Source organism: Hibiscus syriacus, unplaced genomic scaffold (genome assembly GCF_006381635.1).
Source record: "Hibiscus syriacus cultivar Baekdansim isolate YM2019G1 unplaced genomic scaffold, ASM638163v2 tig00014682_pilon, whole genome shotgun sequence".
Classification (NCBI taxonomy): Eukaryota; Viridiplantae; Streptophyta; class Magnoliopsida; order Malvales; family Malvaceae; genus Hibiscus; species Hibiscus syriacus.
Genome location: NW_024062334.1, coordinates 9 through 72097, shown reverse-complemented (window position 1 = coordinate 72097; position 72089 = coordinate 9). Strand labels below are relative to the sequence as shown.

General features: G+C 34.2%; 4 protein-coding genes and 1 pseudogene across 4 annotated transcripts; all 5 read left to right on the top strand.

Annotated features, from left to right (window-relative positions):
- The first annotated feature begins 4618 nt into the window (after window positions 1–4618).
- LOC120207381 (plant intracellular Ras-group-related LRR protein 3-like) lies at window positions 4619–6299 on the top strand. Its single transcript, XM_039206848.1, has 4 exons — window positions 4619–5335; window positions 5672–5908; window positions 6002–6110; window positions 6244–6299. Exons 1-3 carry the CDS (start codon window positions 4763–4765, stop codon window positions 6023–6025), a joined length of 834 nt encoding a protein of 277 aa, XP_039062779.1. The 5' UTR covers window positions 4619–4762; the 3' UTR covers window positions 6026–6110; window positions 6244–6299.
- A 684-nt stretch (window positions 6300–6983) lies between these two features.
- Window positions 6984–8057, top strand: LOC120207384. Its single transcript, XM_039206850.1, has 2 exons — window positions 6984–7069; window positions 7709–8057. The coding sequence occupies exons 1-2, from the start codon at window positions 6984–6986 to the stop codon at window positions 8055–8057; spliced, it is 435 nt and encodes a 144-aa protein (XP_039062781.1).
- A 10663-nt stretch (window positions 8058–18720) lies between these two features.
- On the top strand, window positions 18721–21373 carry LOC120207380 (annotated as a pseudogene).
- Window positions 21374–49010: 27637 nt separating this feature from the next.
- Window positions 49011–50223, top strand: LOC120207379 (ethylene-responsive transcription factor ESR1-like). Its single transcript, XM_039206847.1, has one exon. It carries the CDS (start codon window positions 49033–49035, stop codon window positions 50221–50223), a length of 1191 nt encoding a protein of 396 aa, XP_039062778.1. The 5' UTR covers window positions 49011–49032.
- A 3026-nt stretch (window positions 50224–53249) lies between these two features.
- On the top strand, window positions 53250–53815 carry LOC120207378. Its single transcript, XM_039206846.1, has 2 exons — window positions 53250–53337; window positions 53426–53815. The coding sequence occupies exon 2, from the start codon at window positions 53440–53442 to the stop codon at window positions 53740–53742; it is 303 nt and encodes a 100-aa protein (XP_039062777.1). The 5' UTR covers window positions 53250–53337; window positions 53426–53439; the 3' UTR covers window positions 53743–53815.
- Window positions 53816–72089: the final 18274 nt, after the last annotated feature.

Here is a 72089-nt window from a genome sequence, read left to right as displayed (position 1 = left end):
ATGAGATGACGAAGCAAAGTATTTGCAGAACCAGATAAATATGGTCTCTGGGTGGGAATATCTATGAGATAACTCCTGATGAGTGGAGACCTTCAATCGATTATGAGCAGATTCGATCCAATTAGTTGCAAAAAGGCAAAAGCAGCAGCACCGAAGCAATGGTTGTTTCCAGTAGCAAACAACCCCAGTAGCAATTGGGACCATTGGAAGAATCAGATGACTCACCACTCTGATTTCTTAAACAATCGCCCTAAAAACCGTCTCATTTCGACAGCTGGTATTTATTTTTAACTAATAAAAAAGAAAAATATGAGGAAAATACGAATCCCAACTCGAATTACTTGGATATTATTTACGAGTGACTGTATTGATGAATCGAAGCCAAGGTCTCCACTCATTCAGCTGGGAATATACAAATATTGAAATTGGATTAAGAAAATCCAAATGGGTTAGATGTTTATGTGGGAATTGTTTAAATTAGTAAAATTATATTTTTGATTCTTAATATTTATACATTCAATCAATTTAAACTTAATTTTAGTTTAGTATCTGTTTGGTTGTAATTGATTTTCTGAAAATTTAATTCAGGAAAATGAATTACTGAAATTTAAATTCTGGAAATAAATTACAATTTTAGAAAACGTTTTCAGGAAAATATTTTTAGTAAAATGAAAAATATTTTTTTGAAAAATATCTGGAAAATGTTTTATGATGTTTGGAATATGTTGTTTAAACATTTTTTTCCACTAGTTAATAAGTTTTTTAAAAATTATTTATTATAAATATTAAATATAATAAATAATATTATTTATTATAAAACTTAATATTATTAATTTTAAAAAATTAAAATAATTTATTATTATTAAATATTATTTTTATAATTTTATTAATAAAAAAATATTAATATTGGTATATTTTACTGAAATAAAAATATTATAAATTATATTAATTATTTATTAAAGTAATATTGTTATATTATATTTTAAAATATTAATTAGTATATTTTAAATATCTTTATTAAAATATTATTAGATTATTATATTAATATAAATTTAATAATATTATTTCTATGAAATTAATAAATAATATAAATTTTATTAATAATTTATTTTATATTATTAAAATAAAAATATAATATCTTATATTATTATAATATTATTGATTATTTTATTATAATATTATATTATTAGAAATATTAGTAAATATATTTTAAATATTTTAATAATTAATATTTTGATTAAAATGATAATAAAATATTTTATTAATATTAAATTCATAAAATAAAATTATTTTGAGTATTTATTCTTTGAAGTGAAAAGTTCGGAAAATGATTTACGGAAAATTAGACCGTAAGTCATTTTTCAGAGAACACAAAGGAAATTATGTTGATCAGGAAAATATTTTATGTTGACCAACCAATTTTCCTCCAACTAAACACTAGAAAATATTTTTCGGAAAATGAATTACGTAAAACAAATACGGGAAAACATTTTCCGAAAAACGAATTACGTAAAACAAACACGAAATTTCGGGAAAAATTAATTTCGTAATTCATTTTACGACAAACAAATAGACCCTTAATTTAATAAATTAACCCTTAACAATTAAGAGATTATATTATTTTTGACATGTGTCACAGTTGACAATGTCATGATTGGATTTTTTTATAAATTTTTTATTTATATTTTATTCAATCAAACGATAACACGTGTTGTCTTCTGATTGAATAGACATTTGTAAAATAATTTAAATGAGGATTCAAACTTATTCTATTGTTAATGATAGACAAACAAAGAAATAAAATAATTTAAATGATGATTCAAACTTAGGTCAATTATAAAATATATGAGTATCGCATGAACCAATTTACCTCAATAGTTAAAAGAATCGTTGAAGTTCGTAGAAGTCATAGGTTCGAGCACTAACAGGGTGATTTAATGTTCATTGTCAAATTATTGAGAGTATTTAGAGAAATATTACTTTATAATCACCTTAACTTAATAAAATAAAAAAGTATCTAAACTAATTAAACAAGTATAATATTTTTATAATTAAATAAGATTTATATATCATAGTATTTAATACAAGATTTAATATTAAAAATATTTTTTTATTTTTAAACTAAATTTAAAAATTTTATACTTATTTTTAGAAATATAAATATGAAAAAAATACTGAATTTAATTTAGAAATGTAAAAACAATAAACTTAATATAAAAAATATTGAATTTAATTTAATACTATAAAAAATAATTTTAATTTTAATTTTAAATCTTGTATTAAATTTGATTTATAATATATAAAATCTATTTAATTATAAAAATCATATTTACTTAATTAGTTTAGGCGCTCTTATGTTTCACAATTGGTTTAGGTTCGAATTCTCATTTAAATTATTTTATTTATTTGTTTTTCTATCATTAACAATAATACACGATAAATAAAATTGATTGCAATGCTTAATCAAATGAAGCATTTGACCAAGTGGTTTTAGTATCCCTCCTCTATCCAAGTGTCTTAAATTCAAACTTCACAAATGCATATTTTATGTAAAGAACATGTCACATTTTTATTGAATAGAAAATAAATTTTAATAAAGTAAATTAAAATTAAGACTAAATTGATTGAATGTACAAATATAAAAGTTCAAATATGTAATTATATTAATTTTATTAATTACCACGTAATCACTTTTCAACGATATATTTTTATATTATTATTGATTAAATAATTAAATGATCATATTAATAAAATTTTAAAAGTAATTATCATATCGACATCAATCTTATAATTAGAAAATCATAAAGTAGTTTACCGTTTCATTTAAATAAGAGAAACGATGAGACAATGGTTGGGACTGAGAAATCAGGAACTGTATTGATGGAAGTAGCAAGAGATTGTTTGTGTGGGGCTACTGAAAGCATCGCACCTGACCCGTCCGTTTGCCATGGAGTAATGATGAAGCATGTGTGGCCTCTCTGTCTTCAACAAATTGAGACTCCCTAAACAAAACTTAATCAAAATAACCGCTTTATTTCAATAAGCAAAAGACCCAAACAGCTGGGGGAGTGTCGTCTGTGTTTTTTTCCTACGAGTCCTCGTAATTTGTTGAGGGTTATTGAATGCCTGCTGCCGTTGCACAAGTCTGAAGTGCTTGATGCTATTAGGTGTGTGTGCTCTAAAACATCACGTCCTAATTAATAAAAAAAGATAACTTGTTAATATATATAATTCGTCCTAAAAAATAATTTTAAATCCATCACCAAATCAAATATATTTTGAAGTACGAAAGTGAACTAGTTCTATTATCTAATTAGTTTACGGCATGAAACTCCATTAATATCATTATATTACTACAAATATAAAACGTACATATCTTTAATTGAAATTCATATAAAATGTGTTCGAACATTACAGAGTAATTAAATCTCGGTGTAATTTAGTTGAAAATGGTGTTTGAACATACATTCATTGCTTGATAGCAATAATGTGGTACGGTTGGGTGATCCAATTTCTATAAAAATTCCGACCGATGCCCTTGGCTAATTTGGTCCAATAGGCCATGTGGGTAAAAAAAATGTCCATTAAACCATCTCTAAAATTAAGTTGTGATCTACAATATTAGCTATAGTAATTCAGAACTCATTCGTTGATGTGATAATTTTGGATAAAAAATGTTATTCGGGCAAACTCGTTGTATGAGTGTGATGAGTTTTCTCTACACCGTAACATTTGTCCTAAATCCCAAAATAATTTTAGAGGTGACCTAATAAGCTAATTTTTTTACCCACCTGACCTATAGGATTTTTTTTTTGGATAAGTTTATTCATTACCCAAAGAAAGCAGTTTAACTGCTACAAATAACAGGCAACATTATCCCTGAAAAGACAACAAAACCAACCCAGACTACAAAATTCCCCAACTACTACAAAATTGGCATTTATCCTATCAGCTCCATTTATATTCTTGCTCCTTAACTGAGTCTGCACCATGAACTTGACAATCTGCAACAATTCACTCACTGTATTAGATCGAAACCTCCCCCTCAAAATCATGTGATTCCTTTCCTCCCACAACAAATAGACAGAAGCCCCACAAGCAATTTTAAGAATGACATTATGAAGAGACTTACCCTTAAGGAAACTCACTATCCAATCCAGCACACCATTCCACGGTTTAACAACCCACCCCTGAGCACACAATCGCAAAGTATCAACCCACAAGCAATTAGCAAATAAACAAGCAGCGAAAAGATGATCCCTGGTCTTCATAACATTATTGCACACGTTATCTATGGGGATATCCCATCGCAACAACCTATCTTTAGTAGGCAGTCTACTAAGAATGGCTATCCAATCCACAACACTATGCTTAGGAATATGACCAGAAAACCAAATCTACCAGTGCCAAGAAACCTTAAGTCTCTTTGGCCTGGTTTCCTCCCAAATCCTCTTAGTTCTGAGGCCACTGCCAAGACTACTGGGTCAATTTTACCCAAGCCCAAACTACCATATCCTGTTAATGAAAGAAGAAGACAAGCCCCAAATGAGAGAGAGAGAGGTCCATCAAACAACAGGGCAGGATGTGAACAAAGGAAACCGCTAAACCAGGTCAAGCAATACAGCACACGACGAGGTAAACAACATTTGGCATTCACCACCGCCAGACACGGTGCTCATCAGCAGTTAGTCGTCATCCTTACCTGTCGATGCTCCCCCAAATTCCGTTTTCTCCATCTCGTCTTTCTTGAAGACGGCTTTTGATGGATCCCACTCTTTCAAAGTTTCCGATTCTCTCTTACATCTGCTCCCAACAAGACCCCTACAATTACCCATCGCTCCCTCGCGACATCTCCATCGACTTATTCACCCGTTTCCCCCGTCTATACGACCCGGCAATCCTTTCTTCACTTTCCCAATCCATCCCTTCCACCGTCACCCAAACCCACTCCCTCCTACGCTCCCTTGGGCCCCGACCCGACCCATCTGCAGTCTCCGCTGCCCGTTCCAAGATTATCCAGATTCAAGAAACCCAATCTTCCTCACAGGAGGCCGAGATATTTAAGTCCGTGATCAGGTTGGAAGCGTTGCACGAGGATTACGAGAGACAGTTGACCGAGTTGGAGGAGAATTTGGGTCGTCTCTACCGTTCAGCTGTGGAACAAATGAGAGGTGAAATTGAAGTGAATGAGGAGGTCGTGAGGATTCTGGAAGAAGCTGAAACTGGGGTCGTTGAAAGAGTTGAGCTCTCTGGAAGGGGGCTGAGGCTTTTGCCTGAGGCCTTTGGTAAACTTCATGGATTGGTTCATCTCAATCTTTCCAGCAACCAGATAGAGGTATTACATGCTTCAATTCTTCTGTTTATCAAATTGATTTAAAATTGCTTTATTTCCTGTTGGAAATATATTTCGTTTTTCATGAATCATGACTCTCTTTTGCGCAATGCGCTGCTTCTTTATGTTAGATAAGGTCTTCACTAGTCACTACTTTATATATGTTATTGTTAATTGTAACTGTTCACAATATAGGTAGTTTTGCTTCATTCATTTTTTTTTGAAGTGATGATGATAAGGATTTGTTATTGTGTGTGTAACAATGATGAATCTTTGGTTTTGGGTCTGTAGAATTCATCTTTTTGGTAAGTGTTGTTTTGCTTGGTGTATGAGAACCAGGTCATTCCTGATTCAATAGGAGGTCTAAAGAAACTTGAGGAGCTTGATGCATCCTCCAACCAATTGCAATATCTGCCTGACTCCATTGGTTTGTTGCTTAATCTGAGGATCCTCAATGTCTCGGGAAACAAGCTAAATGCTCTCCCTGAAAGCATAGCTCGATGCAGGTATCACGGGTGTTTTTTCTTTTTCCACTCTTGTGCTGGTTTTGTTCTCCACTTATTGCTTTTGTGTGAAATAAACAAAGCGTCCTAGATAAAAGGTTCTACCTCGTTTGAGAACCCTAAAGTGCCTCCTTGACCGTTAAAAACTGTTTTCATTTTAAGCAAATTAAACCCGAAACCATTACGATGAAAAAGAACTGTAAATTCTATCTAAACATCTGTATTCCTACCACAGACAGATCTTATGTTTCTCTGTGATAGAAGTTCAGCCTTTCTCTTGACATCTGTATTTCTACAACAAACAGATCTTATGTTTCTCTGTGATAGAAGTTCAACCTTTCTCTTACTCTTGTTCTAGATTGAAGAACAAAGTTTCATAGTCAATAATATCATTTCTTTTGGTTTCTTATTGAAAGAATTTGGGTCCTGTTGCATCTACATAACAACAAGTTCATGGAAAATTTGGGCCCTCTATCCGTACACACAAATACAGTCATATACTAAGGAAGTACCTGGGGCCTTAGAGCCTACCCAAGGAATACCTTAGGTCCGTAAAGAATTACCAGTTTGTCAGAGCTGAACATTCATACTCCAAAATCCTACTCGGTTCATACAGTAATCAATAGATTCCATGATTCATAAATCAAGAATGATTATATTTCCAGTGAAAACATGTAACTAGAGAACACATATCAGGTCGTCATAGTTCATAAATAGTAATTCAATATATCAGTAAATCAAAATATCGAACAGCTAAAAGATTCAGTAAAATAATAACTTCAGTAAATCACATTTCAGGACATATAAAATAATCATATATTACATATGGAACACACTAGAATATCCAATTATTCTTCAGAGGTACTTGGTATTTATTAGGTAGGGACCCACGAAAATTTTGTAATTTTTTAAAATTTCATAAATGAGATCCCTATTAAAAAGGTTTGATAGCTAACGAATTAATCAGTCATTCATAAAGCGATACATCAGGATCATTTAGTGTTTAGATATATCTGAAGGGTATTTAAGAATTGTTGTATCAGAATTTACTTAAGATTCAAATATTCCAGGGGTGATTCCGTCAATCATATTTATAAGAGCATTATATTCATTTGATTCTTGAGAAATTTGATAAATCAGTTTAAAAAATGTATGAAGTGATTTATAGAATTTCAGATTTCAAACATCTTAACATGTTTCCAATTCCACTCGCATTGTACAAATCCCAACAAAGGCAATACTTATCAAGTATGTAGGTAAAGAAAACTTCACAAATGTTCATTTCTTAAAGCTGACTGCACTGTGGTATCGAATTGATCACATTCATAACCATTTTTGGACTAATCATGAGGATACAAATAGGTATTTAAGCGGTATTTAATTACTTTATAACAATATTAGGGATGATCGACCTACTTAGGTCGTACTCTATAAACCTCAAGTGCATTACCACATTTAAAGCTTCACCGATATCTTCAGAATTTATCTAAGACATTTGCTCAATCCAAGTCATGAGGGTATTTAGGTCATTTTGGTATTCAATGTTGATTTATTCATTTTGGAGCTTGAGGGTATTTAGTCATTCCAAGGCTTGGAGTTACTTTGGGTTAGTTGCACTTCAAGGGTATATTGGTCATTTCTTTCAGTCTAATCTTTCCATTTAATTTAATTTTTCGAATAATTCAAACTTAAATAGTACTTCCGATGTTTTAGCTTTTAGGTATTTGCTGATAAATCAACAATTCTAGGTTTTGTACCTTCTCGAATGTTAAGATCTTATTATTAGTTACTTTTCGAACATATTAGGAATTTAACAGGTGAATCAGTAGTTTATCGGATTAAATACGAATTCTCATGGTACTTTCACTATCAGGTGTATCACTTCCGATGAGGATATCGCGAATCTCGTCGAGGAATACGACCGTGTTGCATCGCCGCCGTCTTCTTTAAAGATCAGAGCCTTCCTTTCGCCGCTGAAACCGGCCAGAAAATCGATTTGTTCGCCGCCAAAGCCGCCCAGAAAATCGATTTCTTCGCCGCCTTCGTCATCGACTTCGTCTTCATCCAGTCCCAGATATTCCTGCATACGTCAGATCCCGAGGACTCCCGTAGCCTTCCCTCTTTGCTCTAATAAATCGGCGGGGAAGATGATTCCTTGCTACGGTTACCATGGCCAACCTAGTCACATTTACCTTGTTCACAGCGGGAATTACAGGCAATAGCAGAAGATGGAAGGATCATGTGATTTATTAGCCAGTTATGATCCTCAGCGAAGAACAATTAATGCTCAATACTACCCATAGAAGAAGCAAAATAACTTAAAACCATATATGATGTTTGTATCTGAAAATGCATATCCCTTAAGAAGAACTGGTTTTGATTAATGAGTAGCCATTAATGAATTCTCAGCTCCTATATTCGTTTTCCATCATCTCCCAAGTTTTTCTCCTCTGGGAATGTTTTTGTTTGTCGAGTTCCACTGAACTTCAATTTCTCTCAGCTTCCCACAATAACAATTCTACCCTTCTGCTCAATCTCCATTCGCGCTTAATCATCAAAGCAGGTTCCAGAATTCTCTTGCCATCTCCTTCTTCTTATCCTCGACATCGTTAAGTTCAACACGTGTGGTCCACGCGTGTAATATTTTCGCGGGCATTATCATCCTTTTCTTCATTTTTATTTCTTGTTCTGATCTTTTGCCTTTAATAGAATATTACGTTTGTGTGCTTTATCATAATGGTGTTTGATGGATTTTTTTATTCGATTTTCGCAGGTCAATGAATTAAGGACTTAAAACACCAAACAAGCTTCGAACGATTGGAGTTGTAGCATCAATGGGTAGGTTGCTTTTACTTTATAATGAAGTCCTACATTTATTAACCAAGAATCGATTCATAAAATTTAATTTAATTTAAATTAATTAAATAAATTTATGAATATTGTATCTATGAGATGACGAAGCAAAGTATTTGCAGAACCAGATAAATATGGTCTCTGGGTGGGAATATCTATGAGATAACTCCTGATGAGTGGAGACCTTCAATCGATTATGAGCAGATTCGATCCAATTAGTTGCAAAACGGCAAAAGCAGCAGCACCGAAGCAATGGTTGTTTCCAGTAGCAAACAACCCCAGTAGCAATTGGGACCATTGGAAGAATCAGATGACTCACCACTCTGATTTCTTAAACAATCGCCCTAAAAACCGTCTCATTTCGACAGCTGGTATTTATTTTTAACTAATAAAAAAGAAAAATATGAGGAAAATACGAATCCCAACTCGAATTACTTGGATATTATTTACGAGTGACTGTATTGATGAATCGAAGCCAAGGTCTCCACTCATTCAGCTGGGAATATACAAATATTGAAATTGGATTAAGAAAATCCAAATGGGTTAGATGTTTATGTGGGAATTGTTTAAATTAGTAAAATTATATTTTTGATTCTTAATATTTATACATTCAATCAATTTAGACTTAATTTTTTAATTTTAGTTTAGGTGGTTGTAATTGATTTTTTAGAAATTTAATTATGTAAAATGAATTACTGAAATTTGAATTCTGGAAATGAATTACATTTTTGGAAAATGTTTTCAGAAAAATATTTTTTGCAAATTGAAAAATATTTTTCTGAAAAACATCTGGAAAATTTTTTATGATGTTTGGAAGATGTTGTTTAAACATTTTTTTTCCACTAGTTAATAAATTTTTTAAAAATTATTTATTAAAAATATTAAATATAATAAATAATATTATTTATCATAAAACTTAATATTATTAATTTTAAAAAATTAAAATAATTTATTTATTATTAAATATTATTTTTATAATTTTATTAATAAAAATATTAATATTGGTATATTTTATTGAAATAAAAATATTATAAATTATATTAATTATTTATTAAAGTAATAGTGTTATATTATATTTTAAAATATTAATTAGTATATTTTAAATGTCTTTATTAAAATATTATTAGATTAATATTAAATATATAAATAAAATTAACAATGTTATTAAAACCGGACCGGACTGGCCGGTGCGACCGGTTGAATCGTGAACCGGTGGCCTGTCCGGTCTGGTTAATTCCCAAAACCTGATTAGCACAGAACCGGTAAAGAACCGGAAGAACCGGCTGAAAACCGGGAAAACCGGGGTGAACCGGCTGAAAACTGACAAAACCGATTTGAACCGCCGGTTCACTTTTTTTCTTTAAAAAAAATTAAACCAAACGACGTCGTTTATTCAACGAGCCGAGTCAAATTCGAGTATTGCTGAGCTAGACTCGAACTCGAAAACTTTAAAAGTAAGCTCAACTCGACTCAAAAACTCACGAGCTAAAAATTATCAACTCGAAATATAATGTTAAAACTTGAAATCGAAAAGGCTCGAACTCAAAAAAAATTTAGAAGTTCGATTGAAGCCTAAAATTTGAGCTTAATTGAAGCGAAAGAATAGTTCACTTTGTGCTCACCAAAAGGCTCCATGATTTTGAATGTCAAATTACCTCTATTATTTATAGAAGTAAGTTGAGATGCTCTTCTATGTTTCTTAGCCATGTGGGATTGTTTTGTTCTCATATTTTTACTCTTTAAATTTTTGGGATACTCTTCTATGTTTCTTAGCCATGTGGGATTGTTTTTTTTAAACAATTAAAACCAAATGACATCATTTGTTATGATTTTTTAAGCCTCAAATTTATTTTTTTGAATATAGTTATATAATTATATTTATTATTTAATATGTTTTACCTTAAATATTATGTTGTAGTTGATTTGAATTATTTTGTTTCATTTGATTTTATGGTTTTTCATTTATACATGTTATGACTTGTGATATTTTTATACCTTTTAATATTGTAAACTTAAAAAAAGTGTTACATATATATTAATATTTCTTTGAATATTATGTAAAATTAAAAATATATATTATTTTATATAAAATCCGGTTCAACCGCGGTTGAACCCGGTTGAACCAGTGAGCCAGTGAACCAGTACCTTCACCTGTTCAATGTCTGGTCCGGTTTTGAAAACATTGAAAATTATTCATTATTAATAATTTAATAATATTATTTCTATGAAATTAATAAATAATATAAATTTTATTAATAATTTATTATATATTATTAAAATAAAAATATAATATCTTATATTATTATAATATAATTGATTATTTTATTATAATATTATATTATTAGAAATATTAATAAATATATTTTAAATATTTTAATAATTAATATTTTGATTAAAATGATAATAAAATATTTTATTAATATTAAATTCATAAAATAAAATTATTTTGAGTATTTATTCTTTGAAGTTAAAAGTTTAGAAAATAACTTACGGAAAATCAGACCGTAAGTCATTTTCCGTAAAAACACAGGAAATTCTGTCGATCAGGAAAATGTTTTACGTTGACCAAACAATTTTCCTCCAACTAAACACTGGAAAATATTTTCCGGAAAACGAATTACGTGAAATAAACACGGGAAAATATTTTCCGAAAAACGAATTACGTAAAATAAACACGAGATTTCGGAGAAAATCAATTCCGTAATTTTTTTACGACAAACAAACATAACTTTAATTTAATAAATTAACCCTTCACAATTAAGAGATTTTATTATTTTTGACATGGGTCATAGTTGACACATGTCATGATTGGATTTTTTTATAAAATTTTTATTTATATTTTATTCAATCAAACGATAACACGTGTTGTTTTCTAAATGAATAGACATTTGTAAAATAATTTAAATGAGGATTCAAACTTATACTATTGTCAATGATGGACAAACAAAGAAATAAAATAATTTAAATGATGATTCAAACTTAGGTCAATTATAAAATATATGAGTATCGCATGAACCAATTTACCTCAAGTTAAAGGAATCGTTGAAGTTCGTAGAAGTCATAATTTCGAGCACTAGCGACACTAGCAGGGTGATTTAATATTCATTGTCAAAGTATTGACAGTATATAGAAGAAATATTACTTTGTAATCACCTTAACTTAATAAAATAAAAAAGTATCTAAACTAATTAAACAAGTATAATATTTTAAAATTAAATAAGATTTATATATCATAGTATTTAATACAAGATTTAATATAAAATTTTTTTTATTTTTAAACTAAATTTAAATTTTTATACTTATTTTTAGAAATATAAATATGAAAAAAATACTGAATTTAATTTAGAAATGTAAAAAAATAAACTTAATATAAAAAATATTGAATTTAATTTAATACTATAAAAAATAATTTTAATTTTAAATCTTGTATTAAATTTGATTTATAATATATAAAATCTATTTAATTATAAAAATCATATTTACTTAATTAGTTTAGGTGCTCTTATATTTCACAATTGGTTTAGGTTCGAATTATCATTTAAATTATTTTATTTGTTTGTTTTTCTATCATTAACAATAATACACGATAAATAAAATTTATTGCAATGCTTAATCAAATGAAGCATTTGACCAAGTGGTTTTAGTATCCCTCCTCTATCCAAGTGTCTTAAATTAAAACCTTCACAAATGCATATTTTATGTAAAGAACATGTCACATTTTGATTGAATAGAAAATAAATTTTATTAAAGTAAATTAAAATTAAGACTAAATTGATTGAATGTACAAATATAAAAGTTCAAATATGTAATTACATTAATTTTATTAATTATCACGTAATCACTTTTCAACGACATATTTTTATATTATTATTGATTAAATAATTAAATGATCATATTAATAAAATTTTAAAAGTAATTATCATATCGACATTAATCTTATAATCAGAAAATCATAAAGTAGTTTACCGTTTCATTTAAATAAGAGAAACTATGAGACAATGGTTGGGACTGAGAAATCAGGAACTGTATTGATGGAAGTAGCAAGAGATTGTGGGGGAAGTTCTGCTGTGCGGCGTCTAAAAAGGGGTTAAAAAACGGTGTGATCGGTTAAATAAGTGATCGGTTAAAATTTAGACCGGTTATATTATATCATTTAACCGGAAATATTATCAAGCACAATAACAAATTAGGTATCGCTTATATAATGTAATAGGTTGTGCTTATATAATAAAATATGCATTTAACCGGAAATATTATCAATTACAATAACAAATTAGGTAGTGCTTATATAATGTAATAGGTAGCACTTATATTGACATATTTTCTCATAAAATCGGTATATTTAAACTGGTTACATTATAAATTGACCTATTACATTATGTATATCGGTTTCGATGTTTTCAGGATCGATACAATTTTAAATGTATCGACACTTTATGCGTGCAACTCGTTTGTGCTTTATTTTGGAAAAAAGTATTGACACATATTTAAAGAGTGTCGATACATAATGTAGACATATTTGCTAATTAACCAGTATATTTTAACCGGTTACTTTGTAAATTTACCTATTACATAATAATTATCGATTTCGATGTTTCGAGGATTGATACTTTTTACAAATGTATCGACACTTTATGCGTACACCTCGTTTGCCATTCATTTTGGAAAAATGTATCAACACAAATTAAAAAAGTGTCGATACTTTATGTTGACCTATTCTCTCATGAACCCGGTATATTTCTATCGGTTACATTGGAAATTTACTTATTACATTATAATTATCGGTCTCTTTGATTTTGTGATCGATACTTGTTATAAATGTATCGACGCAAAATCTAATAGTGTCGATACTTTATGTTAACTTGTTTTATAATTAAACGATATATGTATACTGGTTACATTGTCAATTTACCTATTACATTATAATTATTTGCCATTAAAATAGTCTAATTTTACCACCTACATTGTAATTTTACCTATTACTTTAAAGTTATTGAATACTGTAGTTATTGTACATACCTGAATATGTCCTGCAAATTTAATGTTGTACCTACCCTTCAACTACCACCACTACTAATACCACATCCTATTGAAAGCATCACTAAAACATGTTGTTCAATGAACCTTTACTTACATACATCTCCATCAACTCCTGTTGGGACCACTGAAATTGCACAACAAAATTTTTGCCATGGATCATACTGATGCAGATAATGTTAAGTCAACCGAGGAATGCCATAAAGTACATAATGTTGATGAATATGACATATTGGTTGGTAAGCTCTTCTCTTCACGTGATCAAGCTTGGTACTTTTACAAGGAATTCGCACGAGAACGTGGGTTTAGTGCACGTCGGGGAACAGGATGCAAGGCTAGAATCGTAGTTACAGCAACAAATACAAACGATCAGTGGGTTATAAGTAAGTCTTATCATAAACATAATCATGCATTGTGCACACCTGCTATGACACCATTTATGCGTTCTAATAGAGCTGTAAGTAAGGTTGATATCGATTAGGCAACATCATTGAAAGAGGTCGGTGTTGGCACGTCACAAGTAATGAACTATTTAACGCAACAGGCAGGGGGCTATCATAATGTTGGATTTACACATAAAGACCTCTACAATGCACTTCAATGAGGCAAAACAAAGGAAATCATCGATTGGGATGCGAATACGCTTATTGCTTACTTTGATTATAAGAAACATGATGATCCCGGGTTTTTTGTGACATACTCGGTAGACGAATCAGGGGCGTTACGTAATCTTATTTGGTCAGATTCTACATCGAGATCAGATTACATATGCTTCGGTGATGTAATTGCATTCGACACAACGTACAAAGATAATTTGTATGGTCGACTAATTATGCCTATTATCGGTGTCAATCATCACCATAACACAATTGTGTTTGCTACTGCCATAATCGCTGACGAGACGTCCCAATCTTTCGCGTGGGTGCTACAGAATTTTTTAGAAGCCATGATGAACAAATCGCCTATTTCAGTTGTCACTGATGGGGATAGGGCAATGCAGAGGGCTATCAAATCTGTTATCCCTAATGCTAATCACAGATTATGTTCTTGGCATATTTCTCGCAATGCACAAGCTAACATTGGTGACCCAAAATTTACAGCAGCATTCTCAAAATGCATGGTTTCCTGGTAGACAACCGACGAATTTCCCTTCTCAATCACCCATGGATGCTTTTTGACGTTAAACTCTGAAATAACTGAACGCCATTGAATATCAAATTCGTCGGTTGTCCACCAGGAAACCATGCATTTTGAGAATGATGTTGTAAATTTTGGGTCACCAATGTTAGCTTGTGCATTGCGAGAAATATGCCAATAACATAATATGTGCTTAGCATTAGAGATAACAGATTTGATAGCCCTCTGCATTGCCCTATCCCCATCGGTGACAACTGAAATAGGCGATTTGTTCATCATGGCTTCTAAAAAATTCTGTAGCACTAAACCCATGTTCCCGTACGAATTCCTTGTAAAAGTACAAAGCTTGATCACGTGAAGAGAAGAGCTTACCAACCAATATGTCAGATTCATCAACATTATGTACTTTATGACATTCCTCGGTTGGCTTAACATTGTCTGCATCAGTATGATCCATGGCAAAAATTTTGTTGTACAATTTCAGTGGTCCCAACAGGAGTTGATGGAGATGTATGTAAGTAAATGTTCATTGACCAAAAGTGTCGACACTTTTATGTGAAATGTCGACACTTTCGATAGGATATTTACCTATTTCTTTTAAAGTGTCAATACTTTTTTACGCGTACTTATTAAAGTACCGACACTTTCAACATAACCGGTAGCGCTTTACTGGTTTTTTTCATTTCGATACCGGTTTTGTCATTTCGATACCGGTTTTGTCATATTTTTACCTATTATATTGTTATGGATCGATACATTTTCATAAAGTATCGACACTTTTTAGGCGCTATAATTTCTTCTCTTTTAAATTACGAAAGTATCGATACTTATATTAATTTATCGACACTTTCAATATATCCGGTAGTTTTTTACCGGTTTTATCATTTCGAGACCTGTTTTGTCATATTATTACCTGTTATATTGCTATGGATCGATACATTTGTATAAAATATCGACACTTTTTAGGCGCTATAACTTCTTCTCTTTTAAATATAAAAAATATCGATAATTATATTAATTTATCGACACTTTAATATATCCGCTAGCTTTTTACCGGTTTTATCATTTCGAGACCTGTTTTGTCATATTATTACATGTTATATTGCTATGGATCGATACATTTGTATAAAGTATCGACACTTTTTAGGCGCTATAACTTCTTCTCTTTTAAATTACAAAAGTGTTGATACTTATATTAATTTATCGACACTTTCAATATATCCGATATCTTTTTACCGGTTTTATCATTTCGAGATATGTTTTGTCATATTATTACCTGTTATATTGATATGGATCGATACACTTGTATAAAGTATTGACACTTTTTAAGCACTATAACTTCTTCTCTTTTAAATATCAAAAGTGTCGATATTTATATTAATTTATCGACACTTTCAATATATCCGGTAGCTTTTTATCGGTTTTATCATTTCGAGATCTGTTTTGTCATATTATTACTTGTTATATTGCTATGGATCGATACATTTGTATAAAGTATCGACACTTTTTAGGCGCTATAACTTCTCTTTTAAATTACAAAAGTGTCGATACTTATATTAATTTATCGACACTTTCAATATATCCGGTAGCGGTTTACCGGTTTTATCATAATGATATCAGTTTTGTCATATTATTACCTGTTATATTGCTATGAATCGATACATTTGTATAAAGTATCGACACTTTATAGGCGCTATAACTTCTTCTCTTTTAAATTACAAAAGTGTCGATACTTATATTAATTTATCGACACTTTCAATATATCTGGTAGCGGTTTACCGGTTTTATCATAATGACACCGGCTTTATCATATTTTTACCTGTTATATTGTTATGGATCGATACATTTTTCATTTGTATCGACACAAACCGACAAGCTAAGTTTGTCGGTTGTCAAATTTTTTAATATTTTCTTCATGATTTCCACCTACAACATTATTATTACTCGATATTTCAGGTAGCACTAAACCGAATTTGTTAAATATATTATAATATATCTGGTAACGTTATATATTAATCGTATATTAACCCGCCTTTCTTGAGATAATCCCGAGATTATGTGTGTGGGGCTACTGAAAGCATCGGAGTAATGATGAAGCATGTGTGGCCTCTCTGTCTTCAACAAATTGAGACTCCCTAAACAAAACTTAATCAAAATAACCGCTTTATTTCAATAAGCAAAAGACCCAAACAGCTGGGGAGTGTCGTCTGTGTTTTTTCCTACGAGTCCTCGTAATTTGTTGAGGGTTATTGAATGTCTGCTGCCGTTGCACAAGTCTGAAGTGCTTGAAGCTATTAGGTGTGTGTCCTCTAAAACATCAGGTCCTAATTAATAAAAAAAGTAACTTGTTGATATATATAATTCGTCCTAAAAAATAATTTTAAATCCATCACCAAATCAAATATATTTTGAAGTACGAAAGTGAACTAGTTCTATTATCTAATTAGTTTACGGCATGAAACTCCATTAATATCATTATATTACTACAAATATAAAACATGCATATCTTTAATTGAAATTCATATAAAATGTGTTCGAACATTACAGAGTAATTAAATCTCGGTGTAATTTAATTGAAAATGGTGTTTGAACATACATTCATTGCTTGATAGCAATAATGTGGTACGGTTGGGTGATCCAATTGCTATAAAAATTCCGACCCGATGCCCTTGGCTAATTTGGTCCAATAGGCCATGTGGGTAAAAAAATGTCCATTAAACTATCTCTAAAATTAATTTGTGATCTACAATATTAGCTATAGTAATTCAGAACTCATTCGTTGATGTGATAATTTTGGATAAAAAATGTTATTCGGGCAAACTCTTTGTATGAGTGTGATGAGTTTTCTCTACACCGTAACATTTGTCCTAAATCCCAAAATAATTTTAGAGGTGACCTAATAAGCTAATTTTTTTACCCACCTGACCTATAGGATTTTTTTTTTGGATAAGTTTATTCATTACCCAAAGAAAGTAGTTTAACTGCTACAAATAACAGGCAACATTATCCCTGAAAAAACAACAAAACCAACCCAGACTACAAAATGCCCCAACTACTACAAAATTGGCATTTATCCTATCAGCTCCATTTATATTCTTGCTCCTTAACTGAGTCTGCACCATGAACTTGACAATCTGCAACAATTCACTCACAGTATTAGATCGAAACCTCCCCCTCAAAATCATGTGATTCCTTTCCTCCCACAACAAATAGACAGAAGCCCCACAAGCAATTTTAAGAATGACATTATGAAGAGACTTACCCTTAAGGAAACTCACTATCCAATCCAGCACACCATTCCACGGTTTAACAACCCACCCCTGAGCACACAATCGCAAAGTATCAACCCACAAGCAATTAGCAAATAAACAAGCAGCGAAAAGATGATCCCTGGTCTTCATAACATTATTGCACACGTTATCTATGGGGATATCCCATCGCAACAACCTATCTTTAGTAGGCAGTCTACTAAGAATGGCTATCCAATCCACAACACTATGCTTAGGAATATGACCAGAAAACCAAATCTACCAGTGCCAAGAAACCTTAAGTCTCTTTGGCCTGGTTTCCTCCCAAATCCTCTTAGTTCTGAGGCCACTGCCAAGACTACTGGGTCAATTTTACCCAAGCCCAAACTACCATATCCTGTTAATGAAAGAAGAAGACAAGCCCCAAATGAGAGAGAGAGAGGTCCATCAAACAACAGTGCAGGATGTGAACAAAGGAAACCGCTAAACCAGGTCAGCAATACAGCACACGACGAGGTAAACAACATTTGGCATTCACCACCGCCAGACACGGTGCTCATCAGCAGTTAGTCGTCATCCTACCTGTCGATGCTCCCCCAAATTCCGTTTTCTCCATCTCGTCTTTCTTGAAGACGGCTTTTGATGGATCCCACTCTTTCAAAGTTTCCGATTCTCTCTTACATCTGCCAACAAGACCCCTACAATTACCCATCGCTCCCTCGCGACATCTCCATCGACTTATTCACCCGTTTCCCTCGTCTATCCGACCCGGCAATCCTTTCTTCACTTTCCCAATCCATCCCTTCCACCGTCACCCAAAGCCACTCCCTCCTACGCTCCCTTGGGCCCCGACCCGACCCATCTGCAGTCTCCGCTGCCCGTTCCAAGATATCCAGATTCAAGAAACCCAATCTTCCTCACAGGAGGCCGAGATATTTAAGTCCGTGATCAGGTTGGAAGCGTTGCACGAGGATTACGAGAGACAGTGACCGAGTTGGAGGAGAATTGGGTCGTCTCTACCGTTCAGCTGTGGAACAAATGAGAGGTGAAATTGAAGTGAATGAGGAGGTCGTGAGGATTCTGGAAGAAGCTGAAACTGGGGTCGTTGAAAGAGTTGAGCTTTCTGGAAGGGGGCTGAGGCTTTTGCCTGAGGCCTTTGGTAAACTTCATGGATTGGTTCATCTCAATCTTTCCAGCAACCAGATAGAGGTATTACATGCTTCAATTCTTCTGTTTATCAAATCGATTTAAAATTGCTTTATTTCCTGTTGGAAATATATTTCGTTTTTCATGAATCATGACTCTCTTTTGCGCAATGCGCTGCTTCTTTATGTTAGATAAGGTCTTCACTAGTCACTACTTTATATATGTTATTGTTAATTGTAACTGTTCACAATATAGGTAGTTTTGCTTCATTCATTTTTTTTGAAGTGATGATGATAAGGATTTGTTATTGTGTGTGTAACAATGATGAATCTTTGGTTTTGGGTATGTAGAATTCATCTTTTTGGTAAGTGTTGTTTTGCTTGGTGTATGAGAACCAGGTCATTCCTGATTCAATAGGAGGTCTAAAGAAACTTGAGGAGCTTGATGCATCCTCCAACCAATTGCAATATCTGCCTGACTCCATTGGTTTGTTGCTTAATCTGAGGATCCTTAATGTCTCGGGAAACAAGCTAAATGCTCTCCCTGAAAGCATAGCTCGATGCAGGTATCACGGATGTTTTTTCTTTTTCCACTCTTGTGCTGGTTTTGTTCTCCACTTATTGCTTTTGTGTGAAATAAACAAAGCGTCCTAGATAAAAGGTCTACCTCGTTTGAGAACCCTAAAGTGCCTCCTTGACCGTTAAAAACTGTTTTCATTTTAAGCAAATTAAACCCGAAACCATTACGATGAAAAAGAACTGTAAATTCTATCTAAACATCTGTATTCCTACCACAAACAGATCTTATGTTTCTCTGTGATAGAAGTTCAGCCTTTCTCTTGACATCTGTATTTCTACAACAAACAGATCTTATGTTTCTCTGTGATAGAAGTTCAACCTTTCTCTTACTCTTGTTCTAGATTGAAGAACAAAGTTTCATAGTCAATAATATCTTTTCTTTTGGTTTCTTATTGAAAGAATTTGGGTCCTGTTGCATCTACATAACAACAAGTTCATGGAAAATTTTGGTTATGCATTTAGCAAGGTAAGGTTAATGAAAATTTTCGAAATTTGGAATTTGATTTTGATTATAGATTCAAGTTTGAGTTTTTTGATCTTACATACAAGATCAAATCCAAATCTCAATGTTCAATTATAGTCAATTACAAAAGTTTCTGAACTCTCTGGAAATTAATTCGAAGTTTGTATTTCATGAGATTGAAAGATTGCCTTGGGCTTATGTTACTTCACTTCTTCATTTTTGCTGAAGTACATTTGTCCTCCAAATATTTGAATAAACTTGGGTAAAAATTGGGCATATTCGTGTCCTACAATCATCCCTGAAATTAAGTATCATAGGTCAAACGAGATGGGATCTATGACCTTTCCTATTTATATAGGGGGTGCCAGCTTTTTTTTCTTTCCTTGACTTCGTTCTTGGTCTTGTCTGAATTATAAATTCATATTTCCTTTGCAGCTCACTGCGTGAGTTGGATGCAAGCTTTAACAACTTGTCATTTCTTCAACTAACATTGGATATGGGCTCCTGAATCTTGAAAAGCTGTCAATCCATCTAAATAAGATCCGCTTCCTGCCATCATCAATCTGTGAAATGAGGTCCTTGAGGTATCTGGATGCTCATTTCAACGAGCTTCATGGCTTGCCGCAAGCAATCGGGAGACTGACGAAGCTTGAAGTCCTGAACCTGAGTAGTAACTTCAATGACTTTACAGAAGTTCCTGATACCATTACCGATCTGACAGATCTCCGGGAACTTGATCTTAGCAACAACCAAATCCGGTTCTACCTTACCATTCGCGGCCGCCTCGGAAATTAGTGAAGCTGAATTTGGACCAGAATCCTCTCATAGTGCCTCCAGCTGAGATGGCAAACAAGGGGCAGAAGCCGTGAAAGATTCATGTCGAAAAAGTGGATAGAAATAATCACAGAGGAGCAAAGGAGAATCAATCTTGAAGCTAGCAATCAGCAAGGTCAGACGGGATGGTTAACATGGGGAAGCTCATTGGTGAGCAACATTGCGTCTGGCGTAGGAGGATACCTAAGCGGGCCAAAGGCTCCAAGTGATCCATATCTGGATCAGCAACTGTGATCATTGCTGTTCCATAGCCTTATGTTTAGTTGTTTTGAGAGATCATGTCTCCAATAAAGAAGCTTTGAAACTACAAGATTTGTGTGTGTGTGGTGTATATATATATGCTGTAATAATGATGATACCCGGACACACGAGACACTAGATACATACATATGTGAGAGGTGAATGGACGCTATGTAATTTGTGTGTAATGGCGTCGAAACTGTCTTTGGGTTTGGTTCCTTCGAATTGAATGTTTTTATATTATCTTCGTTTTGATATTTTTTAAATTTTGTGAATATTGGTTAGAATAGTTCAATCGTAGGCGCTTTTAAACAGTGAAAATATTTTTTTGTCTAAACAATCATAAAGGAAAATTACGTTGTAAAATAATTTTTTTTGAAAACCATTAAATGTCCAACAAAAGTCAACTTAATTTCGCTATTATATAATAATTAATATATAAAAATAGATTGTTTTATTTTTTATTCTGGAAAAAAATGCAATTTTACATCCCACTGACTAATCTAACTTGAAGTTTCTATTGGCACTTCTTTGTGAAGTCGCGCCGCAAATTGATCGCTAGCCAGTGATACGTAAATACATATTATACGTATAATATTAAGCTATGTTAAATTTTTATGATTTTAATTTATCTAGTTAGAGTACTTGTAATAAAGTTAATAGTATTACTAACAGTAATTCCCTAATTTCGATTAAAGAAAATAAGTTATCCTAGTTTCTATTAATATATATTAGGGTAAGTCACTCATTTGGTCACACACCTATTATTTAGTTTTTTTTTATCATTTAACTATTATTTTTTAAAATCATATATAACATCATGTTTCTTCTGTTTTGGTCATTCGTTATTAAAAAAATAACTGTGACGTTGATGCGATATTTTTATTGTTTTTTTTAGTATCGATGTAGTATTATTTTATAGTGACACAATAGCATTATCGTTAACTTTTCAATGGATGATAACCAAACAAACAATTTATTTTTTAAAAAACTATAGTTGAAAGATTAAACAGAAACCAAGTAACAAGTGATTGACCAAGTAGATAATTTACCTATATTAAAGGTGGATGGGAAGTGAGACTGGGAATACTGGAGAGGTATATACCGTACTTTTTCATTTACAGCAGCAAAAGCCCTCGCATGATTTATCAGTTTAGTATATGTAGCTACCTACCTACCTCGCAATGCATCTCCTAATCGGGTAAATTAAAAGCATGTATGATTTTGCATCAAACAATTTGCATTGCCAAAGGTTTCTTCTTGTACGTACGCTTCTCTTTCTATTACTTCTCTATCTTATAAAACTGTCAATTATTGATTTTTTTTTTCATTTTTTTAAATTTTGACTAATTATATTTAAAATTTATAACTGATATCAAACAATTTTCAAATATATATTTATAAAATTTATTTATTAAAATATTTAAAATAATCAAGTTCAAATTTTAAAAATTTTGACTTTTAAAAGTTAACCATAGACAATTTTTGAGGAAATATTACAGTAGATGATGAGTTGCAAAAGCCTAAGCCCATTGATGCAGAACGGAAGGAATCACAGACGAAAGTAAGACTTTATAGAATATGTAAAGAAAATTTAAAATTTATATTAAAATATTTATACGAAAGGAATATCATCATCTTCAACACTGCTAGATTCATCTCTAACTGGAAATCCCAAAATTGGTTGCCGTTGAACCATTGCGTTAGAAATTGTGCTACAATGACTAAAAAAGGGTCTGTAAAAGTAATGTCCATAGGTGACCTACGTAGGATAAAACTTCGAGTTAGGGCTTTTTTGAGGTTGGAGGCTTTTTTGAAGTGTAGTACATATTATTATATATTATATATATGTATGCTAACAAAAGACAAGCAGTCTTTTAAGATAAAGCCATATGGGTAGCCAGAGTGACGATGAGTGCATGCTATACTGCAATCGCTGTCCATGAATGTCCTCTTCAGACCAGTAATTGTCACCGTATCCATGGCACGACCATGCTGCCTACACCTCCAACCAAGCTTCATATTGAGAGAGACAGATAATGACACCACTCACATCTTCACTGCTCTTTCTTTTCCATTACATTCTGAAAAGGTTTCGGATTTTCAGAGATTGGATGTTTCAAAATAACCGTGAAAGAAAGGAAAAGAAGGATGTAACCAATGCAAGGGAGAGTTAAGGTTCGATACCATAGCCCTATACCTTTTCTGAAATCCATGACAGATTGGGGTTGCGGTTAAAGCTTTTGTGTGTGTATCATGTCGTACTTAAAAAGGGACCTTAAGAATGAAGGTAATGTGTTTTTTACAGTGATAATTGACACGCGTTGCACACAATCCAGTCGACCAAAAGAGGAGATTTCGGGGTTGAGACTAATAATACAATATTAATATTGTGTTTGTGGAGCTTCTTGTTTTTCTTTGTTAGTGTGAATGTGATGTGGTAAAAAGGCTAGTTTTGGTCTTTGGGGGTTAGACCTGTAGCGGCTGCCTGTGCAGTTTTGGATCTCAAAAAGGAATGTGATTTCAGGGAGTAACAGAGCCACAGAGTTGTTTTTTGACGTCTTTATTAGGGTTAGGGTTAGCCTTAGGGTTTTCACTTAGGATTTTTGTGCTTATGCCTTTTTTATCGGGTAGATGTACATTTAATGAGCAGTAATTTAGCTCACTAACCAAATTATTTTAGTGATTAAAAAATGATTATTATTTTAGGAGTCTCGAATTTAACATCATTAATTATAAGATATTTTATATTATTATTAATAATTAAAAATCTTTAAAACATATATTATCTTTAATATTAAATGTAATTGGATCCTAAGTTATAACCCTCTCTTTCAAATTTATATACACATTTTGAACTAAAAAAACTGTTAATAGGGTTTGGAAAGAAATCATTTAATCATGGCAGATGTAATATCATAACATGTAACAGCCCTAAATACTTAGAACCAGTTCAAAACCGATTATCGAAAATTTGAAAATAATAAAGTTAGATATATTTTTATAAATCTGGGATAAGTACGAGAAATGATTGACATGAGATTTTATGTTGGGGACGAATTTGAGCTTATAAAATTTTAGGGGTTGAACTTGAACTTATAAAATTAAAGGGGGCAAAAATATATTTTAAGTAGAAAATATACATTGAATACTCACACTTTTGGGGTTTCTAGTGCTTGAAACCGGAAACTCAAAAAACAATAACAATTCATTTGTTACCAAGTCGCTTGATTCGTGTTTATAAAATTTAAATTTTATTAAAATATAAATTTGATAAATAATCCATGGTTATATTTTTAATAAAAGAGTAAATTGAAATAATCTCTAATTGAGGTTTTATTATTGAAGTAATATTTATTTTTTTGAATAATTTTTATTTAGAGAATTGGGAAAGAAAAATTTTGTTTCATAATGGATATTAAACCTATGATCTAAAAAAGGCGTAACTGAGATCTTTTAACCATTATTCTAAAGATTGTTGATTACTACTGGAGTTAAATGAATAAAATTGAAAGAAGGAACCTTGCATGGTGATTATTCCATAAAAAGTGACTAGTGATTTGATTCATTGTTAGATTATTGACACGTAGACCACTAAATAATAATAATAATAATAATAATAATAATGGGGGTTTTAATTTATGGCATTATTATACAAGAAAACTCCAAAAAAATTTTTTTTTTTAGAAATACCCAAACAATATTAGTTAGAAATATACTCTCAAATTGTCCACATAAGACTACCTAGTGTCTTATAAAACGTTTAATCAACGTCGTGTTTTATAGGACGTGAGACCTATCAATTTTTTCATATAGAGTCATTTAATTTGGGATAAAGACAATAATAAATGTATTAAATTCGGTTTTCGTTAAACAAGAGATTTAACTTTACTTTTTGCATAACGTGGTCGAACTTTACTTTTTGTAGAATGCGAGGTTATCTTATGTGAGTAATTTAATAGATATTTTTTTAATAAATCTGGTTTTGGGAGGTGTTTTTAAAAAAATAGGGTTTTTTTAAATATAATAACGCCTTAATTTATAGAGTCACTAACCAAAACGCTGTTGGAAAAGGGGAGAAAATAGATTAAAAAGTTTGAATTTACTCTTCTTCTTCATCATTCGAATGGTTAGAAAGTTAAAGAGAGAGAGCTAATATTGGGGAATTTGCGTTAAAAAACAAATACAAATTGAGAAAAGATCAGTAAAACAAATAAACTGAGTTAACCTTGATAACGAGAACTTATGAAATTAGTATGAGTATGGTCGTGGAAGTTAGGTAAGATTTTTGGAACCCTAAATTTTCAATCTTTAAATTTTAGATAGATTTTAATTTTTTATTATTAATATGAGGTAAATACAAAGTAGAATATATTTAAAAATAACTCTCAACCATTTGATATTGAACATTCACACTTTTTGTACTTATCATGTTCGAACTCAGAATCTTAATGAATAACAACTGTAGACACCCGTTTTTGTCCGGTTTTTTTTTATATTATTATTATTATTATTATCGTTATTTATTATTATTAATTAATTACATATATTTTTGCAGGCCAAATTAAGGCCTGATTACAAAGTGACCCAGCTGACCCATTACAACAACCCGAAGCCCAATTGGCCCAGAGACCAGAAGCCCAATTAACCCGGGCCCAACCTAGCAGATTAGGGTTTCAAACCCTAAAACATATTAGGGTTTCAAACCCTAATCCCCTACTCAGCCGCCGCTTCTGTTTGGATGTCCAGCCGCCGTGTGACCCTTCTCTGCCTCAGCGCCGCCACCATCACTGTTCCGATCTGACCCCAACTGTTGCACTATTGTCATCTACAGCAAAACCAATCAAGAAAATATATCATATACAGTTCAAATCTCACAAAATCTAAATTCCAAATTTAAATACCAATAAATCCCTAAATATTCGGGATTTCTATCCCACCAAGTCAGAGACCCATCCCTATTTTTCCTAGATATCATCATCATCTCACCAGAAATCCAGGCAAGCAAAATAAAGAGAAAAGAAGAGAAAATGGAGACGGTCGGTAAAAAAAAAACAGGATAAAAAAGAAGATACGAAACAGAAAAAAAGAGAAGAAGAAAAGTTTTACCTTCTCGAACCACCACCGTGAATCGTTGTGACCTTCTCCGATTCCAGCTAGCCCCGTATTGAAGGTAAAGCCTTCTCCTCTTCTAGGTTGATTAGGGTTGGAGTGCAGTGGGTTTTGGGGTTTTGATTCGCTTAGGTTTTTAGGTGAGAGAGAGGTGAGGTTACTCCCCATGGCCACCGATCTACGGTGGCCGGGGAGTTTAGGGTTTAAATCCTCGGTTGAGGATGAGAGGGAAGGCCGGGGAGTTTAGGGTTCTCTAGGGTTTTCACCGCCGATTTACGGCGTTTGTGACCTTTCTTTTTTTCTCTCCATGGCGGAGAGAGGTGGAGGGCCTCTTTGGTTCTCTGTTTGCTGGAGAGAAGGGGTGAGAAGGAGAAAGGTTGAGAGCCTTTTCGGCTCTCTGTTATGAGTGAGGAGAAAGGGAGATCGGCTGAGGGCTAAAGGGGTTAGGGTTTTCAAATAACCCTTTAAGTGGGTTATGATACAAACGCCGAGCGACGTTTTGAACGGGTTGGGACTGCGTGTTTTGAGAAAAAAGGGATATTGTTGGTTTCAGTCCCTCGTCTTCTGATAGTTCTCCCCCGTGTTTTTAAATTTTAGGGTCTAATATCACTTTTGGTCCTTGATGCTTTGTAACCATATTATTTAGTCATTAAATGAAGTTTCATTTTATTTGAGTTTGAGCTTTTATCTTTTCACTGTTATATCTTGGTCACTATTCGTGTTTTATATCATTTTCGTCTATATTTGATTCCGGCTTCAATATTTTCAAATATTTCAATTTGATCATTGTTTCCATGTATATTATGATCTTTGCGATATTCGAATTGGGTCATCATATTTGTAATACTTTTATTTTAGTCACTTATCTTATATATTTCGGTGATTACTTGAATATGGTAATGATATTTTTAGTTATTCCATTTTAGTCACTATTTTAGTGTATTGTTCATTTTCATTGATATCCTGATTTGGCCATGACATTTTTAATTCCTTTATTTTAGTCACTGCTGGATATTTGGTTTAGTTATTGTTTAGTCCTCTGTGTATATGGTTATTTTATTTTAGTCCTTAATGGTAGTTATAGTTTTATTTTATTTCCAATGCCTATATTATTAAACATTTGTGATATGGGTTCTATTTTATTTGTAACTATTATTTAGACTCATAAGTTTCTATTTTTACTATTTTAATCCCTTTAGTTTTTATTTCATCCATTTTGATCCCTTTTATTGCTATTTTTATTATTTTAATCCTGTATGTTTAAATTTGTGCTATTTTTTGTCCTTCAAATTTATGTTATTTTATTCTTGTAAATATTTGCATTTTAATGATTTCATCTAGGTTTGTAATGTTTACTTATTATGCTAGTTATTTATGTATGAAAGTATTTTATTTATTACATGGTTATTTGTAGTATGAAAAAATGTTTTAGTTTCATTTAATGTAAAGATTTTATTTTATATTTACAATTACATTTATTTTCATTATATTTTTATGTATGAAATATTCGATTATATTTTCAAGAACACGTATGCGTAGAATGGGCGTGGAAAGTACCACTTGATCGAAGCGATACAATCCGATACGACATTCGAACAAACGTGAACTCGAAATAAAATTGATTTGTTTTTTGCTAATTAATTCCTTTTATTTTAAATTGAACAATGCGATGTATGTTACTAAATAGCGATGTACTTTACGCGAAGATCGATTTTCATTTTATGTTCGATTCACGTTTTAAATATTATTGAGGAGGGAATATTCTTTAAAAGATAAGAAATAGACGAGTTAACTTTCTCGACGGAGGATTGTTAATTTCGAGATTTCTTTTCAAATTAAAGAATTTTCTCTGATAAAATAATTCGAAGTAAATTAATTAAATCTCAATAATCGAATCATATTTTAGTTTTATATTCAAATTGTAATTTCCACCATTTACGACGATGTGTAAGCTACACAGTACCAATTTTGGGCGTTGTGGGGTGTTTACCCTTCCCCACACGTAACCGACTCCCGAACCTGTTTTAAATGAATCTTTGGTAACGTAGACCAAATTTTTGTCTTATAAAATTATTTTTCTTAAAATTGTTTTTAAAAGACGTTTTTAGGTATTCGACCTACCTAACCCAAAGGTCGATGGCGACTCTTTTCAATTTTATTCAAATCCGTTCAAAATCACCAAATTTTTTTAAATTAAAGTCATAATTGTGCTTTTAAAAATAATACTTAATTGTTTTAAAAAAATGGTTATGACAGCTTGGCGACTCTGCTGGGGAGTTAGAGAGTCAGGCTGTCGGTCGCTTATATATGGTCGTTATGGTGGAAATTATAAGTTCGAATCTTTAGTAAAACTATGATCTATGTATTGAATTTTTATTTATTTTTATATACTAACATTTTAATTGTTTTCATTTTTTCAGATTTTTTTAGTTCTCGTTGAGTGTTTTTTTTCCTGTTTTTTGAGTCAAAGGTTTGTTTGTTTCTCCTCACACACATCACTTTCATTAGCATAACATGAGCTCTAGACATGAGTTTTGATCCAAATTAGTTAGGGTAATTGCTTTACTCTCGTAAGAATTTATTCTTCGTATGAGTTTTAGCAAATAACCCATGGGATACATACCTTATATCTTCGTAGGAATTTATTCCTCGTATGGGTATAAGGCAGTGAATCCCCTCGAATTGAACTCGGTCCGTTTGAAACCTGTAATGGGTGAGGATTGAGGGTTTGGTAGCCCAAGGGGGCACTGACATCAAGGACAATTCGAGTTCCTTTTTTTTCTTGTTAGAGCTGAAACCATGCATATAGTGAACCATAGAACGGTCACACTAGGTAGAGTCATACTGAACCTCTGTCCGTCAATAGGTACCCAAAATAGGCGTACACAATGGAGAAACCCTCTAACCTTTTTATTTTATTTTATTTATTTATTTTTGAGTATGTAGAATAGATTTATTCTGTTAAAGCATGTGAAATAGAATTTAGGTGCAGTTAGAATTTAATTAATTTAGGAGGGTAGAGAGCATGTTTGGGTAGGACCCTTTTTGAGGAATATTATTCGGGTAGATAATGCATAAATAGAATAGTTTTATTTCCCGTTTTACTTATCTTTTATGTTAAATTTATGCAATTGTTTGACTAACTGTTTTGTTTGTTTTGTTTATTTTTTTCATACTGCATAGACATATCATTAGAAAAGGCGATTGATCTGTGAGTATCGATAAAGTGGAAAGACTTTCACGATGGAAAGGAGTTTCCTAAACAAAGAAGTGAATCCAGCAGATGTAAGGAACTGGTCCGAAGCCAAGCAGAAAGAGCAGGGAGATAGTCTATCAGGGAACTACGTGTCGGATCTGTCTGATTATACACCAGCTTCTTTAAAACAGAATGAGCTTCAGGGATTGAAAACCATTTGGGAAAGTTGGAATCTTATTGAGAGGCAAGCTTTTCAGCAGACTTATGGGGATATATTTCATCTGATATACGTGAAGGTAGACCCGGTTCTCATACGAAGCATAATACAGTTTTGGAATCCGGCCTATAGTTGTTTCACATTCAACCGAGAGGACATGACTCCAACCCTCGAGGAATACCAATTTCTGTTGAATTTGACAAGCGTTAAAGTGGACAAAGTTTACTCCCGGTCGATAAAAGGGCCTTCCTTTAAGTCAAAGCTTGCAAAGATCTCGGGCACAAGCGACAAATGGGTGAATGATCGCTTGCAACGCAAGGGAGAAAGTGAGGGAGTGCCGTGGTCTCATTTACAAAAGATAGCTGAAGCACACGTAGATGAAAACGTGCGTAGAGATGTATTTGCTTTGGGTATATATGGTTTGGTAATCTTTCCAAAATGTTTGGGATTGATCGAGCTAGCAGTAGTCGATTTGGTTGAGAAGTTAGGAAGAGAGGTGAATCCAGTCCATGCGATTCTTGCTGAAACTTTCCGATCTTTGAATATATGTAGAAGGTTGGGGGGAGGTCGTTTTATGGGCTATGCTCAATTGCTTACTGTGTGGATCAGAAGCCATTTCTGGAAGGAAGAAAAAGTCAACTATAATCGTTTTTTGAAAGATTATTCTCCTATTGCTGAGTACCTTACGAAGGAGTGGCCTGAAGTATCTCAGAAAGATCAATGGATTGATTTCTTCCGGAATCTACAGAGTCAAAACATAGCATGGCGAACACCGTGGCTGATGCATACACAAATCTTGTTCAAGTGTGGAGATTTGGACTGGATTATATTACTGGGACTGTGGGGAGGAGTGGGATACGCTCCTTTGTTGATATTGAGACAGTACGGTGCCCGACAGTTTGTTCCCGTGACTCATGGGTTGACTGGTGCTGGATTTGATTATAAAGAAGGCAATTATAGAAAGAAAATCAAAGATGTGGCTGATTCTTGGAGGATGACTTTTAGGACTAAAGTGGTTGGAGCGGATGTTATCTTGACGCCCGATTATGAAGCCTGGAGAATCAAGAGGATAAATGATAAAATACCTTTAATATCTGGAGAGGGATCAAGGTCGATAGAAGAACAAATCAGAAATATCCCTTCGAATTTGGAAATCCAAAGAATTGAGTTTGAAATGGAAAAGGCTAAAGATTCCAAGAAAATAGAAGAGATGGAGAGAGAAAACTTCATGTTGACTATCGAGGCTGAATTTCATGCCAGACAGTTTATAATGATGAGAGAACGGAAAGAGGAGGTGGAAGCCGATTTAGAAGACTTAAAAAAAGATTATCAAAGGGTGCAGCAAGTGAGAAAGAGACTTGGATCCAGAGAATTAGCAGCTGCAAGACGGCGAATCAAAAGTCTGGAAATTGAGAACAAGTGTCAAATCAAGAAGATAGAAGCTGGAAAAGCAAAAGTATGCGAGTTAGAAGCCGATAAAAAGGAATTGATCAAGCAGTATAAAGCTGAGGCTCGTAGAGCTCAAAAACTCCATGAAGAAAAAGAAGTCAGTCTGAAAGAATTAGAAGAAGAAAAGAATCAAGTCCAAGGGTTAAAAACTGAGATGAACAGTATAATTGAGGACTTTGAGGACAAAGATCGAAGAATTTTAAAGCTCGAAGAAGAAAGAAAGCAAAAGAAAGAAGAGATGCGGTCCGAGAGACAGGGATGGAATCGAATCCTAGATAGAAAGCAGGCAGAGATTGGATCGTGGATGCAGAGATTCTCTACAAAAAGTCAGCAAGTAGATGAGCTCACGGGAGAAATGGGAGAATTACAGATGAGATTCGAACATGAGATGAACCAATCTTGAGCTATGAATGATGAGCTCAAAAGTCATGTATCGAACCTTGAGCAATCCCTTCTGCAAGTGCAAGTTCCTCCCGCTTCAGTGGACCTAAGAGTTGCTCTCGAAGAAAACAAATCTTTCCAGAAGGAAATCAGAGAATTAAAGGGTGAACTCCAGAAATGTCGAATTCATATTGCCAATCTAGAAAAAGAGATCAAACGCATCAATAAGGGATGGGAAAATACATATGAGCATTATCGATCCTTGGTAGAAGAACGCGAGCGCATTATGGGGGAAGCTATTGCTCAAATGGGTGAAGTGGCTCGGTACATGAACGAATTAGCCAATAGAGCGGAGATCATCCAACTGCGCACAAATCCGGTTTCTGAATATACAAGGGAGATCATCGCCATTATGAACGAAATTGTAGAGCTGAGTCTGAGGGCTAGGCCTTATATGTAATAGAACTCCTTTGTAATGAGTGAAACTTTTTATCCAATGAAAGTATTTCCGAATGGTTACTGCTTGGGTCAACGCCTTTTATTTGCATTTCATACTTGCATCATTCATTATGCATAAGTAAATTCATCATTTATAATGCATCACCAATAAAAGGTATCATTTATAGCACATTAGCAATAATATGCATTCGAATTTAAAAGAACAATAAAATTAATTTCCGAAGGGTTATGTGACAGACGATTCTGGCAAGTAAAAGCTCCAATCCTTATCACACGCGAAGTAGAGCCATGGAGGCCAAGCTTGATCAATTAAAGAAAGAAATGCAAGAAGATTTATTAAGAATACAACAAGAATGGCAGGCAAAGATGGATCAGTCACAAAAGTCAATTATAGATCAAATCCTACAAAGCCAGGCTAATATGATGAATGAGATGATGACCAAGATGTCTGGGTTACGTACTGAAACAGTTAAAGAACCAAGCACTGCCCCTGTTGAAGTTTCTAGGCAGGAGTCTACCCCGAGACTAGTTATCTCACCTGAAAAGCTAGTTGAGCATCCTGCAGGGTCTTCAGCGGTAAAGGTTCAAATGGCCACGACTAACCCTCAAAACAGCCCTTATGAGTATATTGATGTAGATCCTGAGGAAATGGAGAAACCTAAAACGGAAGTACCAGAGCATTTAAAGGACTGGTGCAAAGGGTTTTTTAAAGAAATGGGAAAGCAGGGCTCTCAAGACGGAATGAATGCAGAGGAATTGAGCCTTGTGCCAGACTTAGTATTACCACCAAAGTTCAAAATGCCGGAATTTGAAAAGTATGATGGAAAAACTTGTCCTGTCGCTCACTTGACCATGTTTTGTCGAAGAATGACAGGATTTGTGAAGGATGATGGGCTATTAATTCACTGTTTCCAGGCCAGCTTGACGGGGTCAGCTGTCAGATGGTATAACCAATTAACCCGAGCTAAAATAGGGTCTTGGAAGGATTTGGCCAATGCGTTTAAAGAACAATATCAACACGTTACCGATATGATGCCTGATCGTGTTACTCTCCAAAATATGGAGATGAAGCATAATGAGACCTTCCGACAGTACGCTCAGCGCTGGAGGGATATTGCTGCTCAAGTGCACCCACCACTCATTGAGAGGGAGTTTATAACCATGTTTATAGATACGTTAAAATCTCCTTATATTGATCATATGTTAGGAGTGGCAACTAAGAGCTTCTCTGATATCGTGATGTGCGGAGAGATGATCGAGAGAGCATTAAAGAAGGGGCAGATTGTCGGTAGCCAAACTCCTGCAAAGAAACCCTATGTGAAAAGGAAAGAAGGAGAGGTGAATAATGTAAATTTCTCTGTGAGTAAGCCGAAGATGGGAAATTCTTCTTCATCCCAAAGAGAGACTAAGCGCGAGCATAACAATGAAAGGATGACGTTCACTCCCATACCAATGACTTACAGTGAGCTCTTCCATGGATTAGTCCAAGCTCACGTAGTGTCACCAAAATTCATTGATCCAATTAAACCACCTTATCCAAAATGGTTCAACGAAAATGAGACATGCGAATATCATGCAAATCTCAGAGGACATAACATTGAAAAGTGTCTCGCTTTTAAAAGAGTGGTTGAAGATCTGATCAAGAGAAAGGTGGTGTCCTTTAATGATTCTGAAGCACCATGTGTTGCTGCAAACCCGCTTCCAAATCATCAGAATCAGGGTGTGAACGCTATTGAGGAAAATCAGAGAATTAAGAGGAGAATTGAAGAAATAAGAACACCACTGAAATGGGTATATGCTCAAATAAAGGAGAGAGGGTTGTTAAGCCCTAGAAATGAATGCTCAACGGAAAAGACAGAAAACTTTTGTGAATACCATGGTGAAAATGGTCATCAAATTCAGGACTGTCAAGAATTCAGGCAAATAGTCCAAGAATTAATGAACAAGCAGGAGTTACAGTTCTATGAAGAAAGAATGAGTGAGAATGAAAGATATATCTGCGCTTCTGAAGAAAATTCAAGGGAAGCTGAAAAGAATTTAAAAAAGCCTGTCCTGGTCATATCGAAACCAAATTACGAGGCCAGCAGTGGAAGTATAACATCTAGGGTGGTGATCAAAACCCCTGCGCCTTTTACCTACAAGAGTAACAAGAGTGTTCCCTGGGACTATACATGCCAAATTAATACTCCTGAGAGTAAGGAGGAAGAGGTTGCTGAAGTTGGATTTTTCACCAGGAGTGGAAGGTGCTATGCTCCTGGAAAGGCTGATAAAGCAAGGGATGTGGTTATTAAAGATCCTGATGATAAATTGAATGAGCCTGTTAAGATTGAGGAGGCTCAGGAATTTTTAAAGTTTCTGAAACACAGCGAGTATAATATTGTGGAACAGCTTCATAAGACCCCAGCGCGGATTTCAATGTTATCTCTACTGTTGCATTCGGAAGTACATCGAAATACTCTGATCAAAGTGCTAAATGAAACTTTTGTAGGGAAGGATATACCAGTGGAACGTGTGGACAGGATGGTAAATCATATTAATGCAGATAATTTTATTTATTTTTATGATGACGAAATACCTGAAGAAGGAAAAGGCAGGGGCAAAGCTTTACACATTACGGCTCATTGCAAAGGAGTCATCGTCTCAGGGGTGTTAATTGACAACAGATCGGCCTTGAATGTTATGCCATTCGCCACTCTAAATAGACTTCTTGTGGATGTATCACAAATGAGGGTTTGTGGCAATGCTGTAAGGGCATTTGATGGGACAGAACGCAAAATAATGGGGAAGATGATTATCCCTCTCAGAATTGGCCCTACAACATTTGAAGTAGATTTTGTTATCATGGATATTCATCCAAGTTATAGTTGCTTGCTAGGGAGACCCTGGATTCACATGGCTGGGGCAGTCCCTTCCTCCCTTCACCAAAAGCTCCGATTCATTGTTGATGGGACTCTGGTGACCATCAAAGCGGAAGAAGACATCATTGCCTCTATCACTACAGATGCACCATATGTAGGGGTAGATGAAAATGCACTAGAGTCCTCCTTCCAGTCCTTGGAATTTGTTAATGCTACTTTTATTTCTGAAGGCAAAAGAATTCCCATTCCTCATCTTTCAAAAAACACAAAGATGCAATTAAAAGAGACATTAGCTAGAGGAGCAAAGGTAGGGAAGGGCTTGGGAAAGAAACTGCAAGGCATCACTGAAGGGCCGGCTGCAGTTCCTAAAAGAAATTATTTTGGTCTCGGATACAAACCAACGTATATGATAAAGTCAAGGATGCACAAAAGCTTAAGGAAAGGAGGAAGGCAAGAGTAAAGGGAGAAGATCTTGTTTGGGGACCCATGGTCATTCCGCCTCTCTCCAAATCTTTTGTGTCTGGAGGATTTGTGATTGACACGCTGAAACAGTCAGGGGATATTGAAGATACAGAATTTGTTGAAGATTTATTGGGAAGCCTGAGCATCAACGTTATCACAGAAGAGTCTACTGGAGAGTGTTCATTGGCATCAATCCGTCCGTGTCCTCCTGGCTATGTTTTGAACAATTACACTGTTGAAGAACTCCCTGTGTTCTATAAGCACTTTTCAAAGTAATGCATAATAACAAATCTGTCTCCTTTTGACCCAAATATAATAGGGCTTTTTGTAAAAGGACAAATTGTTATTTGTCATTGCTTTAATGAAACAGTGTTCTTCTTTCATTCTAATCTTAGCAAGTATTTTATTCATCTCTTGAGTATTCTTTATTCTTTATTGATAATTATTCTCTTGATAAATATTAGATAAAATTTTTGTCCACAGCCAAATATACTCCTTTTGATTCGCAGGTCTTCAGATATCAACTGTTCGAGTAATGATACTTTTGAACCACAAATTGATTTTGAAAATGACATGTGTCTCGAAGAATCTGAGGGTTATAAAGATGAAGAGGAATGTGAGTTAAACTCTGAGCTTGTTAGAATGATGGAGCAAGAAGATAGACAAATATTGCCCTACAAAGAGACAACTGAAACAATAAATTTGGGAACAGAAGAGGATATAAAGGAAGTTAAAATTGGCACTTCACTCTCACCAAAAATAAGAGATGGTCTTATAAGCCTTCTTCGGGAATATAGGGATGTGTTTGCTTGGTCTTATCAAGATATGCCGGGGTTGGAGACTGACATTGTGATGCACAAGCTGCCAATAAAACCGGAATGCAAGCCTGTTCAGCAAAAACTTCGAAGAATGAGACCAGATATGCTATTAAAAATCAAGGAAGAAGTGAAGAAACAATTCGATGCTGGATTTTTACAAGTGGCCAAGTACCCTGAATGGGTAGCAAACATAGTGCCAGTTCCAAAGAAAGATGGCAAAGTTCGGATGTGTGTTGACTACCGGGATCTCAATCGAGCGAGCCCCAAAGATAATTTTCCACTCCCACATATCGATACTTTGGTTGACAATACGGCTGGTCATGCTCTTTTCTCTTTCATGGATGGTTTCTCAGGTTACAATCAAATTAAGATGGACCCAGAAGACATGGAAAAGACAACTTTTGTGACAATGTGGGGTACGTTTTGCTACAAGGTGATGCCCTTTGGACTTAAGAACGCCGGGGCAACATATCAAAGAGCCATGGTTACGTTGTTCCACGATATGATGCACAGGGATATAGAAGTGTACGTGGATGATATGATTGCCAAATCACAAACTGGAGAAGAACATGTAAAAGTCTTAAGGAAACTATTTCTAAGATTAAAGAAATACCAGCTCAAGCTTAACCCGGCCAAGTGCACATTTGGAGCTACTTCAGGGAAGTTATTGGGATTTGTAGTCAGTGAGAATGGGATAGAAATAGATCCTGATAAAGTCAAAGCAATTTTGGAATTACCTCCCCCTAGAACGCAAAAGGAAGTACGAGGTTTTCTGGGAAGGTTAAATTATATTGCCAGATTCATCTTTCAGTTGACCGAGAAATGTGATCCAATATTCCGATTACTGAGAAAGCAAAACCCAGGAGAATGGGATGATAGTTGCCAAGAATGCTTCGATAGAATTAAGAGTTACTTAATTACTGCTCCTGTCTTGATGCCACCAATCCCAAACAAACCATTGATTTTATATTTGACTGTCTTTGAGAAGTCAATGGGATGTGTGTTGGCCCAACATGACGAAACTGGAAGAAGAGAACGAGCTATTTACTATCTCAGTAAGAAATTCACTGACTGTGAGACTCGATACTCCTCCATCGAAAAGCTGTGTTGTGCTTTGGTATGGACTACTAAGAGGCTGAGACAATATTTGTTGTATCATACTACCTGGTTGATATCAAGACTGGATCCGTTAAAGTACCTGATGGAATCAACGGCTCTAACTGGAAGGATGACGAGATGGCAAATGTTGTTGTCCGAATTTGATATAGTCTACATGAACCAGAAATCAGTTAAAGGGAGTGCTATTGCAGATTTCCTGGCAAGCAGAGCATTAGAAGACTATGAGCCAGTAAAATTTGATTTTCCGAACGAGGACTTGATGAGTATATTTGTTACTGAAGAAGATACTCCGAAAAATGAAGCATGGAAAATGAACTTCGATGGCGCTTCTAATGCTGTGGGACATGGAATTGGGGAAATACTAGTTTCACCTGAGGGAGATCATTATCCTTGTACTAGTAGGCTCGCCTTTGAATGCACTAACAATATGGCGGAATATGAAGCATGTATCTTGGGTATTCAAGCTGCAATTGAGCGCAAAGTTAAAAGCCTAGAAGTATTCGGCGATTCTGCTCTGGTTATTTATCAGCTTCGCGGGGAATGGATGACTCGAGACTCCAAGTTGATAGAATACAAGAACTTAGTGATGGAGTTGATCAAAGAGTTTGAAGAAATTTCTTTTGCTTATCTTCCTCGTGAAGAAAATCAAATGGCAGATGCCTTGGCTACGTTAGCAGCTATGTTTAAGGCCGATGATCAATCTCGAATGATGCCTATTCGGATGAGTATAAGAGAAATGCCAGCTCATTGTTGCAACATAGAGGAAGAAGAGGATGATAGTCTCCCATGGTATTATGATATTCTCCAATATGTGAAGTATCGGGCTTACCCGGCAGAGGCAGCGGAGAATGATAAACGGACCTTAAGAAGATTAGCAATGGGGTATGTCCTTGATGGAGATATATTGTATAAAAAGGGCAAGGATCAGGTGCTTTTGAGATGTGTGGATAGAATCGAGGCCAAGAAAATACTTGAGGAAGTCCATGAAGGAGTTTGTGGAACACATGCTAATGGATTCACAATGGTTAGAAAAATCATGAGGTTTGGGTACTATTGGTCCACTATGGAAAGAGATTGTATCAGATTTGCTCGAAGATGTCATAAATGCCAGATTCATGATAACCAAATACATGTTCCTCCTTCACCACTCCATGTAATGAACGCACCTTGGCCATTTTCAATATGGGGCATCGATGTCATTGGGGCAATTTCACCGAAGGCCTCAAATGGACATCGTTTTATCTTAGTGGCTATAGACTACTTCACCAAATGGGTTGAAGCTGCCTCTTATGCTAATGTCACAAAAGGAGCAGTGTGCAGATTTCTAAAAAGAGAAATCATTTGTAGATATGGAACACCTGAAAGGATCATCACAGATAATGCATTGAATTTGAACAACGATTTGATGAAGGAAGTTTGCACAAAGTTAAAGATCAAACATCACAATTCGGCTCCTTATCGCCCAAAAATGAATGGGGCAGTAGAGGCAGCGAATAAAAACATCAAGAAGATCATCACAAAAGCAACTGAAACATATAGAGACTGGCATGAAAAATTACCTTTTGCATTGCTTGCTTATCGCACGTCCGTTCGTACATCTACTGGGGCAACACCATTCTTTTTGGTATATGGGATGGAAGCAGTTTTACCTGTTGAGGTGGAAATACCTTCTTTGAGAGTATTGATGGAGTTGAAACTGGACGAGGCTGATTGGGTACAAAGTAGGTTTGATCAATTAAATTTGATTGAGGAGAAAAGGCTGAGAGCTATCTGCCATGGACAAATGTACCAGAAAAGGATGATACGAGCATATGACAAGAAAGTCAGACCTCGAGAATTTCGTGAAGGCGATTTGGTACTAAAAAAGATCCTACCCATGCAAAAAGACTTTCGAGGGAAGTGGATGCCGAACTGGGAAGGTCCCTATGTTGTAAAAAAGGCATTCTCAGGAGGAGCTTTGGTGTTAACAGAAATGGATGGAGAAGATTTGCCTAATCCCGTGAATTCAGATTCGGTCAAGCGATATTACACTTAAAAAAAAATGAAAATATGATGGAAAAATAAAAAAGAAGAAAAAGAAAAATGAAAAAGAACAAAAAATAAATAAAGGAGGGTTCAAGATGAAAACCCAAAATGGGCATCTTGAAACCAAAGGAGGATTCGAGTTGAAAATCCGTAATGGACGGCTCGAATAATCAGAAGTTGAAATGGTGGATTCCCTCGGAAGCCTAACGGTTTAGGGAAAGACTCTCATGCTCACACATCTTTTGTACGATTTGAATCTTCGAAACACATGTCTACTTTCGAGAAAGATTTGGGGTGAAGAAATAGAAGGACTCAGCATTTGATATTCACTATATTTGTCCATTGTTTTTTCTTTGTATATACTTGTTTTCTTGTCCCAAAAGATTGTACTTTCTCGTTACCTATCTTCAGTGAAATTTTTGAATTTAATTCAATGTCCTCGCGTATATTCACCAAATTACTAATCAATAACATCGGTTATTATGCCTTACTCTGAAAAAATGTTAGAGTATGGGGATTTTGAAACAGGTGTTCGCCAGAGAACACATACAAAGACACGCTCCCATAAATCATTGAGCAAACCATTGAAAAAAAAGGGTTCAGATTAAAGAAATCAGTTTCAAAATAATCATACTTTTCTCAAACAAAGAGGTCCCAATTTAAAGGCATGCAACAAGGAGAGGCCATTCTGAATGAATTTTCTCTGAAAAATCAATCAATGACCAAAGAATCAAAGAGGCAAGATAAACTCTCTCGGGGTAGATCAGAAGGACCAAGTCAAAGAATATTTAATGAGAGGTCAAGAAAGTAACCAGGCATGGATAAATGCATAAATATCGCATATTCCGGTCAAAGAGTATGAGAGATTCCCAATGCCAGGATCGAACTGAGCATAACCCTTTAAACATACATTTAGATCATCCTTAGGGCATATTGCTAACATGAAATCATGGCATATGACCATTTTTACAGGATCTTCAAGACTTATTTCATTATTGAAGCAATGAATCAGTCAACATCAACTGACCAGATCTCCTCATCACGTAGGAGAGTGTCAACATTAGGATAACCAGCCGTCCTCATCACGTAGGAACCGAGTTATCACCCTTCTTAAAGATGGCCAGATTTCTTCATCATGTATGAACCATGTCATCTACCCTTAGACGACCAGACTTCCTCATCACGTAGGAGCCGTGTCAACCTTAGATAATCAGCCGTCCTCATCACGTAGGAACCGAGTTATCACCCTTCTTAAAGATGACCAGAACTCTTCATCGCGTATGAGCCGTGTCATCCCTTGACCAGATTTCTTCATCACGTAGGAATCGTGTTTCCCTTAGACGACCCGAACTCTTCATCACGTATGAGCAGTGTCGTCCCCAACAACCAACATTATTCAATTTCTAAGTTTGAAAGGGAGAGAACCAGATAAAAACTTGATGTCTTTTCATCTTTGCCCTATTCTTGTTAACACAAGAATGTGCAAAGAGGGGCAGCTGTAGACACCCGTTTTTGTCCGGTTTTTTTTATATTATTATTATTATTATTATCGTTATTTATTATTATTAATTAATTACATATATTTTTGCAGGCCAAATTAAGGCCTGATTACAAAGTGACCCAGCTGACCCATTACAACAACCCGAAGCCCAATTGGCCCAGAGACCATAAGCCCAATTAACCCGGGCCCAACCTAGCAGATTAGGGTTTCAAACCCTAAAACATATTAGGGTTTCAAACCCTAATCCCCTACTCAGCCGCCGCTTCTGTTTGGATGTCCAGCCGCCGTGTGACCCTTCTCTGCCTCAGCGCCGCCACCATCACTGTTCCGGTCTGACCCCAACTGTTGCACTATTGTCATCTACAGCAAAACCAATCAAGAAAATATATCATATACAGTTCAAATCTCACAAAATCTAAATTCCAAATTTAAATACCAATAAATCCCTAAATATTCGGGATTTCTATCCCACCAAGTCAGTGAGACCCATCCCCTATTTTTCCTAGATATCATCATCATCTCACCAGAAATCCGGAGGCAAGCAAACATAAAAGAGAAAAGAAGAGAAAATGGAGAACGGTCGGTAAAAAAAAAAACAGAGGATAAAAAAGAAGATACGAAACAGAAAAAAAGAGAAGAAGAAAAGTTTTACCTTCTCGAACCACCACCGTGAATCTCGTTGTGACCTTCTCCGATTCCAGCTAGCCCCGTATTGGAAGGTAAAGCCTTCTCCTCTTCTAGGTTGATTAGGGTTGGAGTGCAGTGGGTTTTGGGGTTTTGATTCGCTTAGGTTTTTAGGTGAGAGAGAGGTGAGGTTACTCCCCATGGCCACCGATCTACGGTGGCCGGGGAGTTTAGGGTTTAAATCCTCGGTTGAGGATGAGAGAGGGAAGGCCGGGGAGTTTAGGGTTCTCTAGGGTTTTCACCGCCGATTTACGGCGTTTGTGACCTTTCTTTTTTTCTCTCCATGGCGGAGAGAGGTGGAGGGCCTCTTTGGTTCTCTGTTTGCTGGAGAGAAGGGGTGAGAAGGAGAAAGGTTGAGAGCCTTTTCGGCTCTCTGTTATGAGTGAGGAGAAAGGGAGATCGGCTGAGGGCTAAAGGGGTTAGGGTTTTCAAATAACCCTTTAAGTGGGTTATGATACAAACGCCGAGCGACGTCGTTTTGAACCGGGTTGGGACTGCGTGTTTTGAGAAAAAAGGGATATTGTTGGTTTCAGTCCCTCGTCTTCTGATAGTTCTCCCCCGTGTTTTTAAATTTTAGGGTCTAATATCACTTTTGGTCCTTGATGCTTTGTAACCATATTATTTAGTCATTAAATGAAGTTTCATTTTATTTGAGTTTGAGCTTTTATCTTTTCACTGTTATATCTTGGTCACTATTCGTGTTTTATATCATTTTCGTCTATATTTGATTCCGGCTTCAATATTTTCAAATATTTCAATTTGATCATTGTTTCCATGTATATTATGATCTTTGCGATATTCGAATTGGGTCATCATATTTGTAATACTTTTATTTTAGTCACTTATCTTAATATATTTCGGTGATTACTTGAATATGGTAATGATATTTTTAGTTATTCCATTTTAGTCACTATTTTAGTGTATTGTTCATTTTCATTGATATCCTGATTTGGCCATGACATTTTTAATTCCTTTATTTTAGTCACTGCTGGATATTTGGTTTAGTTATTGTTTAGTCCTCTGTGTATATGGTTATTTTATTTTAGTCCTTAATGGTAGTTATAGTTTTATTTTATTTCCAATGCCTATATTATTAAACATTTGTGACATGGGTTCTATTTTATTTGTAACTATTATTTAGACTCATAAGTTTCTATTTTTACTATTTTAATCCCTTTAGTTTTTATTTCATCCATTTTGATCCCTTTTATTGCTATTTTTATTATTTTAATCATGTATGTTTTAAATTTGTGCTATTTTTTGTCCTTCAAATTTATGTTATTTTATTCTTGTAAATATTTGCATTTTAATGATTTCATCTAGGTTTGTAATGTTTACTTATTATGCTAGTTATTTATGTATGAAAGTATTTTATTTATTACATGGTTATTTGTAGTATGAAAAAATGTTTTAGTTTCATTTAATGTAAAGATTTTATTTTATATTTACAATTACATTTATTTTCATTATATTTTTATGTATGAAATATTCGATTATATTTTCAAGAACACGTATGCGTAGAATGGGCGTGGAAAGTACCACTTGATCGAAGCGATACAATCCGATACGACATTCGAACAAACGTGAACTCGAAATAAAATTGATTTGTTTTTTGCTAATTAATTCCTTTTATTTTAAATTGAACAATGCGATGTATGTTACTAAATAGCGATGTACTTTACGCGAAGATCGATTTTCATTTTATGTTCGATTCACGTTTTAAATATTATTGAGGAGGGAATATTCTTTAAAAGATAAGAAATAGACGAGTTAACTTTCTCGACGGAGGATTGTTAATTTCGAGATTTCTTTTCAAATTAAAGAATTTTCTCTGATAAAATAATTCGAAGTAAATTAATTAAATCTCAATAATCGAATCATATTTTAGTTTTATATTCAAATTGTAATTTCCACCATTTACGACGATGTGTAAGCTACACAGTACCAATTTTGGGCGTTGTGGGGTGTTTACCCTTCCCCACACGTAACCGACTCCCGAACCTGTTTTAAATGAATCTTTGGTAACGTAGACCAAATTTTTGTCTTATAAAATTATTTTTCTTAAAATTGTTTTTAAAAGACGTTTTTAGGTATTCGACCTACCTAACCCAAAGGTCGATGGCGACTCTTTTCAATTTTATTCAAATCCGTTCAAAATCACCAAATTTTTTAAATTAAAGTCATAATTGTGCTTTTAAAAATAATACTTAATTGTTTTAAAAAAATGGTTATGACAACAACAATTTATTTATTAATAACACTCTATTCGTGCTAGATAGATTTTGATCTTAAAAGATGATGCTGATTTGCGTATTTGATCTAAAAGCACAATATGGTCGTCTTCTCTAACCAAAACATTATCTGGTTTCAGGTCCCAGTAAACTATAATCATTATGAGCAAGTACTTTAGTGGTAAGCCTAAAAGTATCTCAGCAGCGTAATATCCCGCTTGGTGTTGCCATGCAACATAAAGGTCTCCACCAGGGAAATACCTAATTACCAAGCAAGAGTAAGGAGAAGCCTCTAACACCGCATACAAAGTGGGGCACAAATGGATAATCTGGCTTTGCCCCAAAATATGCTAAGTTCTTCCTTGTAGCGATAGCTTCTCTATCCACTGCTTTCATGGCGTAAAAAAGCCCAAACTAACATATTCAGGAATATTTTTCAGACACACGTATATTGATAATAATTATTTATGTATATTTTATCGAAAAACAATGTTGCGAGGAAAGTAAATAACAGGGAGAGTGTGTAAAAGGAGAAGGCGCGTAAGGAGGGTCAATTCTCATCTGTTGGTTGTAAATAGCCGGTCGGACTATTGATTCTGTTTCCTCTGACACCTTTGTCGCTAAAAATCTCATTGTTTTCTATTTTAAACAAATAAATAACATTTTTTTATTTTTTTTATTTTTCTGGTTAGCGTCTCCCCGCTCATTTGCTTTGTCACTTATGGAGTGACTAAAATTATAAAATAAAATACTTAATATAAAAATAAATATTTAAATTATACTCAAAATTAAATTTTGATGTTTAAAATTTATTTTATTAAAAATAGGTGTTTAAATTTTTTTTCGTTATACTTTTAGATGTTTACCGTTCAAAAAATCATTAAGTGACACGTAGTTACGTACAATTTTTTTAAAAAATATTTAAATAATGTTTTATTTTTAAAAAAAATATAAATGCAACACGTGTTTATTAACGATTTTTTAACGGTAGACGTCTAAAAATAAAATAGAAAAAATTTTATATACATATTTTTAACGAAAATTTCTTTAAACACCAAAACATTTTCTGAGACATTCTTTAGACAATTATTTTTGTATTAAGCCAAAATAAAATTAATATATTATTATTTCATTTAATAATATGCACTAGAATATAAAAAAAGAATAATACTCTTACCAAATATAATATATGTTATATCTTCAGGGGCTTGAAAATGAATCATTATGCTTTTACATTAACGACGGATGAGTTTAATACCCAATAAATTACTCGCACAAAAGATTAAACAAAAAATACCAGATATCCCCCCCCCCATTTTTTAGACCGAATAATTAATTTATTTATCTGTTTCATTTAACAAACACCAAATGTTTCAGCAGGGCTCAGTCCGACCACGAAGGTGTGGCACGAAAAGCTGACGCATGTGAAATACCAGATAAAAATGAATTATTGCTGTACAGTTATTCAGATTAATGATCCCTATTGATAACCACAGCTAATTCTTTGGGCGAGATGCATATTATGATCGACTTTTTCAAAAAAGAAAAGAAAAGATTATTGATGGTTAAGATAGAAAGGGGTGGTTTACGTGGGTTTATCTTGCTGATATAAACATGGGATCCTTGAGTTGAATGTTTGGAGGTTATAGAGACTGAAAAAACATCATTTCAAAGATTACAAGACGAAAGAATAGAATGGGATTGTGTTTCCGAAAAATATTCAGTGATGAATATAACACAATATAATAGAATAATTATTAATTAATGCTGGAATAAATGGCTTAATGTATCTATACTAATACGACGAGTTGAGTATTTATGGATTAATCTTAGCATCACAGCCTATGGTTATACTTTTTAATTAGTTGGCTTAGGTAGAGAAGTAGTAGCTAGTAATTAATTCTACACACAATTAATTAATCTCGTTCTCTTTCTTTCGTTACGACGTATGTCACCCTTAACTACTAGGGATGGTAAACTGGAGGAGCGGGTGTATATATCCTTCTCCCATCCTCATATCCCGGGGCGGCATTAAGCTCTCATAAGGGTCAATTGTATCTCCATAATTTTGAAAAAATGATTAAATTTAGTTTAATGTGTTAAGGAGAAAAGAATTTTTTCTACATATATACCAATTATTAAAAAAAACTAAAATATTTGACCCCATTCTCAAATTTATGGATCCACTACTACCCATACCCATATCGATCACATACCCATCGCACATGATGTGTAAAATTTTTAAATTCATACCCACCCATTAGGGTACATTCTCAAATCCACCCCCACACCCACTACCTATCTTTATACCTACCATCCATCTTGTACTCGTATGTACTCGCTAATACTCGCCTAATAGCAACCTCACAGATTACATAAGCAACAAAATATAAAACAAATACATCCATTAAGAAACATAATAAAATAAATTAATTGTGTTTATACCCTAACATTTGGTTAAATTACAAGTAATTTCATATAAAATCTTAATATTTATAGATTAGTCTTTGAAATTATACCTAAATTCATAATGATCTAAAATTTATATGGTGGGTTATTACTGGGTCGACGGATGCGGGGCGAATGAATGTGGAGATGGTGAGATCTTAAACCCATCACCTACCTACTACACACGACGAGTATGACTTTTTACATCCACACCCGCCCACTACACATCAAACTTATATCTATCCTTGCCCCAATTGGAATAGGTGCGGTGCGAAATCCACGAAATTGTACCCGTCTGCCATCCCTATTAACTATTAAACAAATAGAACAAATTTTCAGATCAATTCTGAATCATACACTTAGTTTGCTTTCTAAAGCATAAACAATACCTAAATCAATATAGAATTTTAAAAATAAAATAAAAAAAGGTCGAATATTTAGTGATCAAATTTTTGTTATTCTTTGAGATCTCGAGTTCAATCATTAAAAATGTCAGGGGTATGAACTTTCAATGTTAAATGGTTGAGAGTTTATCTTTAAATATATACTACCTTGTATTTACCCCAGATTAATAAAAAAAAGTATAAAATAGATGATTTAAGTTCTTTTAAGAAAAATTCAAATTTCATCATTTAAAAGGTATATATTTTAAAATTACATATGATTTTTATGTAATGCTTAGTATGATACATATTTTTATTTTATAATAGTGTATAAATAGATTTTTATTTTATATAGTTTTCAATTATTACTAACAAGGGTATAAAATGATATAGTTTTTGTGTGTGTAATATATATTATTGAAAATGTGTTTACTTATTTTTAATATATAATTGAACAAAAAATAAAATTTTATTTTAATAATAATTATAAATTTAAATTTATCAAATAATTACATTTTCAAATAAAATTAATAAATTTTGTACCGTATAATTAAATCTTATACCATAAAATTATATAATTATATTGATTCAAAATTTATATATTACATCACATATTAAATAGGATGTATATATATATATATATATATATATACATACATCAATTTTAAACGCTTATCTCATTGATTAATTAATTGTGATAAAATAAGATATTAAAATAACTTTATAAGCCTTAAATGACTAGAATGCCAAAACTATTAAGGAAAAATAGAAATAACATTGAATATAGTACTAAGATAGATTATATTTTCATTTAGAGAACATTCTTTCAAACATATTGTTGTAGCTAATAGTTTGAATTTGAACATAAACTTATAACTTACATAGAAAATAAAAATGTAAAATAAAGATTCTATATCATAAATATAAAATTAAGCACTATGACTGAGTTATATTATATTTATATATATATTGTATATTTACTATCGTAAATATAAGATCGAGCAGTTCATGAAACAATAGAAAGAAAGAATATAAAAAAAGGAGATAATTAGTTGAAACTCAAAGAGAGGGGTTAGGGTTAGGATTAGGGTTAGGGTTAGGGTTAGGAAATTAGGGAAAGGAGTAAAATTATTATGAGATAGTGTCCAGCTTTTTGTCCCATTTTTTTATCATTTATTTCTGACTTAAAAAGGTACAAATACACAACTTATTAGCCTGCATCTAAAACTCAGCAGGGACCAAAAAAAAAACTCAAAATTTGGCTTAATTAAAAACCCTACTTAACCCTACGAGAGACAACTCCATGTGACCCATAAATCCTCTTGGTTTCGAAACCCTAAACCCACAAAAGCAAACCACAAATGATCAGTCCCTTGGAACCCCAATTATTTGCAAAGATTTGTCGACGGAGATCATCTCAAGAAATGGTGAAATGAAAACAACACAGGCCAAAGCTGGCGGAACAATTTCTGAGCACACCCAGAGTAATCATTCAGAATGGAAATCACACGAACAATGACACACGTGTCGGCAAAAAACCTCAACAAATAAATGGCTTTCAAAGGAAATATACAGATATAAGAATTTCACTTAGTTTAATGCGTAATAACACTTGATATTAATTTTAGTTTAAAAGAATTAAAGATATTTATGGCATTCATTTTAAAACAGTAATTACTCATATTTAAAAATATAATTTTTATTAGAGTATTATACATTCTTATATTCAAAATATAAAATATAAGAACTTCAAGTACTAGTTTTCTCTTTGAAGTATTTTTTATTTTTTATTTTTTTAAGTGTTGTCTTAAGCAGTAACTTAGTGAGATTATTTTTTCTTTTCTTTTTGTTTACTTTTTTCTAAAAAATAAATACATATAATTTATTTTGATTTATTTCTTTTCATATATTTTTAATGTGTTTTTGTGTGACATGTTTGTTCTTCTACTTTTATAATATTTTAAGATAAAAATGTTATCTAAGGTATGAATCTAAATTATGACATGTTTTTATTAATAAAATAGTCATTAACAATGAAAAATAAAAATCAACACGATTTTCTGAATAGCTAGTTGAGAATATAATTTACACAAAAATTTAATTCTCAAATTAAAAATTAAACCTACATTTTGGAATTTTGTGTGCGTACAAAAAACAAAGAAAAACAAAAGGCATGAATAAAAAGGGTCACTTTCTCCCAGTGTTTAATTTTAGTATAAATACAAGCATATCTGCTGGTGCAAAGATTCATCCACTTTTCTTTCTTGTCTTTGATTCCCTGTGTACTTCACTGTCGAGTGATCTCCTTGTTTTAGTCGATGGAAGAAGCTTTTAAGAAACTAAATGGCATCAGTTATGTCTCCGAGCCTAATCCTGGAGACTCCATCAACTATCCAAAGAAGTGCGCCGCGTCAACTGATACTGCCGTTCCCGCTACGACAACTAATACCACCGCCACCACCACAACGGCGACGAACAAGTGGTCTCTCAAAGAAAACGGCAGCTCCGGTGGAACCATGAGGTACCGTGGGGTTCGTCGCAGGCCGTGGGGGCGTTATGCTGCTGAGATACGAGACCCGCAGTCGAAAGAACGGCGTTGGCTCGGAACTTTTGACACCGCCGAGGAGGCTGCATGCGCCTACGACTGTGCCGCTCGAGCTATGCGTGGGATCAAAGCTCGAACCAATTTCGTCTACCCGGCGACCGAGCCACACTCGGCGAGCGACCATTTCCTTCCACTTTTTAGCTTCTCCAAGCAGTCACATTCATCCATCAGGGATCTTAACTGCATCCGTCATCAGCACGGTCAGTCTTTTAATTGGCCACCGTTTTCTAGCCCACACGCCGGAGACTTCTCCGTCGGGTCTTCTACTCAAAGAAACGCTTCTTCTGTGAACATGGTTTCATTCCGCGAACTCTTTGATTCATCTTCGAATCCATCTTTCCACGCGCCTCCTCCTCATGACCATTTTCCATGCATCAAGGGAAGTAGAACTTGTGCTTCTTCGTTACCTTTCACTTTCTCAGCTAATTCAAGCGTTTTGCCTACCATGTCCGATTCCTTCTCAGGCTCCACCATGACTCTCCCTCTCATCAAGGAAACCAATTCGAGTAACGCAACCGTTGATGACATGGAATTCTTTCCACAAGAACCTTCTGATTCCGGCTTATTGCAGGAAATAATTCAAGGGTTCTTCCCAAAGAAATCAGACGACCGTACCAGTGCCTCGAACTGCACTCAACATTCCCTAGCAGCACCGGTGACCGATAATACATCATTCGGTCACTCCCTGAGCGGGTTGGAGCATTCTGTTTTTTATGCTGATTACAATCAAGGGTTTCTTCAGCAGGTTGAGTGTTTCAACGGCGTCCCCGGCTCTCCGACGGTTCCCAACGCTAATGAAATACCAGTGAAACATCTACAGGTAGATCAAGACTGCTTGTTAGATGATATCTTTCAGTACCCAGAGTTCACGGGTGCCTTAGCAGCTAGGGTTCAAAATGCTTGAAACTCACCCTTATGCACTGTTTAGGGTTTCAAGGTTTTTAGGTACATGGACTGGGATATTAAAATCATCACGTTTCTTATTACATATGATGATATCATAATCGTCATATCTTATAGTTTTTATATAACATGTAATGGACGAAATCGTAATGCATTGCTGATTATGTTTCCTCTTATTTTTAACGTATAGTATGTAACTTCCTTTTCTTCTGCATTAGCGTTGGAAATAATAAAGAAAAACAGAGAGTAACAGTATTTATTCTTTAGTGGAAACATGTTCCGAGCAGGGGCGGACCCAGGGTTGCCCGGCAACCCCTCAAATTATGAGGAACATTGATCAAATTATGAGGAACATTGATCAAATGATATTATTTTAGTATTTTTATATATATATTTTGTGATTTTTAGATAGAATCCCTATATTTCAATTAAATTCTTATAAAAAAAATTATACAATAAAATTATCTATTTAGTGTTAATTTTTTCTAATTTTTTTTAATTAATATAAGTATCACCTTTAATATTGTACAGTCCCTAAAAAAATTTATAAGAATTTTTTTGTGTAATTCTTGAATTTTTATCCTGGGTCCGCCCTGGTTCCGAGCTATGATAGTTTTGAATCGGGTGGGAATAGTTGACCTTGGAACTCTAAAGCCCTGCTTGCATACATTATACCTCTTATTCTTTTAATATAACACTTTTTTTAATATATTTAATATAAAAAAATTAAAATCAAATGTGCAATTAATCAAACCTTAATCAATAACTATACTATTAAACCGGCGTATTTATTAGATATAATGTAAAAAAAATCAAAACTTGAATTTTATTAAAAAAATTCGGTCGATTGAATAATAATTTAATTCAGCTTCCGATTTAATGTACTGAGACATGTAGTACTGGAATAAATTTGGGTGTAGCAATCTCATGAATAATAATTTATTCGTTGCCGTTGTTTTAAATGTGCTCAACGGTATCATAGACGTGAGCCGTCGAGAGATCGTAGGTGGAAACGGGAAGCTTATTCCACCTCCACACTCTTCATGCCCAGCCTTAGGCCATCTAATTCAACTCTCTTTTTATTTCCACACTTAACTATCTCGTCTCATTAGTTAATGTAATTAACATGTTTAAGTGTAGACCCATACATTCAAATTTAAACGTAATTGACTGTTGTGGTTTTGACCTAAGCAGTAATAAATATCTTAAATATATCATCTTTTCTCTTTCACATCCTATTTTCACTTAATTTAGGTGATGCATGAAAACATTTTTTAACTGTAAAAGTTGACTTACACTTTTGATTCTAGGAGAGAGAGGTGATTAATGAGTTGAGTAGTTCGAATTTGACTCGGTCAAAGTTCAGTAACATCTCAATCCGAGTTTACTCAATTCGAATTCGAACTCGAGTTCGACTTGAGATCTTAAAAAGTTGAATCGAGTAAAGTCCAACCTGACTTGATAAGTTCGCGATAAGATTGTTAATTTTTTATATACTTTTTTAGTAGTTATCTTAAAAAAAAATATTTCATTAAAAATACTAATTTACTTATATACAATAAAAATAATAAATTACTAATCTATTACTTTCTAATAAACAACAACAAAATACTAAATTATTAATTAATATTTGACTATTAGCAAAAACCAAAATCTATTTATTATTTTAATATATTTGTGGATTGTTATTTTGGAGTTTAGACTTTGAAATTGTTTCATACACTTTTTTTAATATTTTTTAGTTAAATCTATTAATTTATGTTTATGTTAAACTAACCATATTATTAGTAAATGTTACATATAATTAAGAAAATAAGGTAAAAATTTTGATGATCTTAATGAGCAGCGAAGCGAGCATCGAGCTTAACGAACAACGAGTAGAAAAATAAGTTTTCTTTAAAGAGCACGAGTCAAGCAAAATTTTAATGATCTTAATGAGCAATGAGTCGAGTACAAAATTTTTTAACTAGTACGAATCGAGCACTACCCAGCTCACGACTGACTCGCTTGATAAATATCTTTATTTTGATCATTTGGTACCATCATAATTGCTTTAATTGTTAGTATTATCCACCCATTCAAACGTTTAATTCTTTCAAATGTTTGAATTTTGAATACGTTTTTTTTACTGTGAGTGAGGGCGTTATCATACGCTTTAACTATAATAATTTACTATAAAATTATAAGAAAAATTTAGTTGGGACCATTGTTTAGCAGTAGGAGGACAAACGGGGCAGCCCCTAGTTGAGGGGGTGGCTAATGTTGCGAGTCAATTAAATTATGTTCTCTTTCATCTAAACCTCTATTATCTAATTTCTTAATCTCCATATCCCATAATAATCAACCGTAATGTTAACATTATAAAGCACCGAAAGATCGTCCAACGCATGAGTTGTTTTCTACATGTGTTTTAAAATGTCAACATCGTCCTTACTGCGGTAAAAGGAGGAAAGAAAACTACGGTAATTAATTAATTGATTGGTTGCTTCACCATCTAGGGTTATGCATGGTAATTACTTGACTGTCATCTGAAAAACACAAAATATCACCACAATCAGAATTATATATCAAAAAGCATGTAAACTCAACATATTAAAAAAATGATGCCTGCTGAAGCAGCACACTCTGGGGTATTTGCTACAGGTAGTCTTCAAGTCTACATTGTTTGCAAGAATAGAACAACATTTTTGAGGGAACGATCCTCTAAAAAATGGTGAATTATGAGAAAATTTAAAGCAAAAAAATAACGTGTTACTCAAGCAAACCAACCGATCACAAACCATAGAAAAAAAAAAGCAACTTTGCTGGATGAAATGGTTTTGGACTATCAATATTATAAATTTGATGAAAAAGGATTTGGTCTCGTATATCCCGTTTGATGATCTTTTCTTTTTTTTTCCTTTTTTAAGTGGTTGAAGCATTAAGAAAAGTGATAATTTTGTAGGTGGGGGAGTTAATGGACTAGATTGTAGATCCCGTGACAGCCCAATTGTGTCTCTTTTCTTATTTTTTAGCCATTACCAGTTGTGTCTCTCTTCTCTTCAACTCTATTGCAGACTCAACCAATTGTGGATCATTTGTTCAAGTTCCAGGCCATTCAAGACCCTTGTTAGAGGTGCAAAAAATCAGTATATTTTCCATCTTCGCTTATTAAATTGGTGTCATGTTGATCAAGTATTATGCTAATTGTTGAACCCTGGCAGGAGAAAGTAAACAAATGTCAAAGAAGGATCTGAAGTTGGAGATTCCGCCGGAGACTGAAACGATAACAGGAGACGCCGTAGAGTCCCATGCGCCAACGCTGGCATCAGGGCAAGGGCAAGGTCAAGGTGCACCAGGACTTAGTCGGCAGCCGAGTATGACAAAGAATAATTGCCTATGCTCTCCGACTATGCATGCCGGATCGTTCCGTTGCAGGGTTCATCGAGCACCGACTCTACAACGGACCAAAAGCATCGAGTCTCAATCCGCAACCGTTGATGATAACACATCTAAGCCCAGCTCTGCCACTGAAGAATAATGTAGCAATAGTGCCAAATGTATGGGGCATCAATAATTTCTGTGTATGATTGACTCTTGTTGATCCTACCGACACTGCTAAAATAATTTCATTTGCTCAGCATTAACTATTGTATTTGTTGTCTTCTTGGAGCATTTACTCCATCTCTATTGTTGATTAAATATTTTCCAGTTAAACTGATTCATACACGTAAATATTGTATCGTTTTGACAGATTTATCACATTAATTATAAGGAAAGAAAAATGTATACAACAGTAGGAGCTGAAATATGCCATGGAGCCCATGATAAAAGATCTTAACAGTGCCTGGATTGAAGTAATCGGAGCAGAGGAGATGTGAACTGCCAGAATGAAAAGACAAATGGGCGCTCATTGCAGTGGATAGAGTTTGCGGATGCTGATTTATTTGCCTACCAGAAGATGCACGAATCGCCATCTTTAAGCCTCTTCCACCCTTTGAATCCTCACAAGCTTTAGATACAACTGAAATTTCAGATTGGTTGATAAAATAAGAAATGTCTAATTATTGGATTTATAATTTTCCTTTCATATTTATATGCTTTTACTCACTAAATTGAAAAAGATTATATATATGAGTGATTTATATTATCGATTTATTAAACTCTGATCATTTACGCCACCGATTGTTACATTTTAGTCAATGGACCGTTAATTCTTGTTAGTTTGATGATATTACACGTTAGCAAAACAAGAATACTTTTTAGTTTAATCTCTAAATGGTAGATTGAATATTAATTTGACCCTAAATTTTAGATGAAATTCATTTTGACCTTTAAACTTTAAATAAAATATCAATTTGACCTCTAAATTCGATCAAAGTTTTCCTTAGTCGGTCACTGCCCTAAATTAGTCATGTGTTATTATTTTTAAAGGAATCTTACCGATAAATTTGTTATTATAATTTCATTTTAAAGGATGTCAAAGCACTTAGTTTAAATTTGTCGAATTTAGGATATTTTGGAGTGAAACGGACACCAAATTCGTGTTTAAGAGGTCAAAACGTGTTCATTAAAATTTTGGGATCGTTAGACGACCGATATCGACCAAAGGTTACCGACGATGATAGTGGTGAACGGTAGCCGGCAACAAGAGATTTTAGTTGAATTTAGGGGTTAGATTAATATCTTATCTAAATTTTAAGGGTCAAAATGATATTCAGGTCATCAAACTAACTTCAGTTAATAATTTAGTGACTAAAATATAATAATCGATAACATAAGAAATAAAATTTAATAAATCAATAATGTAAATGATCAAAATATATATATTTTTAATTTGATGAATAAAATTGTACAAATATGAAAAAAAAATTGATCAATCCAATAATTTACCCATGAGCAAAGTTATGCTTGGGGCATTGTCCTTTTTTTATTATATTAAAAAATATACGAGTGCACGAACTAAGTGATCTTGGTGGTAAAAGAATGCAAGAGGAATGAATGTTCAGTGTCAAATGATTAAGAGTTGTCTGTAAACAAAATATTACATTGTACTGACCACATGTTAATCAAAAACTAAAATATATATGAATAAATATCTAATTAGGCCTCCTAATTTTAATGCATTTTTATTTTACCTCTATTTTTATATTATTAAATATATTTGACCCCTTTATATCTAGGGATGACAATTTAACAAAAATCCGATGGGTTCCGACCCGACAGGATTGATTTTTTTAATTTGGATTCAGGTCAGGTCAGGTCATACTTTTTAAGGGGTCAGGTTGGGTCGGGTTCTGGTGAAAAAACTCTGACCCGACCTGACCCGACCCAAGGATAATAATGTAATTTTATTTAAAAAAATATTATTTTTAATTAAATCCTTATTTTTTATCGGGTTGGGTCAAATTTATACTCTGAAAATTTGGATCGAGTCAGAGTCGGGTGCAGAATATATATTTTTCGGGTTAGGTTGAGGTTATATAATTTTCGGGTCAGGTCGGGTTCGTATGGAGGATACATATTTTTGGATCGGGTTGACAAAAAAACTCAACCCTAACCCCACTTATTGTCATCTCTACTTATATCTAAACTACGTTCCTAAATTTACTCAATAAGAAAATCTCCATTAAAAAGAAAGATTGTGTTCAGAGTTTTTTATTAAATTAGAGTGGGATAGTATTCTAATAAGGGTTGTAAATGAAACGAGACAAATCATGAGTTATTCGAGATCTGCTCAGTTAAAGTTCAGTTAACACTCAAAACGAATAGACTCGATTCAAGCTTGAACTCGATTTGAGTTCTTCACCAGTAAAATCGGACTACTTGATACCCTACTCGAAAAACTAGCGAGCAACTCGAAAAAAATATATTAAAATTTTAAATTTTTACTTAAATATTAATAATATTAACATTTATATGTTGTATTTTATAAGGTTTTCATGAACTTAAATTTTAGGTTAAAGCTCGAGTTTAAGCTTCAATCTAGCTAAGTATGAGAATATTTTGAGTTCATTTATTTTGAAGCTCGAGTCAAACTTTAATTTTTGATTTTGAATGCGAGTCGAGTTTGACAATTTTAAACTTTTCAAATCGAGTCGAACTTGACAGTACTCGAACTCGACTCAGTTCTTTTCTAGCCTTAATTCCAACTTTGAAAGAGTACTACTATCAACCTAACCATTAGGGCAATAGATTCATGTTCATATTAGAGTGAAATAGTATTGAAGGATACTACGTGGCGTGTGAGCTGTTAGGAAGTTAGATGTTGTTAGCTGAGCAGTTAGGGTTAGTTGTAGTTAGTTGGGTTGTTAGACTAGCTTTGTAAAACCCTATAAAAAGTCTTGTACTTGTACTTGAAAAAACACGTGAAATATATTCATAACTTTACGAGTTATTTACTGAAATATCTATTCTCTTCTAGTATTCATCATGGTATCTTTCACTAAAGTTTATGGGAAGTTTTTCTTCGCTGCTTAGGGTCGTTCACCATGTTACCTTGTGCTGATTTTCCTTCTCAAATGGAGTTCTCTTCGAGGAATGTTAAGTTGTTCACCAACAAGAAGGTCAATGTGATTCTTGATGAGATTAACTTCCTTTTGTGGAAGTAACAAGTCTTGCTTATGGTGCGAAGTCATCGGCTAAAACGTCTACTGACAGGTTCGATGAAATCTCCGCCTGAGACTGTGGTTAATGATAAAGGTGAAACAATTCCTAATAATTTGTATGAGAAGTTTATGGCGATGGAAAGTGCTCCCTCGTCTTGGTTACTTTCAATGATTAGTCCTCAAATTTTACCTCAGTTTATAGGTACAGAATCAGCGTAAGTTGTCTGGAGTACGGTACTACAATTTTTTGCCAACCATTCCACAACCGCTATTATAAGTCTCCACTATAACCTTATGATGATTCTATGAGAGTTTATCTCACTTGTGTAAAAGAAGTTTGTGATGTGTTGGCTTCATGTAGAAGTGTGATTCCACATGCAGAGGAGGTGACGAATTGAAAGGGATGCCTCGCTAGTATCATCCGTTCGTGGTGGTTATAACTACAACAAGGGAATCTTTAACCCTTAAAACGGTGTACACCATGCTCCTGGATGTAAAAACTCAATTGGCTGGTTTTAGGGGTCATCTTGACACTCTGTCAATGAATGCAAATGTTACTCAAGGGAAAGTCTTAGACAGATGAGCTGGTGTGAGTTATTAACATGATCATAAGGCTTATCGGTCGTCATCTTATTCTGGTGGGTGATCTGGTGGTAGAGGCTAAGGATGCATTCGGGTGCAGTGTCAACTCTATGGTAAGAATGGACATCTTGTAGATCGATGTTGGCACTGTTTGATAAAGAGTTTCTTGGTGTTATATTTAGTAGTAGCTCGAGTTCTAAAAAGGAGTCTGAAAGTATTTACTGTTCCATATGTGAAAACAAATATGCTAAGTGCTATCAGGCTTGAAATAACGGGTATCAGGTGAATTTACAGCCTCAAGCGTTTCTTTCAATAACAGCTCCTGGGGTAGTGGACTCTGGTGCCACACACCATTTTTACGCCTAATGAAGTAAATCTTGGGCATAGGGTTGACTATAATAACCAGGTAAATTGGTTTTAGAAGACGGTGTTACTTTAGATGTTAAATCGATTGGTAATACCACTTTATGTTCTTCTCTCATGCTTTGTGATTTACTGATTTGTTGTATGTACCAAGAAGAACCTTCTATCCGTATCAAAACTTGTTAGGGATAACAATTTTTTTAGTTCCATGCACATGAATATTGTGTTCGCGATGAAGTTTATGGTGATGTACTTCTTCGAGGGAGAGAGGATGGTGGTCTCTATTCGTTTGTTGCAAATCAAGGAATTAGTGTTTATGTTAGGGAAGAAGCTAACTCGGTGGTTGCGTCTCTAGACACCTACGAACTCTAGCATCGACATTTAGGGCATCCCTCACATGATAGTTTAGTTAAAGTTTATAAATAACTAAATATAAATATTACAAATAACATAAATAAAACTTGTGTTGCTTGTCACATGGAAAATAGCCACAAATTATCGTTTCAAGATTCTCATACTATGTATGTCACTCCATTTCAACTTGTGTTTACAAACCTATGTAGTCATTCTCTTGTTGTTTCGAATGGGTTTAAACACTACAATAACTTTGTTGATGCGTGTACAAGACATACTTGGTTATATTTTCTGAAGGATAAAGAGCATGTTACCACAACGTTTGGCTTGCTCTAAAAAATGGTCACGACTCAATTTGGTTTACTTATCAAAGTAGTCCAAAGTGATCGGGGAGGAGAATATAAGAGCTTATCAGGTTGATTAGTGAAAGCTGACATCAATAATCGTGTCACTTGCCCTCACACCTTGTATCAAAACGATGTAGTGGAGCTCAAACATCGGTATATCATCGAGCTAGCCTTGGTTATGCTCGCTCAGTCGTTCATGCGAGTAAGGTTCTGGTCTTATGCAGTGGTCACAACGATATATCTTATTAACATATTGCCAAAAAGGGTTCTGCATTGAATGTCACCCTTTGAGAAACTCTTTAGTAAGAAGCTAGAGTATGGGATATTAAAGGTGTTTGGGTGCATATGCTTCCCACACCTGAGGCTGTATCTAAAACACAAGTTGGAATTTAGGCCACAACCATATAATTTTCTTGGTTACAACTCCCAACACAAAGGGTTTCATTGTCTTGTTGTGAATGTTCGTGTGCGTATATCGAGGCATGTGGTGTTTGATGAAGTGTATTTTTATTTTAATGATGTCAGGTGTGAAAGTTTATCAACTAGCAAACTTTTTAATACCGAAAATTCCATGTTAGTTTTTCAGGTTGACCTAAAACCTTTAATTCGATCCCAAAAAGACCCATTAGATTAGTTGGATAAAATTAAGGAAGAATTGGGCTTGGTTTGGCTCAAGTATTGGACTTTTGGGATAAGTTTATTAAGAAGTAAAAAAAGAAGATGGCTTACAGTGTGATTTTTTATTTTTTAAATCAAGAGCTAAACCCCCTTATTTTTATCTGATCAATGTGAACCACCCCATTTTAACTCACCAAAAACTTTTTCTTACCTCTCTCATTTATCTCTTCATTTTCCTTCCCATTTAAGTGAAGCTTTAAGGAGATCATCATTTGGTTGAATTTATTTAAGGTAAGGAAATCATTCTCCATTTCAAGAGCTTCATTTCAAGCCTCATATGTCAAGTTTTAAAACTTGAACTAAAAATGGGTTTTAGTAGGGGTTTAGAAATTAACAATTCTAGCTTGTGTTTGGGGGTAGGTTGAATTTTAAGACATGTTTTTAGATTCCCAATAGTCTCGTAAATAAGTTAGTCACATCTTTTCTTATGCATTAGTGAAAGAAGTTGGAGAAGTGTCCAAGTCAAGGGGTAAAGAAAAGTTGACTCTTGGGTGGTTTTAGGGAGTTTCCATTAGCTAAATCATCAAGGGAACACCCTTATAACCTTCCCATACATTTATAAGCCTTACCATGCATTTATGTAGCTTGCATTAACCTTGAAAGACTAAGAACATATTAATGGTAATTCTTAAGTTTATGTGTTTTAAGTTTATGATGACTCTTTAAAACTCTAATAAGCTCAAATAATACTCTAATAATGTTTTTGGACCTCCTTAGGGCCTTTAGGATGGTTTAGAAGGGTTGAAGATACTCAAACAGAGCATTTTTGGGTGGCAGTATCGATACTATATTGGTAAGTATCGATACTGTTCTTATCCAAGGTAAAAACACATGAGTTTTAAGTAGAAGTATCGATACCCTAAGTTCGATTTCGATACCTAGGTTTCGATACCTAAAGGAGGGGTTTTGTAACATTCTCCATACCGAGTTAGTGATCAAATTGGGAAATTTTAAAATTTAGTTACCAAAGTAGATAAATTAAATAGTTGAAAGATTTAATGGGAATGTTTTATGTAGGATGGATAAGCAAAGAAGGGAAATTAAGAGGGCAAATAAGTCTTTTAGCAAGAGAAATAATTAAATATTACTTAAGGTTATTTAATAAACCACGTGGAAGTTAGAAGAGAATGCACAAATTTCCAGATTTTCTCTTCTTCTTCTTCTTCTTTCTTCTTCCCCGTGAGACCAAGCTAAAGGTGAGTTTTATTGTTAATCAAATTCTTGATGAATTTAAGGTTGCTTATTGATCATTGGATGATAACTAAGCTTAAGGAAAACTTAGATTATCTTAAAACAATAAGATGAGAAGTATATGAAGGATTAAAGAAAGGAAGTAGAAAAGTGAAATCTTGTAATAGAGTTCATAATAAGAATTAGAAGTGGGATTTGACTTGTCATCAAGCTAATTAAGGAACAAGAAGTGTTAGAATTAAAATTTGAACATGTTAGAATTTGAGTGAGATTCTTAGATTCCATATAGAAGATTGGATTTCTAAGTTTTAGAAGTATGTAATGGATAATAATTAGTTTAAATAAGAGTATACAAGTTAGGGATATAAAAGGAGGTGAAATATAAAGTGTAAAGAAGATTATAAAGAGATTTTCTTGCTTAAAATGACATTTTTGGGCTATGTGCATCGATGCACATTCAATGTGCACCGATGCATCAAGGATAAATCCCAGAAATTGTTCAAGGTGTATCGATGCACATGAAGTGCATCGATGCACTCTTTTTTAAATACAAACATCGAATTCCATCGATGCATCGATGCATAAGGAGTGCATCGATGCACCCCCTTAAATATAAACATCGAATAGGATTTATGTATCGATGCATGGTGTGGTGCATTGATGCATACCTTCATTAAAAGATGAAAATGGCTTTTCTTTTAGCCCAAAAAATGATAGTTTAGAATACATTAATTAGTATACTGATTAGCATCAATGAATTACTCTGTAGATACTGAGCCTAAACAAGTTCCAGAACAATTGCCTCGTAAGATCGATCGAGGAAAAAAATAAGGAAATATAGGTGAGTGCATATGCATAGCATAAATATGTATTCTATTCAGTTCTAGACTTGTGATAAGTCTAGATTTTATATTTTGATACATGATCGCATTTCATATTATGATACATGATATGAATTCATATTATATGCATTAAGTGACATGAATATACAGGAAATGTTATATAAGCTATGTGATAAAGTGATGGAACATGATATGTTTATGTGATAAAGATATGGAAATTATATGTCTATACAATATAAATTATGGAAATGGTGGAAACCCATGTTATGTAGATGAGAACTATAGGTATAGTTGGCATGCCAAAAGTAGAGGGTTTACGCGGTCCTTCGGGATATATATGTATTCTTTGGAACATGTGTGAGGTCTTTTAAGACACATACTTGATCCTTGGCATATGTATATGATTCTTAAGGAATTATCTACGTGGTCCTTAAGGATAATCTTATATGGCACTATGGTGCAATTCTATGCGGCACTTCAGTGCAATTCTACGTGGCACTTCGGTGCGTTTATACGAGATGTGGTGATAACATAGTGCACAACCTCACAGTACTCACATACCTTAGGTTCTCAGTATGGTATCATGGGCCAATAATCTTATTAATATGAATTCATGGTGATATAAAATGCATGGTTAAGCATTTGATTTTCATCTCATTCCATTTAATTATGGCATTTCCATTACATTTCTTTGTTATCATTATTATTATATTGCCTCACTAAGTCGATGACTTAGCGTGTGAGTTTTTCACATGTAGGATCTGAGATAGTAGACGATCAAGGTTAAGCAGCTGAACAACATTACTCCTGCAACTATCAGATCAGAGGGAACTTGAGCAGTAGGCCCTTTTGCTATGTAAATGAATGTTGGCATGTAATCAAAGTGTCAAGTGGTGTATGCTTTGATTATTTTGATAAACTTGTATTAACATATGTATATTATTGTATTTTAATAATATAAGTTCAAATGTTTTATCCGTTTTTTTTAGAGTATTATTTTGTTTAGTTAATGTAACATCATGGACTCATATCCGGGTCGGGTATGAGTTGAGTGTGTTATATTTAATGGTATCAGAGCCAGGTTTAGCCGATTATAGGCATAAACTAGAGTCTATACATGCCAACAAATAGTGAGAACTTCTGATCTGGTATTGCATGAGTATGTTGTTTTGCTAATAGAACAATGTGTTTATTCTTATTAGATGTCCGGACATAATAGCTCTCGAAGTGAAGCGGGAGAAGACATGCCTGCTGAAAGCAGTAATTCACCTGCCCTGGCCAGGCAAGGTGAAGAACATGCATCTCAAGGAGTGCCTGTGCAAGATCAGGATACGTTCTTCAGAACGTTAGACGCTATTCTGACGCGTCTTCAACCTCATGCTCCTCCAACTCAAAGAATAAATGTAGCAAAAAAGAGTTGAGAGGTTTAAGAGCTCCCGAATTTAAGGGAGAAGCCGAGGAAGGGCCGATGGCGGCGGATCTTTGGCTAAATGACTTGAAAATCATATTGGATGGTCTCCACTGCTCTGAAGTGGAGAAGTTAGATGGAGCTGTCTCTTTACTGAGGGGTCAGGCGAGAATATGGTGGATTAACGTCACCATGAGGATGTCAAATGACCAATTGACTTGGTCTTTGTTCTTAGATGAATTTAAAAACAAGTACATTGGAGATCAATTTATTCGGCAGATGAAACAGGAGTTTATGAACTTGAAACAGATGAACTGCTCTGTATATGAGTATGAATGTGAGTTCAACAAGCTGAGCAGGTTTGCATATGAGCTTGTGCCTACTGAAAAAGAGGCTTGTGAATGGTTTGTGGAGGGCTTACGCCCTAGATTGAAAGATATGATGATAGTATTGAATTTGTCCTCGTTCCAAGAGGTGATCAATCGTGCCAAGGCTCTTGAAAGAGCTCAGAATGAAAGATTCGGGGATTTTAGAGTTCAGACATCAAAGAGGACGGGTGATTCTTCTAGCTCAGCACCATCAAAAAAAGATGAAGAGACTCAGGATTTCGATCACAAGCTAGATCAGAATCAGTTGCATCATCTGCTAGGGGAGCAAGTCAGGCAAGACCTAGACAGACACAGTCAGTGGGATCTGGTGCTGGGATATCTAATCAGGGTCAAGCAAGACCGTGTCAGTACTGTGGGAAAAACCATTTTGGGGCTTGTCGGATGGTTGTTGGGACTTGTTTTCGATGCGGAGATGTCGAACATTTTATCCGGGATTGTTCATTGATGGTTGGTAAGCCTGCACCATCTGAAAGAGTTGGTTCTACCTCACAGAGAGGACAAGGAAGAGGCAGAGGAAGGAACCAGTCTGAATCATCTGCTCAACCTGAAGTTCGGTCAACCGCACGGGTGTACAATCTAAAGACAAGTGAAGATCGTGATGACCCTGATATTATAGTAGGTACTTTTCAGCTGTATGATAAATTAGTATTGGTACTGATTGATCTGGGGTCTAATTATTCTTATATTACAAGTAAGTTAGTAAAGGAATTAAGGATTCCTTTAGAAGCTACGAGTAATGAGAATATAGTAACTAATCCTTTAGGCCATAGTGCTCGGGTGAACAAAGTCTGTAAGGGGTGTCCCATAAAGATTCAGGGAATTGAATTCCCTGCTAATATGATGGAATTACACTTTGACGAGTTTGAAGTGATTCTGGGAATGAACTGGTTGTTCCGTTACTACGGGGATGTTAATTGCAGATCGAAAAAGAAAACCCTGAAGAGTCCAGGAGGAACAGAAATAAGTGTGATCAGTGAAAGATTTAATCCTTTAGCAAATGTAATATCAATAATGTCTGCTAATAAGCTATTCCTACAAGAATGTCAGGGTTTTCTTGTAAATGTGATAGATACCAAAGCTAAAGAGAAAGAATTGAATGAGATTTTAATAGTTCGGGAATTCCCTGATATTTTCCCTGTTGAGTTGCCAGGATTACCTCCAGATAGAGAGGTAGAATTTCAAATTGAAGTAATGTCGGGAACAACTCCGATTGCAATGGCACCTTATCGGATGACTCTGAAAGAATTGCAAGAGTTAAAGAATCAATTGCAAGAGTTGTTAGAAAATGGATTTATTCGACCAAGTGTGTCACCTTGGGGAGCTCCGGTGTTATTTTGTTAAGAAGAATGATGGGTCAATGCGTCTCTGCATTGATTATCGACAGCTTAATAAGGTGACCATCAAGAATAAGTATCCTCTCCCGCACATTGATGATTTGTTTGATCAATTAAAAGGAGCTTCGGTATTTTAAAAGATCGATCTATATTCGGGGTATCACCAATTGAAGATTCAGGAGAAGGACATTCCAAAGACATCTTTCATAATGACATACAGTCACTATGAATTCATTGTAATGCCCTTCGGAGTAACGAATGCACCTGCTGCTTTCATGGATCTCATGAACATGATTTTTCAGCCCTATTTGGACCAGTTTGTTGTTGTCTTTATTGATGACATGCTGGTGTACTCGAAATCGATTGAAGAGCACAACGTACATCTGAGGATCATTTTGCAAATTCTCAGGTATAAGAAGCTTTATGCCAAATTGTCCAAATGTGAATTTTGGTTAAATGAAGTAATTTTCTTGGGGCATGTGATCTCTGTAGATAGGATTCGGGTTGACCCTCAAAAGGTTAAAGCTATAATGGACTGGGAAGTTCCCAAAAATGTATCCGAAGTTCGGAGTTTCCTTGGACTTGTCGGTTATTATCGAAGATTTGTTAAGAATTTTTCGATGATAGTGATGCCTTTAACGAAGATGATGAGAAAGAATGTACCGTTTGTTTGGACTTCTGAATGTCAAGAAAAAATTTGAAGCTTTAAAGAGAATTCTGACAGAAACTCCTGTATTGGTTCAACCGGAATCTGGCAAGAATTTTGTCGTATACAGTGATGCATCCCATAACGGGTTGGGGTGTGTATTAATGCAAGAAGGGAAGGTGGTAGCGTATGCATCGAGGTAGTTGAAACCACATGAAAAAAACTACCCCACCCATGATTTAGAAATGGCTGCAGTGGTGTTCGCTCTTAAGATTTGGCGTCATTATCTGTATGGAGAACGATGTTACTTGTATACGGATCATAAGAGCTTGAAATATCTGATGACTCAAAAAGAGCTTAATTTGAGACAAAGGAGATGGGTTGAGTATTTAAGAGATTATGATATAATAATTGACTATCATCCCGGAAAGGGTAACATGGTAGCAGATGCTTTGAGTAGGAAGACGTTTGCAGCTTTACAAGCTATGGATGCAAGGTTATCTTTGACTGGAGATGGTGGTCTATGTGTAGAGTTAAAACTTAAAACAACATGGTTAGACCGAATAGGAGAATTGCAAAGTAAAGATAAAAGGTGTTTGAAAAGAATTGATCAAGTAAAGATCAAAGAGATTAAAGACTTTGAGGTTAAGTCAGATGGAAATTTGTATTATAAAGGAAGAAATGTGATACCCGACAATGAGGATTTGAAGAAAGATTTATTGACAGAGGCTCATTGCAGTCCATTGACGATGCACCCAGGTGGAACTAAGATGTATATAGAATTAAAAGATTGATATTGGTGGCCAGGGATGAAACGAAGCATCACCAAATTTGTGTCTAGGTGTTTGACATGTCAACAGGTCAAAGCCGAACATCAAGTTCCGTCTGGATTGTTGCAACCACTTTCCATTCCACAATGAAAATGGGAAAATATGATGATGGATTTTGTTTCGGGGTTACCATTGACTCCGGACAAAAGAGATTCAATCTGGGTAATTATTGATCGATTGACTAAGTCAGCGCATTTCCTTCCGGTTAGAACATATTTCTCTATGGAAAAGTACGCAGAGCTGTATATTAGCGAAATTATTAGATTGCATGGGGTGCTTGTTTCCATAGTCTCTGATCGAGACCCTCGATTCATTTCGAGATTCTAGAAATCTTTGCATGGAGCGTTGGGAACTCGTTTAAACTTTAGTACGGCTTTTCATCCTCATACTGACGGGCAATCAGAGAGAACTATTCAGATATTGGAAGATATGTTGAGAGCATGCGTAATGGAATTCAAAGGATCATGGGAAAAGTATTTACGGCTGGCAGAGTTCGCTTACAACAATAGTTATCAGTCCAGTATAAAGATGGCCCCATACGAGGCATTATATGGGAGAAAATGTCGTACTCCATTAAATTGGTATGAACTCAAAGATCGAAGTGTTCTTGGTCTGAATTTAATTCAAGATGTAGAAAAGAAAGTTCGATAAATTCAACATAACCTCAAAGTAGCCTCTAATCGATAAAAGTCCTATTCTGATCTTAAAAGAAAAGAGATTAAATTCGAGGTTGGAGATAAAGTTTTCCTTAAAGTATCCCCTGGAAGAAAGTATTACGATTTGGTCGGAAAGGAAAGTTAAGTCCGAGATTCATTGGGCCATATGAAGTTGTTAAGAGGATAGGACCCATGGCATATCATTATCTTTACCACCAGAAATGGAGAAATTCATAATGTTTTCCATGTGTCTATGTTGCGGAGGTATAGGTCTGATCCCTCTCACATCATTGCACCAGAACAAGTAGAAGTCCAATCGGATCTGATATATGAAGAAGAGCCAATGAGAATATTGAATTATGAAGTAAAACAGTTGAGGAATAAAACTGTTCCATTGGTTAAAGTTCTCTGGAGGAATCACAAAGTAGAAGAAACTACGTGGGAACGTGAAGAAGATATGCGATTTCAATATCCTCATCTGTTCGTGCAATGAAAATTCGAGGATGAATTTTCTTAAGGGAGGGAGATTTGTAACATCCTCCATACCGGGTTAGTGATAAAGTTGTGAAATTTTAAAATTTAGTGACCAAAGTAGATAAATTGAATAGTTGAAAGATTTAATGGGAATGTTTTATGTAGGATGGATAAGCAAAGAAGGGAAATTAAGAGGGCAAATGAGTCTTTTAGCAAGAGAAATAATTAAATATTACTTAAGGTTATTTAATAAACCACGTGGAAGTTAGAAGAGAAGGTAAAAGTTTCTAGATTTCTCTTCTTCTTCTTTCTTCTTCCCCGTGAGACCAAGCTAAAGGTGAGTTTTATTGTTAATTAAATTCTTGATGAATTTAAGGTTGCTTATTGATCATTGGATGATAACTAAGCTTAAGGAAAGCTTAGATTATCTTAAAACAATAAGATGAGGAGTATATGAAGGATTAAAGAAAGGAAGTAGAAAAGTAAAATCTTGTAATAGAGTTCATAATAAGAATTAGAAGTGAGATTTGACTTGTCATCAAGCTAATTAAGGAACAGGGAGTGTTAGAATTAAAATTTGAACATGTTAGAATTTGAGTGAGATTCCTAGATTCCATATAAAAGATTGGATTTCTAAGTTTTAGAAGTATGGAATGGATAATAATTAGTTTAAATAAGAGTATGCAAGTTAGGGATATAAAATGAGGTGAAATATAAAGTGTAGAGAAGATTATAAAGAGATTTTCGTGCTTAAAATGACATTTCTGGGCTATGTGCATCGATGCACATTCAATGTGCACCGATGCATCAAGGATAAATTCCAGAAATTGTTCAAGGTGTATCGATGCACATAAAGTGCATCGATGCACTCTTTTTAAATACAAACATCGAATGTCATCGATGCATCGATGCATAAGGAGTGCATCGATTCACCCCCTTAAATATAAACATCAAATAGGATTTATGTATCGATGCATGGTGTGGTGCATTGATGCATACCTTCATTAAAAGATGAAAATGGCTTTTCTTTTAGCCCAAGAAATGATAGTTTAGAATACATTATTATACTGATTAGCATCAATGAATTACTCTGTAGATACCGAGAAACAAGTTCCAGAATAATTGCCTCGTAAGATCGATCGAGGAAAAAAACAAGGAAATATAGGTGAGTGCATATGCATAGCATGAATATGTATTCTATTCAGTTCTAGACTTGTGATAAGTCTAGATTCAATATTTTGATACATGATCGCATTTCATATTATGATACATGATATGAATTTATATTATATGCATTAAGTGACATGAATATGCAGGAAAGGTTATATAAGCTATGTGATAAAGTGATGGAACATGATATGTTTATGTGATAAAGATATGGAAATTATATGTCTATACAATATAAATTATGGAAATGGTGGAAGCCCATGTTATTTAGATGAGAACTATAGGTATAGTTGGCATTCCAAGAGTAGAGGGTCTACGCGATCCTTCGGGGAAATATGTATTCTTTGGAACATGTGTGAGGTCTTTTAAGACACATACTTGATCCTTGGCATATGTATATGATTCTTAAGGAATTATCTACGTGGTCCTTAGGGACAATCTATATGGCACTACGGTGCAATTCTACGTGGCACTTCTGTGCAATTCTACGTGGCACTTCGGTGCGTTTATAGAGATGGTGACAGCATAGTGCACAACCTCACAGTACTCACATACCTTAGGTTCTCAGTATGGTATCATGGGCCAATAATCTTATTAATATGAATTCATGAATGTCAATATATGTTAACAGGTAAAGAACTTAGTGATATAAACTGCATGGTTAAGTATTTGATTTTCATCATTCCATTTAATTATGGCATTTCCATTACATTTCTTTGTTATCATATTATTATATTGCCTCACTAAGTCTATGACTTAGCGTGTGAGTGTTTCACACGTAGGATCTGAGATAGTAGACGATCAAGGTTAAGCAGCTGGACAACATTACTCCTGCAACATCAGATCAGAGGGAACTTGAGCAGTAGGTCCTTTTGCTATATAAATGAATGTTGGCATGTAATCAAAGTGTCAAGTGGTGTATGCTCTGATTATTTGATAAACTTGTATTAACAATGTATATTATTATATTTTAATAATATAAGTTCAAATGTTTTATCGGTTTTTTTAGAGTATTGTTTTGTTTAGTTAATGTGACATCCTAGACTCGTATCCGTGTCGGGTATAGGTTGAGGGTGTTACAGGTTTCGATACCGAGATTCTAGAATTTCATTTTGGTACCTATACTCATGAGAATATCGATACCAAGGGCTAAGTATATAGGGAGTATCGATACTACCCTTTTCTCAAGGTTGTTTTTAAGTTTGATATCGATACTCTTGTGTCAATATCCATACTTATAAGCCAATATCTATACTGCTTCATGTGAAATATAAGAAATTCTAGAAATTTAGAAATACGATTGAGAGACCCAAACCACTCATTACTCTATCAATAAGACATTAAGTGAGAACGAAATTAACAAAGTCAATTTCACTTATAAACCCTATACTCTAAGAAATCACAAGACTTGCCTTGTATAATGTTCGGGAAATGAGTCAGACACCCGAATCACTTTAGAATAAGGGAACATTTGTATGTTAAGATATGACAAACCTTAGATAATACACTAGACAATCTTGCTAACTGGGCTTAGATGCCCCAAGGCTTGACGAAACAAGTTAGCGGGTGACACAATCCGATGTAGAATTCCAGATTTTCACCCTAGGTAGGATAAATGGGTACATAAGCTCTTACATGTAGTCCCTCAATAACACCATGATGCCTACCTATATATGTATGTTTAGCTTAGCATATTCGTATGCTAGCAAATATGTTCTAAGTATGTTTTAATTATGTGCAATAGAGAATACATGTAGTGTAGTTTGGTTATTAGTGTGGCACTGAGCTTGTGAGCTCAGTGTTTGGAATTTGTTTTCGTCCGCAGATTAGGAGCAAGAGCCGTTGGAGGAGCCTTTGTTTGAACTGTTTATCATCCACCACCATCGTTTGAGTATATCTCGGCATGTGTAATAGTGGGTATGTATTGTAAATGAACCCGTGTATGTCAGGTCAAAATGAAATGTTTGATTATTTTGTAAACTATAAATCCAAGATATTTTTGGGGCTCCCGAATTGTAAACTAGTATTAAAATTTATGTGATCATGTTTATAAATGTATGGATTTATGCAAATGAATGTGTTTCTTCAAAGCGGGTACTTTAAAGCGGGATCAAGATACAAGTGCATTAGTCTCTGATGCTCGAGAATATCGAAGCTTGTTGGTGCTTTCATGTATGTTTTCCATACTCGACCTAATGTTGTTTTTAGTGTGAATAAGGCAGCTCAACATATGCATGCTCCACGCGAGTCTCATCTGGTAGTAGTTGAGAGGAAACTCAGATATTAAGCTGGAACTTTAAACTATAGGCTAACTTTTCATCAGCTGATAAGGGGTTGGGAGTTGTCACCTTTGAGATTAGGGTGATAATACTGATGATCGTCTGTCTATCTCAGACCACACAATCTTTGTAGGGAAGTGCCCTGTGATTTGGACTTTGCAAAAACAAAAGACTATTTCAGGTAGACAATGGAAGCTGAATATCAAAGCGTAGCAACGCAGCAGCAGAAGTGACTTGGGTTGGTGCATTACTGGTTGATTTAGGTGTGAAGTAGCGTATAGAGCTGATTATTTGGTGTGATAATACTAACGTTGTTGCTATCAACGTGAATCAATCTACCATACTCAATCCAAGCATGTGGATATGGATATACACTTTATTCGAGAGAAGGTTGCGACTAAACAAATGCAAGTATACTACATTCGAGTAAGTCAACATGTGATGATGGCCTCACTAAACCCTTGACTAAAGCTGTGTTTGAAGTGTTCAGGGATAAAATTACTGTCTTGTCATGCTAATGCAGGAGGATGAATGAAGTCGAGAGAATATGAAGGATAGTACGTGGGTATGAGCTGTTAGGAGACTAGATGTTGTTAGCCGAGCTGTTAGGAGATTAGATGTTGTTAGCCGAGCAGTTAGGGTTAGCTGTAGTTAGCTAGTCGTTAGACTAGCTGTGTAAACCCTAAAAAAACTATGTACTTGAAAAAACACGTGAAATATATCATTATTTTACGAGTTCTTTACTAATATATCTTGCTCTTCTAGTATTTCATCAAATAGTATGGTAGGTTGTTAAAGTAAAGTACGTATGGGAGCCTGGGTACCCGTGATTAATGTTTCCACAACTCATAAAGGAGGAAAGCGTTGATGGCTAAAAAACCTATTTTAAGTCGAACAGAGGGACATCTATAACTCATTAATACTAGTCTCGTTCCAAAAAATGTAAAAGGAGACATGTAAAATATTTTATAATCAAATAAAATTATAATGAGACCCTTAAAATATTCATTTATTGTGGATATTTTTTTAGGAAGAAATGATTATAATTCATTATTGAGATAATAAATGAGAAAACTAAAAGATTTTTTATCTTATCATAAAAATTAATAATGATGATAGCAAAATTTTTGAGAAAATAATTTTTTATTAACAGATTTTTAAAAAATGTGGAGTCCCTAAAATTTTAAGGTTATGTGACATCCCATCCTCTACATGTAAAAGGACGAGCCTGATTAATACTTCAAGGGGAATATATATCTCAGATTTTGATGTTTTCCTCTTCATTGTATGCCGACGATATATTTAAAATGTGCACCAAATTAATTATAAAACCTAGATTATGGGTACGATTACGAATTCATAATCTTTCATTGCAAAGTATCATAATGGAACCAAATAATTGAAAAGCAAAGCTCTCATATCCATGTGAACTGCCAAGCCATGCAGATTTGTTTCTTATATCTTTTCATCATTTTCGCTGGTGATTCCTGCAAAGAATTTCAAGCTAATATAGTAAATCTGATTCTTTGCACATGCTAATCATTTATATATGTATCTTCGGAGTAAAGGTATCCGAGATTGGCTCAAAACAAAGATATAAGACAAACAAATTCTAATAACAGCACTGCATCCTGATTCATGTTCACCAAAGATAAATTTCCAGTATCTCCTGGAAATCTTCATTCTTATTATATTAGGTTACAACAACAATGCACATTCAGGTTCTTTGTTTCTCACCTA

Bases quoted from the DNA above. Each gene is read 5' to 3' on its own strand.
- LOC120207381 (XM_039206848.1), top strand. From the start codon at position 4,763: ATGGATCCCACTCTTTCAAAGTTTCCGATTCTCTCTTACATCTGCTCC. The intron at 5,336-5,671 runs GTATTACATGCT...TATGAGAACCAG, and splicing joins TTTCCAGCAACCAGATAGAG to GTCATTCCTGATTCAATAGG. The intron at 5,909-6,001 runs ATAAACAAAGCG...ATTTTAAGCAAA, and splicing joins ACTTATTGCTTTTGTGTGAA to TTAAACCCGAAACCATTACG.
- LOC120207378 (XM_039206846.1), top strand. From the start codon at position 53,440: ATGTCAAAGAAGGATCTGAAGTTGGAGATTCCGCCGGAGACTGAAACG.
- LOC120207384 (XM_039206850.1), top strand. From the start codon at position 6,984: ATGTATGAAGTGATTTATAGAATTTCAGATTTCAAACATCTTAACATG. The intron at 7,070-7,708 runs GCAATACTTATC...TTTCACTATCAG, and splicing joins TTGTACAAATCCCAACAAAG to GTGTATCACTTCCGATGAGG.
- LOC120207379 (XM_039206847.1), top strand. From the start codon at position 49,033: ATGGAAGAAGCTTTTAAGAAACTAAATGGCATCAGTTATGTCTCCGAG.